The sequence below is a fragment of the Malaya genurostris genome, chromosome 3, assembly GCF_030247185.1.
Source record: "Malaya genurostris strain Urasoe2022 chromosome 3, Malgen_1.1, whole genome shotgun sequence".
Classification (NCBI taxonomy): Eukaryota; Metazoa; Arthropoda; class Insecta; order Diptera; family Culicidae; genus Malaya; species Malaya genurostris.
This window is the reverse complement of record NC_080572.1, coordinates 15,556,761-15,626,367: the sequence shown is the minus strand read 5'-3', so window position 1 is coordinate 15,626,367 and position 69,607 is coordinate 15,556,761. Positions and strand designations below refer to the sequence as shown.

Genomic DNA, 69,607 nt, shown 5'->3' with positions numbered 1-69,607 from the left:
TTATGTATTCAATATACCGATATATGTTATCTATGTTATTAACTTTGTAATATCAACGGAGTAGGCAAAAGTTGATTTTTATCATTCAATTTATAATCCTGAAAGACAATCAATAACATGGAAGAAGAAAACATTCCAAATAAAACTTTTCTTCGAAGCTAGACGGAAATTGATAGATTGAATGAAGAGATAATTTAGTAAAATAGAGTAATCAGAAGTGAAACATTGAAAATATCTGATAACTGAAAGGAAAAAGAAACTCCTGCAATTGTCGCCTTTTACGACATGGAAGCAGGAACCCAGTGGATCTATTCTTGGTTCATTTTTTCCGCCGGATTCCACACGGCATCTAGGCTGGTACTGTCCGGAAAGAGCTAATAGGTACAATCAATCTCCTAGTGGACCCCAGCCCCTCAGACTTCGAAACCGATTCTTAGCGTACAGAATCATTGCATGGCTAGTACTACGATCCTACTGACACTAAGAATCCTTTAAGAATCCAATAAGAATCTCGGGGCTCGAACATACGACAACTGGCTTGTGAGACCAGACCAGCGTCCTATGCCAGACCAGCGTCCTATTGCCGTCCTATTGAGACCAGACCAGCGTCCTATTGCCAACACGTGACGAATAATGAAAGAAACTCTCCCGTAATAACGATTTTCGACTATTTTGATATTACACAACAAATGCTACGGACACAGTGAAGAAACGTCATATACTGATAAATATGCGCTATGTCAATACCTTCCAAGAGATTATTTACATTTGTTTGAGCGATTACGAATAGTTGGCTAACACCATTTTTCGTAAAATGCAACATTTGGGAAGATGTTTCTACACTATTGACAACTCACTCTCAAGAAAACTATACTGAGTTCTTCGAAATGGATCCAGATCGAGAATATTTTAATCTCTTCTTAGAACATGCTGGTGACATAGGGCTATTGTACCAATGGTCATACCATTCAGTAATAGCCGTTCAACCGAGAAGGTTGTGTATAGAAGCGTACAGTTTAATAACGCTGGTTGGTTTACACGCGTTAAATACGACAACGGTTGAACTACAGGTAGAGACCTGTTGGCAGCAGCCGTTAAAACGTATAGTCGTGCTGCATAAGAGAGCCCTAGTGCTGGGCCAAGCTGGTGAAGGAAACAACAAAGGGCGTTTCCCAAACTCTACCCAGGCCGCAATATACAGCCACAAGTGCTGAGCAGGAGAGTGCAAAGGCACATCGAAGAGGAAGAGTGCAAAGGCACATAGAAGCAGGAGAGTGCAAAGGCACACCGGTGCGAAGGCACTTCGGTGCAGAAGCATATCGGTGCGGAGCACTAGGAAGAAGGAGACAAGACAACTCGGTCTTTCCACTGCCATACAACACGCAGGTATACACCGGTGACCTGCGCTGGTTACAGCTGGCGAAGACGAAAGCAAATCGGAATTCGAGTGGTGCTGGATGTCAGGTAGCAGTAGCATCACATCATATTCTATCGCTACAGTGAGCTTCAGCATTGTATCAACGTCCAGATACATCCAACAAGAACATCTAGAGCAACGAGGATCTACACGGCAGTGCAACGGAGATAGACAACAATTTCAAGGTAGAAGTTTTTTCTTTTCCTTTTTATTGAGTACTGTGTAGTGTTGGTTTCAAATTTTATTTAAAGTTTAGTTAAAAATTTTAATGTAATGGATGAATCCATGGACGTAAATCCTAGCATGAATCCGATACCCCCACGAACGAAAAAATATCAGGAGAGCTCTTCTGGGCCTTGGATAGTCTTTTTTAGACGTATATCAAAGCCATTAAACATTTTTCAAATTAATAAAGGTTTGACATCACGATACTCTTCAATCAAAGAGATCATAAAAGTAAATAACGATAAAATTCGTGTTGTGGTAAATAATTTGAAACACGCGAATGATATTGTCTCTTCGGAACATTTCAATAAAGAGTATAAAGTTTACATACCCTCCAAAGATGTCGAAATTGACGGTGTTGTTACCGAAGCGAGTCTTTCGGTAGATGATTTACTCAAGCATGGTGTTGGTCGTTTCAAGAACTCTATGCTTGAGGGTGTGAAAATACTGGAGTGCAAACAACTGTACTCAGTAGTTCATGAAGAGGGAAAGAAAATTTATCGCCCATCAGACTCGTTTCGAGTGACATTTGCCGGGTCTGCGTTGCCGTCCCATGTCTATGTCGATAAAATTCGCCTCCCTGTTCGGCTTTTTGTTCCAAATGTAATGAATTGTACGAACTGCAAAAAATTCGGCCACACAGCTACTTACTGTAGTAATAAACCAAAATGTATTAAGTGTGAAGGGCCTCATAAAGATAATGATTGCAACAAGGAAATTGAAAAATGTATTTATTGTGGGAATAGTCCTCATGATGATATTTCAGTATGCACTGCATTTAAAGTGCACAAAGACAAAATTAAGCTTTCTTTAAAAGCACGGTCTAAGCGCACATATGCAGAAATGCTTAAAACGGTCATTGATGTCCCCCCTTTGGAAACCGAAAACGGGTTTTCAAATCTAGAGGAACCAGAGGACTCTGACTCTGACGAAAATAGTGAAGGTAATTCGTTTATCACTACCCAAGGGTCAGTTAAGAGAAAGAAGTCTTCCTCCAAATGACCAAAAAAGACACCTAAAATTTCATCTTCAAAAAAGATCCCCGTGTTAAACAAAAAAGTCAAAACCAAAGACTGTGCCTCCTGGTTTGTCAAATTCACAAACCAATCCAGGATCTAGTACAGAAAAAGATAATAATCCAGTGGGCTCCATTTCACAGCCACCAACAGGATTACTGAAGTTTTCGGAAATTGTTGAATGGATTTTCTCAGCATTCAATATATCTGAATCCTTAAAGACCCTCATAATGGCATTCCTTCCAATAGCTAGAACCTTTTTGAAGCAGTTATCAGCTCAATGGCCAATTGTCTCAGGTTTTGTATCTTTTGATGGATAATTTATCACCCGTCGCAAATGATACAATCACTGTCCTGCAGTGGAATTGTCGAAGCATCATGCCAAAACTTGATTCATTTAAAATATTATTGCATAGTCAAAAATGTGATGTATTTGCTTTATGCGAAACATGGCTTACTTCAAACATAGCTTTAAATTTTAATGATTTTAACATTATACGTCTCGATAGAGACTCTCCGTATGGTGGAGTGCTTTTGGGAATTAAGAAATGCTATTCCTTTTATAGATTAAACATCTTTTCAACTTCTAGTATAGAAGTTGTTGCTTGCCAAATAAACATTAAAGGCAAAGATATTTGCATAGCTTCGGTTTATATTCCTCCAAAAGCACAAGTTGGACAGCAACAGCTTAATGAAATGGTTGAAGCCCTTCCTGCACCACGATTGATTCTGGGGGATTTAAATTCGCACGGTATTATGTGGGGTTCCGTTTACAATGATAGCAGATCATCTTTAATACAAAACATTTGTGACAATTTTAGCATGACAGTATTAAATATGGGTAGCATGACACGGATCCCAAGACCTCCGGCACGCCCAAGTGCATTAGATCTATCTCTTTGCTCAACATCAATTCGACTAGATTGCACCTGGAAAATACTGCCTGATTTACACGGTAGCGATCATTTACCAATCATCATCTCAATTAGCAGTAGCAATTGCATTGCTACTTCCGCTAGTATTCCATATGATTTGACAAAAAATATCGACTGGATTAAATACCAAAGTAGTATCTCTAGTATTTTGAATTCAATGGAAGAGCTCCCTCCACTTGAAGAATATGACTTCCTCATTTGTTCGATTCTGGAGGCAGCAGAACAATCCCAAACTAAACGCTTTCCTGGGCCAACGACTAACAGAAGGCCTCCCAACCCCTGGTGGGACAAAGAGTGCTCAGAGGCTAAACTCGCAAAACAAAATGCTTGCAAGACGTTTCTAAAACGGGGAGGAGGAACTCCTCAGAATTTTGAAAAACTTATGGTTTTAGAAACCAAGTACAAGAGCATACTTCGAGCCAAAAAATGTAGCTATTGGAGACATTTTGTCGAAGGTTTGTCAAGAGATACCTCAATGAGCACTCTTTGGAACACGGCCAGACGAATGAGGAATCGTAACGTGGGCAATGAGAGTGATGAATACTCGAACCGATGGATATTTGACTTTGCTAGGAAAGTTTGCCCAGATTCTGTTCCTACGCAGAGCATTATACGGGAATCTCCTCCAAATAATGGTTATATTAATAACCCATTTTCAAGGATGGAATTTTCTATAGCACTCTTGTCTTGTAACAATAACGCTCCAGGGTTGGACAGAATTAAATTCAACTTGGTGAAGAATCTGCCCAACCTCGCAAAAAGACGTTTGTTGGAATTGTTCAACAAGTTTCTTGAGCAAAATATTGTTCCACCTGACTGGAGACAAGTGAAAGTTATCGCCATTCAAAAACCGGGGAAACCAGCTTCCAATCACAACTCATATAGACCCATTGCGATGTTGTCCTGCATCAGAAAATTGTTCGAAAAAATTATTCTACGACGTCTCGACACTTGGGTCGAGACGAACGGTTTGTTGTCAGATACTCAGTTTGGCTTCCGTAGAAATAAAGGGACGAATGATTGCCTTGCATTACTTTCGTCTGACATCCAAATTGCCTTCGCTCAAAAACAACAAATGGCATCTGTATTTTTAGACATTAAAGGAGCATTTGATTCAGTTTCCATTGATGTTCTTTCAGACAAGCTTCACCAAAATGGACTCCCAGCGGTTATAAATAATTATTTGCACAACCTTTTGTCAGAGAAACACATGCATTTTTCACATGGCGATTTGGCAACACTCAGAAATAGTTACATGGGTCTCCCGCAAGGCTCATGCCTCAGTCCGCTCCTCTATAATTTTTACGTGAATGACATTGACAGCTGTCTAGTAACCCCATGTACACTAAGACAATTGGCAGATGATGGCGTGGTTTCAGTTACTGGACCCAAAGCTATTGATCTGCATAAACCATTGCAAGATACCTTAGATAACTTGTCCGATTGGGCTGTTCATCTTGGTATCGAATTCTCTGCGGAGAAAACAGAGTTAGTCGTCTTTTCAAGAAAGCATGATCCCGCGCAGCTTCAGCTCCATATGATGGGAAGAATGATCCAACAGGTTTTAACTTTTAAATACCTCGGGGTGTGGTTCGATTCCAAATGCACGTGGGGAGGACACATTAGGTTTCTGATAACAAAATGCCAACAAAGAGTAAATTTTCTTCGAACAATAACAGGATCTTGGTGGGGTGCTCATCCGGAAGATCTAATAAAATTGTATCAGACAACGATACTTTCAGTGATGGAATATGGATGCGTTTGCTTTCGTTCCGCTGCAAACTCTCATATTATCAAACTGGAGCGAATTCAGTATCGTTGTTTGCGAATTGCTTTAGGGTGCATGCATTCGACACATACAATGAGTCTTGAAGTTCTGGCGGGAGTTCTTCCATTAAAAGATCGATTTTGGGAGCTTTCATCACGCCTGCTAATAAGATGTGAGGTGCTGAATCCCATGGTAATTAATAATTTCGAACGACTAGTCGAGCTTCGATCTCAAACAAAATTCATGACAGTATATTTTAACCATATGTCGCAGGAAATCAACCCTTCAAGATATATTCCTATCCGTGTCAGCCTCCTAAATGTCCCTGACTCAACTTTATTTTTCGATACATCCATGCAGCGCGAAGTGCGTGGAATCCCGGATCATCTACGTTCGACGGAAATCCCAAAAATATTTTCAAGTAAGTTCAGGCATATTGACTCTGAGAAAATGTTTTACACGGACGGATCGCGAATTGAAGAAGCGACAGGGTTTGGTATGTTCAACAAAAATGTTTCGGCCTCATTTAGGCTTCAAGAACCTGCATCTGTTTATATAGCAGAGCTAGCAGCAGTTCATTATAGTTTGAGTGTAATCGTCACATTAATTCCAAACCATTATTTCCTCTTCACAGATAGTCTGAGTGCAATTGAAGCCATTCGCTCAAACATGACTGGCAAGACTGAACCGTTTTTCCTGGGCAAAATAAAACAGTGCCTGAACGACATATTGAACAATAATTATCTAATCACTATAGTCTGGGTCCCGGCTCATTGCTCCATTCCTGGCAATGAAAGAGCCGATATTTTAGCCAAACGTGGTGCTATTGAGGGTGAAATTTATGAGAGACCAATTGCTTTCAACGAATTCTATAGCTCGTCTCGCCAAAGAACACTTGCCAGCTGGCAAGCTTCTTGGGATAAAGATGATCTGGGTCGGTGGATGCACTCAATTATTCCGAAAATATCGACAAAGGCATGGTTCAGGGGACTGGATGTGAGTAGAGATTTCATTCGTGTGATGTCCAGACTCATGTCCAATCACTACACGTTAGATGCACATCTCCTTCGAATTGGGCTCTCCGAGACTAATCATTGTGCTTGTGGCGAAGGTTATCGAGATATTGATCATGTCGTTTGGACATGCGTGGAGTATCGTGATGTCAGATCTCAACTAATAAATTCTTTGCGTACCCAAGGTAGACTATCCAATATCCCAGTTCGAGACATTCTTGCTTGTCGTGACCTTTCATACATGAAACTTATTTATCATTTCATAAAGAAAACTGGAGTTTCAATTTAATAAAGGCCCCATTCAAGACTTAGTTCTGATCCCAGCTGCGTCCATGAGTTCAACCAATAGCTAAATTAGAATAAAAATAATGTAATGATACAAACAAACTCGAAACAGTTTATGAAATTATTAACAAAATGTCTGAAAATAACAGCTTATTTTATAATTTATAGAAGTTAATCGTTTGGTTCAAATAATATTTCCGAGTAGATTTCATAATTAATGACGAGTTACCTAAGATGATATTTAAGTAATAAGAGAATATGTTTTAATAAATGCAAAACGTTGTGACTATGTTAGAATTAAATTAGGATAAGAATATTATGTAAAAGTGATGCTACGGCGAAGAAAAACTTATGTAAACTGCCTTAAGAAATAAACGTATTTATGGAAAAAAAAAAATGGTCATACCATTAGTCGCCATGTTATTTTGTCGCTTACTCGATTTTCAATTAACGAACTGTAATAAAATCGGATACAATATTTTTGCTTCGGCTCTAAGAAGCTATACCCCCGATGAAATTGTGCATTTCTACTGTTATAGCGAACTCGAATGTACCTATTTTCATTTTACCCTCAAAGTAAATCAATCGAACAGTGACAGCAGATCTCACTCTAACTAATGGTTTTCATATATGAGATGATTACTGGAGCTGAGATGAATGGGAGTTTCGTTACCCAACATAATTATATCTATCTTGAGGATATTTTGGAAGCGCAAAAGGTCCGGAACCTGATACAATTTCAGTAATACTCATGTTTGGAAGTTTTTTTATTGTGGAAAAACTCCCAACTAGTATCAGTTTTGTGTAAATCGGTTGGGACAACTTTGAGGAATTGAAGTGAGGACCATTTCAACAGATTTTGATCACTATTTCCGTTACTTGATAAATGGAATGAAAATCGGTTCAGCTATTTCAGAGAACAGTGAAAGCAATTTTTGGTTAAATTTTTTTTTATCTCGACCAATCGATTCCATAGCCAGAACTTATCAGAAAAGCAAAACTAAAAAAAGGGCGCCTGCAGTGTTAAATAAGTGAAGTTTAGCCTCGAACAAACGGTCAGCAATGAAATGCGTGAACAGTCAATAGATTCCAATTTCATCAATTAAAAAGTATCCACCACGTTCTGCTAGTTTTTGACGGTTCTTGGCAGGGATGATTCCCAGATGAATTCATCGTATTTTGTATTTTGACCTCGCAATTTAATAAACATTTATTATTAACACTGAACTTCATAAACAAGCACTATATGCGCGTGACTGAAATCATAACAATTGATTGGGTTGACCCATTTTGAAGAATGAAATACCGTTGTCTAGCTTACAATAATACAAAAAATACTGAATGGGGAAGGACTGACAAATGCAACGGCAGAATAAAGATTTTCATAAAAATTACCGCAGTTAACTTTTTCGCAAATCTTTGTTTTGCTGTTGCATTGGTTAGTCTTTTTCCAATCATTTTTTTCTCTTTAGATATGGTGTAAAATCGCAAAACAAGCTTCAAACATTTTGAACAAACCAATGTTCATTTATTGTAATACAAAGAAACGACGAAATCTTACTTCAAATGAGATCGAATTCTACTTTTTTGACGGGGTTTTCCATAAAACCTAAAAAACGAAGAAGTCAAAAGTTTCTATCTGCTCTGCCTAATTGTATGAAAAACCGGCATTCGGCAATAAAGAGTCGATTTTATAAGGGAGTCACGAGAAACATCATGAACATCATTTTTTCAGTGTATATTTTGTGTATAGTTCAATTGATTACCTACAATTTCGTCTATGACATATTTTTTGTAGAAGCTATAGATTTCTAGTTATAATTGTTTGAAAATAATGTGACTAAAAACACATACGCCCGTTTTCAAAAATTAGTCGCGAGTGAATAAAATTCTAGACCAGTAAAAAATACACATGTAAAGTCTCATGCATATCCAAGGAGATTCATGCCAGGATTTTGCCATTTCTGGACGATTTGGCGTAGAATTGTTTATATATAACAGAGTTGTCGCTAATAGCATACACAAGTTCCTTCTGGATGAGAGCATATACTGCAGTTCTAAATTTATTTCTATAGGAGACGCAAATAAAACTGGAACTGAAGCAAACGTGTGGTAATGATAAATAGACAAAGTTTTATTTTCAGTGAGAAGGAAAAATCAGTAAAACATTAAACATGTCAAATTATTTTCATGTAACCAATGAATGAAATGTATTCTGATTTCTATTCTCTAGATTAAGAAAAACATGAAATATCGAAATAACTTACACCTTGACACATAATCGGTTGAAATCGCGCAGATTTTAAAAATCTTTAAACATTTTAAATCTTTCTTTCACTTGAAAGAAGCCCCATTCGTCAGTAGTTGTCAACCAAATTTCAATCCTTTACATAACACAGTACTACTTTTTTCACAAGTGTCACATTTGGAGTTGTGCGTATAAGCTGGAAACATAACACATCACTCAATAATTCGTTTGACTTCTAGAAGGATAGGTCGTCGTTCGAGTTGAATTTCTTACGGACGAGCATTCTTCAAGATCAGCAAATAGCCAGTGGTAACTGGGAGCCATATCTGGAGACAATTCGAAGTGTATTTTGTTCAATTTAACCTTCGTTACCATCTACTTGAGAATCTGTGCTTTGTCTTGGTGAAACAGTAATTTTTCCTTTGACATATGAGGTCATTTTTCCTTGTATTCAAACGATCTAACAATGCTATGTAATATTCACTATTGATTGTTTTTCCTTTCCCAAGAAGATGAAGATTATACCATGGGCATCCCAATTTATCAAAATCATAACCGTTCCAGCTGACTGTTGACTGTTCACCGACTGCAATTCATTCAGATAATGATCGTTACGATGCCGAAGTGAAGTGAAGGATCCATATTTCATCCATTGTCACATATCGATGCAAAAATTGATTTATTACTTGTAAACATGGTCGAACGCTTCTCTGAATCATCAACACGTTGTTGTTTTTGATCGACTGTGAGTAAACGCGGCACCCACTTTGGTCAAATGTTATGTGTGCATAATTGTACACACTTAAATTTTTTAGCTGAGTCTCGGCAAAAAAATGCCGAGATTCGCACAGCCGAGTAATCAGCAATCATCTCGGCAAAAATAAAATAACTGAGCGTCTCGGCACCCTCAAATTTGACAAACGTCAAATATTGCCGAAATCGCCAGCATAAGATTTACTCTTTGCTCAGTGAAACGTTCGCTGAATATTCGGCAATCCAATAAAACGGAAAAATGAAAAAAACAAATTACCGAATCATCAGTAATTAAAAATCTAGTCAATTAATTTTGTTTGTAATTTCTAAGCATTATAAACACACCATTCAGGATCAAAAATTCATTTTATTAACACTTAAAGGAGGCTTACAAATTTGTTGCCAGTAGTGCTTAAAGCCTCTGCCTTAAAACATGTAGCATAATAAAAAGCGGCGTTTCCGGATGCGGCCACCTTGAGTCGAGCTGGAAATATGAAAATAAAAATAAATATAAAAAAAAATTCAATATTTAATGATGCATATACGATATTGTTCAAAAAATAAACTTACTTTGATCTAGCTATGATCTATAGCAATGTCCATGCATTGGGTTATTGTTTCGCATATCCCCCAAAGTTTTGTCTCGAGGGCTCTTTGAGCCCCGTGTTGGGTGTTTTTCTCTTATAATGTGATCTGATAAAGTCGCTTTTTATAAAGCGAAACATGTCACTATATTAATTCAACATTTTTACTTGCAAGTAGTTCCACGTTTCTTCGAAGATTATCCATTTTTTCACTCGAGAATTTCATCAGAAAATAATCGCGCAATGCGAAGCGAAAATATAACGCGGCAATAAATGACAGCTGTCGTGCTGAATCTCGGCAACAGCTAGCGCATATTCCGGAATCTCGGCAAACGTCTCTGCTGATGTCGGCATATCTGTTGTTTACTGATAAATTCAGCAAGCAATTATGCCAAATTTCGGCAAAGTGAAGCATTTTACCGAAATATCAGTGAATGCGTTTAACGAAGTTCAGAAACATGCGTATTGATTACGGAGCAATCAGCAAATTTACGTGTTGCTGATCAGTTTCAGCATTTTATTATGCCGAGCTCAAGAAATGGTTTTAAGTGTGTAAACACACTGTCTTCTGACATTTTATTTCAATTTACGATTAGATATAACCAATTTGTAAACTTTTTTTATGTTTCCTGGGGTGACTATCTCAATTGTACGACCAGAACGTTTATCATAATCGGTTTCTGTACGAAACTCAGCAAATCAAAATAAAAAAATTATAATAATTCAGCGATAACAAAGCGAGTCCGGGTCACACTTTTGAAGTCATTACTGAGCTTGTACAGTATTTTTTCACCAAGAAGCACTGACAGTTTTACACAAGAAATTGTTTTTAATCTGTTGTTTCGAAAATGACAAGAGTATCTTCACATGAATGGATGTCATTTTTACTGACTAATCGAAATATCATAAAATTTCACAAATAGTCTTTTGGTACTCCATAAACGTTATATGAATTTGACAATGATAACGTCATATGTGTGTCAGTCACAAGACTTATTGAACGATATGTTGAGATATTCGAACAAATGTATGTTTAGCTACACATATGACCCAATATAATTAAATTGTATTTGTCGTACACTTTGACCAAATTTTAGTCGGATAATTTTTATTACGCCTGGTACGTATTAACAAGAAACTTGTTAGTATTAGGCCATTTCAGAAATGCTTGTTACCCGTTATAAGACTTCACATACATCGATTTGAAAGAAACTTCGCACACGTGTCCGCTATGAAAAATCATTCGTTTTGCACGAATATAGAATCCAGTTCGTCTTAAGACAAATATACTTCGATTCCTCAGATAGTTTGATCGATTTTCACAAAATTAGATTAGTATGAAAGGTGTTATAATACAATGGGTTGATATGAAATATTATTCAAATTCAACTTTAGAAAATATAAGGGATGGTGTTAACAATTTCAAACCAACATTTAAAATTACCAAACTGTTAAAAAACGACTGGACAATGCGCATTTCAGGCCCCAATGTGGTTCTTAGCCTCTTGTCCAGTAACTCCTATCCCTACCTCCCGCGGTGCCGGCTGGGGTACGAGTAACCATAGGAAAGATCGGGTAACCAACCCCGGTGGGACGTTGGTCGTATGCTGACAGGGAAGGGGGGGCTTGCCTTCTCTTTACAGAGAGCGAGCCTACCCGAGCGTCTGTTCCCCATGTTGGGGCGGCTCGAAACAGCGTCTGTTCTCCATGTTAGGAGCGGCTGATTACCGTCCTTGTGTCAGTGTGGGACTCTAAACGGTGCTGACACGATGGCCCTCCGGCGAAACAGGAGGTTGGTGCAGGCCTATCAAGCCGCCCGGAAAACACCTGTTACGCACAATCCAGTAAGAAATACGATTCGGAATAATCGGCAACGAACAAAGGACTACGATTGGAAGCTTGGAACATGGAACTGTAAATTGCTTAGCTTCCCAGGATACGACCGAATGCTGCATAATGAGATTCAAATCCGCGGATTCGATATCGTAGTACTGCAGGAACTTTGTTGGACGGGACAGAACGGAACGAGATTTATAGTGTTGGGCAAGATGCGCCAGCGCGTGATTGGGTGGCAGCCAATCAGTGATAGAATGTGCGTATTGAAGATCAAGGGCCGTTTCTTCAATTACAGCATCATCAACGTGCACTGCCCACATGAGACGAGACCCGATGACGAGAAGGAAGCATTCTACGCGCAGCTGGAACGAACCTACGACAGCTGTCCACGGCGGGATGTAAAACTCGTCATCGGCGACATGAATGCTCAGGTAGGCCGGGAGGCAATGTACAGGCCCGTGATCGGGCTGGAGAGCCTGCACGCGGTAACAAACGATAACGGTCAACGATGCGTAAACTTTGCAGCCTCCCGAGGAATAGTAGTTCGAAGCACCTTCTTCCCCCGCAAAGATATCCACAAAGCCACCTGGAGATCACCTGATCAACATACGGAAAATCAAATTGACCACGTTCTCATCGACGGGCGATTCTTCTCCGACGTCATAAATGTCCGCACTTACCGCAGTGTCAACATTGATTCTGACCACTACCTTGTCGCGGTTTGTATGCGCTCAAAACTATCGACGGTGCACAACACTCGTCGCACAGGAACGCCAGGACTCAATCTCGAGCAGCTAAGTAGCGTTCGTACTGCAGAGGCTGGAGGGACATAAGGTCCGCCGTGAGTAGCACTACTGCAACCGTACTAGGCACGAGTTTATCGAATCAAGGAAATGACTGGTTTAATGGCGAATGTCTACCTCGGGCCCTGAGAGATTCCAGTAGCTCCAACCTGGCATCGCGATACTCTACGCACGACCACACGTCATGCTCGTTGTCAAATATATTGTAATTTTCAATGTCCGCTAGAAAAGATTGCGATGCAATAAGATAGCTAAACTGTCATTCGTATCGATTCAACCCCTTCGAGACCACAATTCAGAAAAAAATATTTTTTAAATTGACCGTTACAATTAGTTCTATTATCAGAATAATTATGAAGTTAATTTCTATCATAATAATTATTCTGATAATACGCATGTGATCTGCCATCGGCTACAACTTGCACGGATTTTTTTAAGCGTGTGCTATTTATTTGACATGATGGTTATTTTGTGTTTAGTATGTTTCCTTTTCATTCATATTTTGTATTAATCGACGCCTTGGTCTTCAAAATCTCGTGCTTTATTTGAAACATTGTCGATTTTAACTATAGAAATAAGCTATTACAAAAACTTCGAAAATCCGCAAAAAAGTCTGGTTAATTGCAAAGTCTGCTAACAATCGAAATTGTAAATCTGCAAACCTGGTATTTGTGGTTCTGACGCTCATTATTTCGCTACTCTGCGACGATTTCGTCGCATTCTATGTCCAGCTGAAAACTTCTATAGGGGATAGTGTTCGGTTACCGGCACCCTATTCTTTTAAGCTTATAACTTCTGACTAAGTGCACATTTTGCGGACATATATACATCAATGGAAAGCTAAAGTCCTTAGTTAACAACTGTATAAGAAACTAAGTTGATTTAATCGATTAAAAAAACTTTATTATCAATTTAGTAAAGTGATAAATTTTGGCCATTTCATGTGTTCGGTTACCGGCACCCCAAGAAATTTCGCTAAAGATGGCAAAATATAAGTAAAGAGTGTAATTTTTCAACGAAAAAACGAAATTTAATCTTTTCGCAGACGTTTTGAACAAAAGTCTTTATTGTTTGATGATGACTCCGCCTTGGCTATCTTGGCCTATGATTTGAATGGTGGCACCTTTGGTATTTATTTGGCCGGTCTTCCAACGGCTTCGCGGGATTGAATACGTTGCTACGTTAATTAGTGCATTGTTCATTTTGCTTGACTTGGATGATTTGTTTGAAGTCGCCATGGCTAACAGAAGCAGAGAACCTAAGTTTTTACTTATATGACGGATGTGTTGAAGTGTTGCATGTCGCCAGAGATGCCAGGTAATATAATAAGTTTAACTAGTAAAAACAAGAATATCGCGCCAATTTTCAAAAGTCTGTAATTTCTGACGAATTTCTGCAAACAATTGAAGTTTAAAAAGTCTGCAAAAAGTCGTTAGACGAAAAAATGTTTACATGTTAACTAAGAAATTTGATAGTTCACAGACAAATTTGCAGACTTGCACATATTAGACTGCATATTGCTGACAATTTTTCGCGATTTGACGAAAAAAATGGGGAGCCGGTAACTGAAATCGGTAGACATTTTGAAAATGACCAAAAAAAACTTTAGTTGCGAAAATGTTGATAGCAACCGGTATTAAATCACGAAATAGATCGATTTCACCTCATGAATATTCAACTCACTCATCTTTTCGATTGATGCTTTTCAATTTATGATACTATAAAAAAAAGTCAGGAAAAACTTTTGTGGTGATTTTCACGCAATTAAAATTTGTTTTGAGCGCAGCAAAAAGTACAAGCATCTGTTTGCTTTTGTATTCGGCACAATAAGAACATGCTGCTATTACACATACATATGACGTTTGTCGCAATGACGCTGTTTGCTTTCTGTCAAAAGTTACGGTGGGGTGCCGGCAATCGAACATCTTCCCCTACTATATATCAATATGGATCACTCTTGCGATTCATGAGGGACATCACAGTAAAGTGCGGTGGCAGAAAAGGTTACTAGCGGCCCTTACACGAGCATTATTATTGTCATTTTTAATGATGCCTAAGTAATGATGTATTTCAAATTTGATAGAAATCTCGTCATTACTGCACCATTACACGTTCATAAAAATGACATTATTTTTTAGTAATGACACTTTTAATGATAGTGTAAGGTCCGCTATTAATATACTACACATTTTTAATGCACTGAACAAAACAACTCCAAATATATAGAACATTTCTCGATATACACTGCACGAAAAAATAAGCTGTGAATGCAGTTTAGAATCGCAATCTGATAATAACTCGGATGAAAACACTTTGCTTTTATAAAAATCCCTATTTATGTAAATATGTGTGAAATGTGCACGCAGAACTAAACAAATTAATCGTAATGATAGTTTCAGAATTTTTCCAACATTTCCAAATAATGTACTACAATTTCTTGATTTGAAAGTTTACGGTTACGGTGATAGATATATACAATATCAATAATTGTGTTGTTTTGAAGCATTTATTTATTTATTAAACAACCTAATAAATAAATAAATACTTCAAAACAACACAATTTAGTATATGAATAAACCGTAATTCGCCAAGAGCTATCAATTGAAGGAAAAATAATAAGTATAACTTGTTATTTTGCTTACTGTATTCTACTTATCATACTATTTATTAACATTTTTTCAGTGCTTTTGTTTTATCGAATTTTGGAATGATTCGTCTGTTGAATGAAATTCAATTACTTTTTAGAAAATAATTATCGAAATTTCAAATTTTGACTAAAAGTTCAAACTATTCGCAAAACAGTTTACAGGGCAGATCGCTTAGTACATGCACTTTTAATTCATGGACAATTTATGAAAATGACAATTTTCTTTTACATTCTAACTCTCCCTGTGCGAAAAGATAATGTGCAGCTAATTCAAAATCAATGTAATGAACGCAATGAAAAAAATATTGCAATCAAAGTAACTTGTAATACACCATTCATTTCATTTTATTTTTGTGCTATGTATCAGAAAGAATCTGCCAAATATTGCCTTCACAGCCTATAGGTTTTGTCTTTTCAGCACTATTCATAACATTCATGAGCAAAGTTAAATACTACTTCATAACTCTTGAAAGTGAAGACGAAAGGTCTAAAAGAGCGTAATTCTACATTATTTATAGGCGATATTCACTTTCGTCAGAAAAAAAAACACATTTAAATATGAAAATGTTCACACCTCTATAGCGGCCCTTACACGAGAATCATTTTTGTCATTTTTAATGATGACTAAGTAATGATGTATTCCAAATTTGATAGAAAACTCATCATTACTGCACCATACACGTTCATTAAAATGATATTAATTTTTAGTAATGACATTTTTAATGACTCGTGTAAGGGCCGCTTATGTGGGCATCATGCTCAATTATTTTTGACATTTCACTTCTGGGTGCACGCTAAACGCAAACTATTAAACATGACTGAACTAATTGCCTTTTCCGCCACGAGATGGTGTTACGGTGATGTCCTTTCATAACATTCATGAGCAAAGTTAAATACTACTTCATAGCTCTTGAAAGTGAAGACGATAGGTCTAAAAGAGCGTAATTCGACATTATTTATAGGCGATATTTGCTTTCGTCAGAAAAAAACACATTTAAATATGAAAATGTTCTCTCCTCTATGTGGGCATCATGTTCAACTTCTGGGTGCATGCTAAACGCAAACTATTAAACATGACTGAACTAATTGCCTTTTCCGTCATGAGATGGTGTTACTGTGATGTCTTTTTCGATTTGTATTGAATTCGTTAAAGTGGTCCACATTGATATATAATATTTGTCGTTGTTCTAATAACCGTCGGCACAGGTGCCACAGACTAACAGGCAGGACACTCAAATTAGATTCTTTAATCATTTTAACAGTCATTTCGAATATTCCTTTAGATGGGACAGTACTCGCATATGGTATGATGGCGTCACGTTACCCTATCAAAAACATCCTGTCTGTCATCTAGACTGTGCTATTTTTTTTTTCATTTACCAACAGAGTTGCTATTCATACAGAATTACCTGTAATGTATTGATTTGTATACGTCCATGCGAATTTCATGCAGGATACAGATTTATTACATATTGCCAAAACTATATATAGAATTGTGCCTACTTCTCATCCTTTAACGCAATACAAAATCGAACTCGTTTTGTATAATACTTACTTACTTCTGGTCCGCCGCCACTTAATTTCGGGTGAAAATTACCAACACAATTAAAAATACTCTAGATGAACAACGTTGAGAAAAATAAATGGGTACCTTCCAACATCGCTAAAAAACTTAAATATATAATCAACGTAATTCAAAAATTTATTGTGACGATTTATTTTCATATATTATGATGACATCAGGCATCCCTGCAAGCAGCTGATCGGTGTTGACAAACGAGGGTACCGATAGTAAATAGTTCGCGCAGTACAATATAGGTGGAATTAGTGCATCACGAAAAATTATTTTTATAAGAATTTACTCATACTGTCATGTCTGTTAGTCTGTGCAGATGCAGAGACCGTTTTCCGCGAGCCCAACACACCGGAGATGTGCGTAGAAAGTGTAGTGATTTGACATGAGCCGTAACATAACCTGAATGAAATCGCGACACGATTTCGTGGATACTTGCTCCATGAAGTTTGGCAACTTTCGAGAGTTTTCTGACGAGAAATACTGAACAATTCATTGAAGCAGATTGGTCTTTCATAAAAAATCACCTTCAGATGCGCCCAGCTTAGCCAACGAGTCTGCCTTTTCATTGCCGGAATTGAACAATGCGACGGGACCCAGACTAAGGATATTGAATAAGACCGTTCAGATAAAGCTCTCAAATGTTCCCGTATTTTCCCCAGGAAAATATTCCTGGCTTCATTGTCCGGAGAGCCTCTATTGAACTAAGACTGTCCATGACAATGAAGTAATGGTCTTTGGCCAAGGTTTCAATGCACTCAAGGGTGTACTGAATAGCACCTAGCTCTGCGAGGTAAACTGAAACCGAATCACTGAGTGTGTACGAAGCGGTGATGTTCTGATTAAAGATACCGAACCCTGTGGACTTGCTTATGTTTGATACGTTAATGTGAAACATCTTTTCACAGTTGACTATTCTAAATTTATTATAAAAAATATTCGGGACCACTTGAGGGTTTAGCAGCACAAGGTTGCCGTGTGCCCAAACTTTTTTGAAATTGAACAGTGGATCACTCGTGGTACGTATATCCGTATAGGTAGACGAATCCTTTCCACTACCAAATTTTTGGAAGTGCAGATCCGGTAAAAGTCACGCGAAAGGAGTCTGATGGGAAGAATTTACCGTCTATCGATTTGGACAATTGCTTGCACTTCAATATTTTCACTAGCTGAAGGTCGGGATTTCTGAAACGGCCTAACCCATCCTTCATTAGATCTTCGATTGCCATACTCTCGTCACGGACCACAGTACTTACCTAGTTTTTTACCAGTATTAATCTTTCTAAAAATCACGAAAATTTGAGAGATCGTATATTTTTTTCTAATGAAACTGATTAACCTGATTGACTTCGGGTTTTCGGATAGGTTAGAATCTAAAAACACCTAATATTCACAACATACCTACAGAGTAATCTAATTTTAGCACTTTTCATAATTAACAATATTTCTTCGGAGACAACCTAGCTCTTGAGTATTGAATACAATCCTAAGCAGTCATGAAGAAATCTCAACATAATCAAACTCAAAGAATCTAGGGTAATCTGTTGTAAAAAAATGTTGACGAACGTCTTAAAACGATTAATATTGCATTGATTTTTTAAGGTTTTTTTACTTGATTTGCTAAAGATATCATAACAGTGTAGTTGAAGTTTCATATTTTCGTAATCACAATTTTTGGTATGCACTTTGCTGGTTAGTGAATGGATTTCATTTTTTTTTACCCGTGACTAAAGCCATGATTCAATAAAACAACTTCTAGTATCTTTGCTATCGCGCGCGGTGTCATCTAATTACGCTGACAAGAAAACAACAGCTTTTTTGTGTCTGATGACTTCTGCCTTCTAGCAACCATCGGCAACAAACTAATGATATAAACTGCCCGTTTGTTTGGAACAGAGATTAATTCAGTGCTTTAATGTCGCATGCAGGTACGAGCAGACTAACTCAAAAGTTTAAACAATCAGGTAAAATGAATGGAACTAGTTCAAATATCCCGTGATTTACAAAGTCATGACCCCATTGCAATGTAACTGTAATCTGCTCTAGACTCTCAAATAAAATATAAATACGAATAGAGATAACTCCACCAGGAGGTCTTCTGGCCAGTGCAATCCTCCTGCGCTGATGTTCCTTGTGAGGTTGAACCTACCGCTTGCGATGGCACTAACAGATCAGTTTTAATACTCTGTTCGACGTTATCGATAGGCTGGTCGTCGCACAAGATTGCATCGTCTGATGTAGGTTGGGAAGTTTGATTAGCTTAAAAGTTATGAATTGAAAAAAAAGTTATTGAATTGTTTTTTTTAGAATGTTGATATGTTTTAGCATTGAGATTATGGATTTGTGCACATTTCAATGATTTAGAACATGTACACTGTAAATCAATCGATGGAATTATTAATGATTGTTGGATTATTATCGACATTGAAGCTGTAACTGTCAGTTTGATGATGTGTCATGCTCGATTGATCATTCAGTTATAGTTTGTTTGCTATCAAAGAAAAACTCTCATCAAAGACTTTAAGATATTATTTAATTTGGTATGCATTTTTATATGTACTTGAAAAAGCTGATCAATATCATTGGATTGCGAAAGTGCGGGTGACAGTATGTATTATCAATATTTGTGTGAATTTCTCTGTTCGTGAGTATCTCCGTGAGATTTACTATCGGAGTCTAAAAACCTTCTGTGAAAGTCGAAAGACGATCTGTGAGTGTGATTGTGAAGCATCAAAAACAATTCACAATAAACAAAGGGGAAAATTGCTTCCTTTCAACAACTCTCAATAGAATCATGTAATAGACAACATTTATTAAGTCACACTTAGTCATATTTTTAGGCAGTTCATATCATGTGAATTGTATGGGTGCGTAGTGCTGCTATTTTAGCGCGCACGAATTTGGCATTTCTCTCCCCTACTTCTACGTACGAGATTCGATGTGGACTCGCCTGAGGGTGCCATGCTAGCAAAAAAGGATGTTGCCAATGATATGTCTTTGACATAAGGCAAGTATAGGGTGCCAATAATGTTTATTTCTAATTTTCTTAAGTGATAATGCACAAATTATCTATCACTTCAAAAAAATCTCCGGGCAATATTTGAGCTAAATCGGACATTGATAAGTGCTGCCACATCGCGGCAAAGTTTGATCTTGAAAAATCACGGGAAAATTTTTTTTTTATGCCAAATCTCTAATCAAAATTTTGGAAAGATCGTGTCTTAAGGACCCGGAAATTTTTTAATTAGGATACGAATGAAATGCAAAGTAGAAATTTTTAATGAAATGGCCGAATACTAAATAAATCGGGAACTTGGGCTTTCAACGTTAATGTAGGGATATGATTTTAATATTTTTATTTCCCTTATCGAATCCGTCCCGAAAATACAGATTATATAGCGATTTGGAGAAAAATCAATAAACCAGAAGCCGCCATTTTATATTATTATTATCAATAACAATATTCATTGTAAAACTTTTGTGTGAACTTCCACTTTTATGGAAAATGGATAAAACCACCAATTATTTGTTCACTATGCATGGTACTTTTTATCGTGTACCGTTCAATGCAATCAGTAATGATCGTAAATAAGAGTACACCCTGTGTAGAAAAGGTAATGTCGAAAACACCGACATATCAAACGTGAAAATTGTTAACACCGACGCATATTTTGGGGATTTCTGCTTTTTACCTTTCTCATATAGAAAGGCTATGTAATCACTGTGAAAACCGACCTTTTAACCAAGGCCCGGAGGGCCGAATGTCATATACCATTCCACTCAGCTCGACGAACTGAGTAAATGTATGTGCGTGTGCGTGTGAGTGTGTGTGTGTGTGTGTGTGTGTGTGTGTGTGTGTGTGTGTGTGTGTGTGTGTGTGTGTGTGTGTGTTTGTGTGTGTATGTAACAAAAATATGCACTCACTTTTCTCGGAGATGGCTGAACCGATTTCTACAAACTAAGAATCAAGTGAAAGGTCTAATGGTTCCATAGCCTGCTATTGAATTTCATCCCGATCCGACTTCCGGTTCCGGAGATATAGTATGATATGCACCAAAAAATGGAAAAAAATTCACTCACTTTTTTCATAGATGGCTGAACCGATTTTTACATACTTAGATTCAAATGAAAGGTCCAAAAATGCCATAGCCTGCTATTGAATTTCATTTGGATCCGACTACCGTTTCCGGAGTTACATGGTAATATGTGAAAATTAGAGAAAAAGTGTGCACTAAATTTTCTCTAAAACGGCTAAACCGATTTCCACAAACTGAGATTCAAATGAAAGGTCCAAAAATTTTCTAGAACATTTCATCCGGATCCGACTTCCGGTTCCGAAATTAAACCGTGATAAATGAAAAATTACCAATCTCATTAGTATTTTCTCACGAACGATGGTCAAAAACAGGTACAAATCCCCTAAAACTGTCTGATAAATTCTACTAGTTTTCAGAGCTTGTTAGCTTGTGGGCATAAAAACATAATTCGGCACTACTGGTCCCCCCTTTTCCTGTTCCGGAAGCACCAAAAGTGGTGAAGAAAAACTCCAAACATAGAACTGATTTCGATTTCTCTGCGATGCTTGAGCCGATTTTCACAAATCATTATTTGAATTGAAGCTCATGTTATCTTTGAAGCAACCGTGAAATTTCATCCGGATCCGACTTCCGGTTCCGCAGTTACAGGGCTATGAGGGCTTTCTTTCACGATGGCCAAATCGATTTTCACAAACTTATAGGTTCAAAGGAAAAGTCTTACAGTTTCATACGGAATTCCTAAATTTGTTGTGGGTACTACTTCCGGTTCTGGAACTACAGGGTAACAGGATTTGTAGAGTGTTTTAGATTAAGTCCGAACAAACTTTCCTGTTTCTATTCAATGAACAGTTTTGCGAAATCCACAGTAATATTTATGATGTTATGAGTAATATGCGAAAGGAATCATTACACCACTAGGTGGATTAAAACAGGTTTTTTTTAGGTGTAATTTCTAAGGGTCTCACATTATATCGTCAGAAATCTATGATCAATGATTCAATGTTATTCAGTCATAATTAATGATTTCTATGTATAGCAGGTTGGTAAACGACTGGACGATGCGCAATTCAGGCCCCAATGTGGTTCTTAGCCTCTTATCCAGTAACTCCTATCCCTACCTCCCCGCGGTGCCAGCTGGGGTATGGTTAACCATAGGGAAGATCGGGTAACCAACCCCGGGTGGGACGTTGGTCGTATGCTGACAGGGAAGTGGAGGCTTGCCTTCTCTTTACAGAGAGCGAGCCTACCCGAGCGTCTGTTCCCCATGTTGGGGCGGTTCGAAACAGCGTCTGTTCTCCATGTTAGGAGCGGCTGATTACCGTCCTTGTGTCAGTGTGGGACTCTAAACAGTGCTGACACGATGGCCCTCCGGCGAGACAGGAGGTTGGTGCAGGCCTAACAAGCCGCCCGGAAAACATATGTTACGAACGATGAAGAAGGAAATACGACTCGGAATAATCGGCAAAGACCTACGCAACGAACAAAGGACTACGATTGAAAGCTTGGCACATGGAACTGCAAATCGTTTGGCCTCCCAGGATACGACCAAATGCTGCATGATGAGCTTCAAATCCGCGGCTTCGATGTCGTAGCACTGCAGGAACTTTGTTGGACGGGACAGAAGGTGTGGAAAAGTGGACATCGAGCGGCTACCTTCTACCAGAGCTGTGGCACAACCAGCGTTCTAGGAACGGGATTCATATTGTTGGGCAAGATGCGTCAGTGCGTGATTGGGTGGCAGCCAATCAGTGATAGGGTGTGCGTATTGGAGATCAAGGGCCGTTTCTTCAATTATAGCATCATCAACGTGCACTGCCCACCTGAGACGAGACCCGATGAGGAGAAGGAAGCATTTTACGCGCAGCTGAAACAAATCTACGACAGCTGTCCACGGCGGGATGTAAAACTCGTAATCGGCGACATGAATGCTCAGGTAGGCCGGGAGGCAATGTACAGGCCCGTGATCGGGCTGGAGAGCCTGCACGCGGTAACAAACGACAACGGTCAACAATGCGTAAACTTTGCAGCCTCCCGAGGAATGGTAGTTCGAAGCACCTTCTTCCCCCGCAAAGATATCCACAAAGCCACCTGGGAATCACCTGATCAACATACGGAAAATCAAATCGACCACGTTCTCATCGACGGGCGGTTCTTCTCCGACGTCATCAATGTCCGCACTTACCGCAGTGCCAACATTGATTCTGACCACTACCTTGTCGCGGTTTGTATGCGCTCAAAACTATCGACGGTGCACAACACTCGTCGCACAGGAACGCCGGGACTCAATCTCAAGCAGCTACGTAGCATTCGTACTGCAGAGGAATACGTGCAACAACTGGAGTTAGTGCTACCAACGGAAGAGCAGCTTGGCGCGGCGACTCTTGAAGACGGCTGGAGGAACATGAGATCCACCGTGAATAGCACTGCTACAACCGTTCTAGGTACGAGGTTATCGAATCGAGGAAATGACTGGTTTGACGGCGAATGTCAGCAGTTGGTCGAAGAGAAGAATGCAGCAAGGGCGAGGATGCTGCAACACCACACGAGGGCGAACGAGGAACGATACAGACAGGCACGGAACAGACAGAACACTGTTTTCCGGAGGAAAAAGCGCCACCAGGAAGACCAAGATCGCGAAGCGATGGAACAGCTGTACCGCGCAAATGACACAGGCCGAAATGTACTGAGGACCATCACACGGAAGTTCTATGAAAAGATTAACCGCTCACGTAAAGGCTACACGCCACAGGCCGAAATGTGCAGAGATACCAGTGGTAACCTTCTCACGAACGAACGTGAGGTGATCGACAGGTAGAAGCAGTACTACGACGAGCATCTGAATGGCGAAGCACAAGATACAGAGAACGATACAGGAATCAATCTGGGTGCACGCTCAGCCGACGACAGATTCCCAGCCCCTGATCTGTCGGAGATAATTGAGGAGATCGGCAAGCTGAGCAACAACAAAGCCGCGAGCAATGACCAGTTGCCAGGCGAGCTGCTCAAACATGGCTAGAGCGCCGCACTGGATGATTTCTAGGATTTGGGAGGAGGAGATTCTACCGCAGGAATGGATGGATGGAGTGGTATGTCCCGTCTACAAAAAGGGCGATAAGCTAGACTGTTACAATTACCGCGCAATCACATTGCTGAACGCCGCCCACAAGGTACTCTCCCAAATCTTTTGCCGTCGTCTATCACCAATAGCTAAGGAATTCGTAGGGCCGTACCAAGCGGGATTTACTGGAGCCCGCGCCACTACGGATCACATATTCGCGATAAGACAAGTACTAAAGAAGTGTCATGAATACAACGTACCCACGCATCACCTATTCATTGACTTCAAAGCGGCATACGACACAATCGATCGAGAACAGCTATGGCAGATCATGCACGAATACGGTTTCCCGGATAAACTGACGCGATTGGTCAAAGCAACGATGGATAGAGTGATGTGCTACGTCCGAGTATCTGGGACGCTCTCGAGTCCCTTCGAATCTCGGAGAGGGCTACGTCAAGGTGATGGACTTTCTTGTATCTTGTTCAATATTGCCCTGGAAGGTGTGATTCGAAGAGCGAGGATCGACACGAGTGGCACGATCTTCCGAAAGTCCGTACAACTTTTTGGCTTCGCTGACGATATTGATATTGTGACACGTAACCTTGAGAAGATGACGGAAACCTACATCGGACTGAAAGCTGAAGCTAGGCGTATCGGACTGGCCATAAATGCGTCGAAAACAAAATATATGAGAGGAAGAGGCTCTAGAGAAGAAACACTACGCCTCCCACCACGAATATTGATAGACGGTGACGATATCGAGGTGGTTGACGAGTTCGTGTATTTGGGCTCACTGGGGACCGCCGATAATGACACCAGCAGAGACTAAGAAAAACCCTCCGATCGAGAAAAGTACGCCACCGCACGAAATTGACCATCTACAAAACGCTCATTAGACCGGTTGTTCTCTATGGCCACGAGACCTGGACTATGTTGGCAGAGGACCAAGGCGCCCTCAGTGTTTTCGAAAGAAAGGTACTGAGGACCATCTATGGCGGAGTGCAGATGGTAGACGGAACGTGGAGACGGCGTATGAATCACGAATTGCAACAGCTGCTAGAAGAACCACCCATCGTACGGACAGCTAAAATCGGACGTCTACGATGGGCTGGGCATGTCATAAGGATGTCGGACGACAGCCCAGTGAAAATGGTTCTTGAATCTAATCCGACTGGTACAAGAAGAAGAGGAGCGCAGCGAGCAAGGTGGATCGATCAAGTGGAGGGTGATCTCAGAAGCATCAGTGCTTTGAGTGGCTGGCGAAGAGCAGCCATGGACCGAGTTATGTGGAGACGTATGCATGATACAGCAAAGGACACCCCAGGCCTACAGCTGTTAGGTAAGGTAAGGGTAAGTGATGTATAGCATTACTGGTCGTCGCGTAAGGTCCCCTTATGTACACTATACGCTCACGCGGAGAGAAAAGTTGTAGAAATAACCAAATTTGGATTTAAAGCAACGATTTTTTTTTAAATAGTGACAAAAGGAAACCTTGTTTGATATAGCAAATATTGCTGCTTGAAACTACAAACCATAATAAATTGTTCGTAATGGATTAGTTTGTTGCAATCAATATTTTGATAAAAATTCCAAATATTTTACTTGTGCGTTCCTGTTAATTTTTTGACAAACAATTTCACAGTAAATTCAATTTAAAAATTAGTTCTAATGCACGAACTTTAGATAAAGTTAATATTTCTAACGCTTTGAATTCACACACCTTTTCACCTTTTAGTTGGAGTAAATGAACTTAAATTTAGTTGTTTCAACTAACGCTTTTGTTTTCATGCAGTTTGATTTGCTTTTAGGAATAAAAAAATTTCTTTCAAACAAATATGCAAGCTTATTTTCTGATACTTTCAATATATATTCGTTCTCCATGTCTTAAAACCAATTTTTTTTTATTTATATTGACAATTTAAAAGGCATTCAGCCCTTTTGTGGCGGGACGATCGAATTATTCACATACCCCAATCAAGCTCTGGTATTTTAATTAGAATCCAATGATTCTATGCTTCATCAGTTCGGCCAAGATCCCTGCATCAAATATTTTTTGTAAAGAAAATCTGTTGTGTAAGGTTATGAAATTTTTAAAAATATTATTAGTTACATACGCTTGATTTGTTGAAAACCCACTAGGAAATGAAAGAAGCAGATACAACGGGGAGAAAAACTATACGGGTTTTTTTGTGGAGGAAAAATTGCTCTGGTTCATTCGCGGGGAATTTTTTTTTCTGTTTTATAAGAATTGAATCTAATACGGTTAATTTAAATAATAAACTTTGTTGTATCATTACACAAATAAATTTTAGATAAATTGAATGTATTTTTCCTTGATATAAAGGTATAGCAGTACAGAATCTACATAGCCATTGTTCAAAATTGTTCGGTGAAACCCTCAACGAGTGAACACGTTGTATTGTGTTAGTACGGTGAAAATTTGAGTTCTTCGCGAAAAAGAAAGGATTTTCATCCGTACTTTGGCGACTCCACATTGGCACACTATAAACTATAAACGAAAATTAACTGGCAATATAGTTAAGTCGCTGTGCTATCAATCGGTGTCATCTCAAGTGAGGTGACGCCACGAGATGTGAAGAAGAAGAAGAAAACATTCATCGATGTTTTTCTCCATTTACTGCCAATGAGAGTTTCGCTCTTCTGTGAAAAATAAAACAGCTGAAATAAAAGATTTTTCACAAAACGTCAATTTCTATTTAAACCTAAGACAAAGCCTATCAACTGGGGAAGGCTTGTTATGTTTCAATTTTATGTTAGGATGTTTCAGTTTCTGATTGTCTGATTTTGATAATTCCGCCAAGACAACTAGGAAAATAAATCTTTCTACGGGGTTCCTAAGCAGTGATGCTAATTATAAAGGAAAAACCTGTTTGAATCCACCTAGTGGTGTAATAATGCCTTTCTCATATCAATCATACTATCATATATAATACTGTGCTATTCTTCAAAATAATTTCCTTCAATTCTTAAAAGAATAACCGAAATCGGTTTGTTTCCGTCTACTGATAAAAACTATCAATTTTTTTACGGTTTTTCGGTGATGGTATGGAATTTTTAACACACTTTACCCTATATTTCCGAATCCGGAAGTCGGATTCAGATGAATTTCAGGAAAAACGTATGGGACAACAGGACCTTTAATTTGAAGATATTTGAAAAGTTAGAACACATATTTTCATTTTTTTGCACATTTTACTTGTGGGGTACCGGAACCGGAAGTTAGATCCAAATAATATTCAGAAGTTTTCATCTCCGTTAGTTAGTGCAAAAAAACGTAACATACACACATACGCACACACACACAAATATATATATATATATATATATATATATATATATATATATATATATATATATATATATATATATATATATATAATATATATATATATATATATATATATATATATATATATATATATATATATATATATATATATATATATATATATATATATATATATATATATATATATATATATATATATATATATATATATATATATAAAGGGTGATTTTTTAAGAGCTTGAGAACTTTTTCAAACAATAAAACGCATAAAATTTGCAAAATCTCATCGGTTCTTTATTTTAAACGTTAGATTGGTACATGACATTTACTTTTTGAAGATAATTTCATTTAAATGTTGACCGCGGCTGCGTCTTAGGTGGTCCATTCGGAAAGTCCAATTTTGGGCAACTTTTTCGAGCATTTCGGCCGGAATAGCCCGAATTTCTTCGGAAATGTTGTCTTCCAAAGCTGGAATAGTTACTGGCTTATTTCTGTAGACTTTAGACTTGACGTAGCCCCACAAAAAATAGTCTAAAGGCGTCAAATCGCATGATCTTGGTGGCCAACTTACCGGTCCATTTCTTGAGATGAATTGTTCTCCGAAGTTTTCCCTCAAAATGGCCATAGAATCGCGAGCTGTGTGGCATGTAGCGCCATCTTGTTGAAACCACATGTCAACCAAGTTCAGTTCTTCCATTTTTGGCAACAAAAAGTTTGTTAGCATCGAACGATAGCGATCGCCATTCACTGTAACGTTGCGTCCAACAGCATCTTTGAAAAAATACGGTCCAATGATTCCACCAGCGTACAAACCACACCAAACAGTGCATTTTTCGGGATGCATGGGCAGTTCTTGAACGGCTTCTGGTTGCTCTTCACTCCAAATGCGGCAATTTTGCTTATTTACGTAGCCATTCAACCAGAAATGAGCCTCATCGCTGAACAAAATTTGTCGATAAAAAAGCGGATTTTCTGCCAACTTTTCTAGGGCCCATTCACTGAAAATTCGACGTTGTGGCAGATGAAATTATCTTCAAAAAGTAAATGTCATGTACCAATCTAACGTTTAAAATAAAGAACCGATGAGATTTTGCAAATTTTATGCGTTTTATTGTTTAAAAAAGTTCTCAAGCTCTTAAAAAATCACCCTTTATATATACCCTCCGGACCGAGGTTCAAACGTCGGTTCTCACAGTGATTGCATACCCTTTCTAGATGAGAAAGCCAAAAATCTTATAATACACTTCTGTATCCGAAAATACCCGAAACCGCTCAAATTTAACCTGCGAGGGTTATTTTCGATCGGGGTTTTTCTTTGTGGAAGCCCAGATTTTTGACATCCTGGTAAATTTCAAGTCATGAAAGTTAATATTGTTTAAGATACGCATGTTTTTGCGAAACGTCAGAGGGGAATGTCTGAAATTGTTTAACAAAGAACGATTGAATTTTGTTATTAAAATGGAACAACCGCAACCGGAGTAACAAAAACAAGATTAGACTATTTAATTTTACGTTTGGTCTTAAACGCATCAGTGCGTTGCATTTTTTGTTGAACTGCTACCTCCGACCTGACGGTTCAACCGAGGGACCAATTGAAAACTTTATTCCAGATCCAAAAAGATTAATCGTCTTTTTCGGTTATGCATATTCTTGTAACCACTCATTCATCTTTACTGATAATAGTAACGGATGGTTATGGATCGATTGTCTTTTGTTGAGTTTTTGGTGGTTCGATATATTACCTTGGTGATTGATACGTTATTGATTACAATATTTGCTTGTGTCAATGAAGCTGCAGAATTGTCACTAGAATCATGACTGAGCTGAACAGAAAGATTGGTCCTAATTGGTTTAATCTAAAGGATACGTATTCCAATCAGTCAAAAGTTAAGAGCAATATCACACAATGGGCTTTAAGGCGGTGCTATTGTTGGGTGATTTTAATTACACAGCTCATCTGTAGGATTTGCTCCTGATTATCAATGAACTGGGAAAATAATACAATATAGTATCTATTCGTGGGTTGTGTCTTTTCAATACTTTGCTCTGCCTAAAGATATCCCAGAAGTGGTACTCAATGACCAATACTTCCAAGACTACCTGTCAATTTTTTTTTCAACCATGAAGGCGATTGCTATCAAACCATCGATAAGCTCAACGCGATGCTATGTTGAGGCTCTTGAGGTTTGAGGAACAGATATCACAGTTAGCAAATCGAATTTCGATTCCGATAACTCGGAGAGGAATTAGTTGCTGGTGTGGGACTCTACAGCTATGCGTGAAGGCTTATATCATGCAAGAGCTTTAGTCCTGGAATCTCGATTTATATTAACCTGCAGTAGAGATGATGTTCAATATGATACAGTTTCACTAATACAAAACGAATGTCAATTTATCTTCGAGTAGTTGTGCTTGTAAATAGTTTGATTTTTGTAACTATCGCATTTCATAATCCTACTCTATATTCTCAAACACAGTCCCGCGTTCATGTACCGAGTTCTTAACAAACCAATTTATCAAATTCTTGAAAGTTTAATTCAATAATGCATCACAAAACGAATTTTATCCAGCACTTTATTATTTCGATTGGTAGCGTTACGTTGACAACTCGTTGAATGTCATGAAAATATGAGGAAAATTTGAAGAGATCGCATGTGCCTACACTTTTTTATCAACGGTTGGATGCGCTTTAGAATGGTTAGATATATAAATAAGGATAAATGCAATTTTATTTTCCATTGCCTTTTTGAGTTTTATTGATATTATCCGGATCTGTCGTCCCCCTCGGGTTCAACATAAACCGCTAGGCAGACGAAAAGTTAAAGCTATTTGCAAAACACTTTTCTGATATTACACCTAAGTATATTTTACACTTGAACAGATAAGAATCGAAGAAGATGCTAAAGGTCATCCCGGAGGAGTACTATTTGGCATGCTTCGAGGGTTGAAAAAATCGTTGGCATAAGTGAATTTTGTCGCGAAGGGATTACTTTCACGACAATGAAATTGATTTAGAAGAATAGATAAAGATGTTTCATTATATAACCACATTTCGAGCATTTTTCAGAAATAGTAGTATACACACACTTAAAACCGATTCTCGAGCTCGGCATTTTGAAATACCGAAGCTTAGATCGGCAACACATTTGCGACATTGTTCAGTAATCCACATGCTCTTTTCCGAAATTCGTTAAAGTAATATGCTGATATCTCAGTAAAGTGCGTACTTTTGACGAAGTTTGGCATAATATTAGGCTGAATTCGACAGTAAACAACAAATATACCGAAATCAGCTAATCTGTTTGCCGAGATTTTGAACAGTGAGATAGTTTTTACTGAAACTCGGTGAGACACTTTTCATCTAATGTCTCTTTTTGATTTTGCAAAGCACCACGTCGCCATTGCTCGTGAAGTTGGGAAACATAGGAAGAAGGAAAACATTTTTTTTATATTTCGTGACAAGATAAGTGAAATAAGAAAACTATCTGCTTCGCAAATATAATTAATAATATCTACTTATTTCCAGGTAGGTGCGTTGAGGAGCACTAGAAAAAATTGACTTAAGGCGTGATGTTTTCTTTTTTGTTTGCTAGATTCAAATGAACATGATAAAACACCATCGTTCCTCATTCTTTTTGACTTTTTGTGACTTATTTTACATACAATAATAAAGAAAAATCCATTCCACGTTCGCTTACTGATGACTCGGCAATTCATGATTCAATCCTGATCGCTTCTGCTGAACTAACAGTAAATTTTCTGCTCACAAGTTCGGCAATAATTGACAGTTGATAAAATTTAGGATTGTCGAGATTCTCAGTAATTATATAGTTTGCCGAGACGATTACCGAGCACTCGGCTGTGCAAATCTCGACATTTTTTTAGCCGAGATTCAGCAATAAAATTTAAGTGTGTACACTTATTTTCGGATTTTCAGTAATTTCGGTAATGTTTTTGCGGAAAAAATCATCACTTTGGTCCAAATAACCGAATTGTCCGCTATTCTAATAAAGATTGACGTATAATTTTTTCCCGAAATTCGGTTGTCTAAAATACATGTACCGAAAACTTGGTAATTTTGTACCGAACAGTTTGCACTTTGAAATAATTCGGTAAATTGAAAGAAATAGTACGGAACGATCAGCAGTTTATCATCTTTTAACGAATCGTTAAAGTAATGTAATTCTTTCTACAACATTTCATCTTAACAATAAATGGATGCAATCACTTGTTGCCTTTCTCATATAGAAAGGTTATGTAATCACTGTGAAAATCGATAGTTGAACCGAGGCCCAGAGAGCCGAGTGTCATATTCCATTCGACTCAGTTCGTCGAGTAAGCAAAATGTGTGTGTGCGTATGTGTATATGTAACGTCTTTTTGCACTAACTTTTCTCGGGGATGGCTGAACCAATTTTCACAAACTTAGATTCAAATGAAAGGTCTTGTGGTCCCATACAAAATTCCTGAATATTATTTGGATCCGACTTCCGGTTCCGGAATAATGGGGTAAGATGTACAAAAATTGTAAAAAAATGAAATGAAAATATGTGTTCTAATTTTTCTCATAGATGACGCGACCGATTTCCACAAACTTAGGTTCAAATGAAAGGTCCTGTGGTCCCATCGAAATTCCTGAATTTCATCCGGATCCGGAAGTATTGGGTAAAGTGTGTAAAAAATTTTATACCATCACTGAAAAGGGTGAAAAAACGTTAAAAAAAATCTAAATCGACCTCAAATCTTCTCCAATTGATAATTTTTATCAGCAGACGGTCAGTAACTAATATTCATGCTATTAACTTCTATTTTTTTTTAAACAAATTTTAGCCTTTTCATTGCATAACTAAGTTGGATGTATGATTGAATTGATCGGAAAAGCACAGTCTAGAAAAATGAACCGAATCGTAGAATGCTTTATATGACAATAATCTAATGTGATGTTGAATGAAATAAAAATCAACGATGTTCACTGCATAGATTGCTTTGCTTTGAGTGTCATTCGTGAATTATTTGTAGATTATCTACCTGGAAACGTAATTCATAGAAAAATTACACCATGGGCCAACGATATAGGGGGCGGCACCATAATCGTCGGTGAGACCTTTTTCCACTTTTCGATGGTGAAGTCGAGGGACCGTTTTTTGATCTCTTAACCGATTACCGCTTCGATGGGTGCAGCAAATCATATTTGGCAAAGCAAAGCCTTGGTATTACATTCCTGTAGTGGAATTTGACCTTCTGTTTCAACAGACTTCGCAGCCGATTCATAGTGTACAGAACCATTGCATAGCTGGTGCTACGATTCTACTGACACTACGAATCCTTCCAAGTCGGGACTGGAACATACGACAACTGGTTTGTAAGACTAGTATCTTATGCATTAAACCGCCAACCCGGTTATCATATAACATACTTTAATTCATTGGAAATTAGATCCGGGGTTAAATCTAGGGTAGCAAGCATGTTACATGATTTGCTGAAGCAAAATTCAACACGAACTCTAAGGTGATTTATTTGCCTCATTTGTTTCTTCCTCACTGCTCATGACTAACATTATCATGCTAAAAGCGAGAAGCACACCTGCAGCAAATCAGAGAGACCATTTCAGAATCGAAACGAGAAACGTGCTCGACTCTGCTTAGCTTTCATTCGGACTTGTCCCTCTGAACTGCTGTAATTACAACGAGCTAAGGCGACGGATGAAAGATGAATAATAAGCTAGTAGTCAGATTTGAGATTTGATGATTGCGCAAAAGGCGAGTCCAAGAGTGGAAATTATTTTTGCGTCGAATACTGAAGTAATACTACCGGGAGAATATTTAAAAAAAGAATCATGCAATACTGGTTCGCGAATGGCATAACTTTGCAGTATAGCTTATGATCTATAAACACTAGAGATGTGCAATTCGCGAACGATTTAAAATAATTAGTTCTTCTAGAAAAATGAGTAAACAAAAGGTCTTTATTAAAGAATGTTAGTTTTTTCTTTTTTTAATAGAAATGGAAGTAATCGATTTCTTTGAGAGAGTGTACACAGCACTCACTATTACTGAATTTGTTTACTACAAAACATAATTTACTCTTATTTTCTTCGGAGGAAACGAACGGTTCAACAGAACTACCTAGTTCTAAGCAGTTCTTTAAATCGAACGGGTTTTCCCATCTTTAATAAACACCTCATGATGTACTTTGAAACGCTTCAATTTCAGAAGCTACATTTGTTTTCGTTCTTTTTTAGAAGTTGTATGAACAAATATGGAATAGTCACCTTTTTTGTTTAAATGGATCAAGTTACGACGATTCACTTGATTCTAAAAAGTACGTATCGCCAGAATTTCAATTTCTTTTCCACCGCTATTTACGTCAAGTTGACAGGTAGGTTAGTTAATCGATTCGTGATCGACCGAACAACCAACGGGAAGGGGAAATCGCCCAGAGAATGAGTAAGCATGAAAAATGAAAAAGAACAACAAGAAAACAGGAAATGTGAACATGTGCACTATACAGGGTAATGCGCGTGTTATCATTGACTACAATATCAAAATGAATAAAAATGTGAAAAAGTCATACCTTCTTGCAGACTAACATTGTTATCGTTTTCATTCTGTGCATCTTCATAGTCTTCGCTACTGAAACCAGGCAGCCAATCGGGAGGATACTCAAAACCAGGATCACGATGCTTATCCCAAAACTCGACCTAGTGTAAGAAAAGATAAATTTTCAACTTATCAACAGAAACATACTACTATAGACTCACAATCCTCGTTTCATTGTGCTTTTTCGCAGCGGCGTATTCAATTGTCGCCTTGTGGAGCTGATGCAGAAAATCGGGCATTTGCTTTTTGGCTACCCAGTTGACTACATATCTCGGAATAGACAATCCCGGGTTATCAAAATATGTCAGAATAAAGGAAACACCTGCCTTGTTAAAATTGGTTGTTGGTTTGATCACCATGAAGCTCCAATACTCGTTGACACGCTGATTATTTGCTTTCACAGGGCACTTTGGATGTTGGACACTTTTATTTACAATTACAATTATCTTCTTGGAACGATCAACAAAGTAACGCCGATTGTAGACGTAGTCCCGGTTGGCAAATAATTTCTGAAATATGTTTTTAATATGAATTATACTTTAATATTGTCAAATCTTGGACCTACTGGCCAAAGCATTTCCCAGTAGATAACGTGGCTGTTCGAACCATTGGACATGTCTTCGTCGATAATTTCTAAGCTTACAGCGGTGTTGTCCCATTTTTTTCTATACTCGACATCTGTTTGAACATGCAGGAAATCATCCGCCGTAATATCAGGATATTCTACATAGACTTTTGGAAAACAGTTAAATAATAAAAGATATGTTATATACAGTCCACCCAAGCTCACCTTTATAGGCGTATAATCCAGGTTTGATCTCCCGGCGCCAGATAATCATACTTTTTTGCTCTATGTACGGTTCCCAGACAGTGAACTCGTTTTGTTGTTTGGTCAGCATATCAGTAACGTTACTGGGGCAGATACAATATCGAATACCCTCAATCTGACCATTAATTTCTTTCCGTCTTTGACATCGTGGGCAAATGATAGTTTCTTTCTGTAGGCGCTCGAGAAAACTGAAGTCGTCAAAATAATCCTTAACGTCGTCATATTCGATGCGTTCTTTATCCCAATCGAACGCCAATAGCGTGACAGACGACAAAAGGAAGCTTTTCGCATGATGTTGTACCTGGACAGAAAATATTTAAATTCAGTAGTGAAAATGAAAACTACTAATTTCATGAACCGCAAATCAAGTAAAAAACACCAATACTTCTGTTCATCGCAGAGATTCATAAAAAGATCGACTTCGACCCGGGCAGTTTTTTTTAAATTTTATAGAAGTAGGATTTATTAGAGAGAGCCTATTAGAGTTAGCATTTTTTGCCGAAAATATTTTGAAAATTTACTATTGTTCGATTTCAAAAAAAAAGTTATGTACATGGACTTACTTGTCCACGAAATCGCCGTAGTAGCTCTCGCAGGGCTCTTTCTTCCCAAATCTTTGCATACAGAGCGAAAATCTGCTGGCTTCTTCTTAGCTGCTGAGCAAACACGAACTCACACTGAGTAGCCCACAAACGTAGGATATTCGGAGATTGATCTTTTACATTTTTTCGCAGATATAGATTAATCTTACCCAGTACCTGCGAGTAAGTTATAAGCTTCATTTCGTGGACATTCAACAAACAGAAGCAATCGGTACTAGAACAGTGGACATAACGAATCGAGGACTGCAAATCACTGAACCACAAAGCAATAATCACACAATTCGAGTTGACGAAGATAAAACCGACATTTAATGAAATAACAAATTATAGTAACCACGCGAATGTATATTATAAACTTTATTTTTGACGTGAAAATAATGCGACAAAAACTCTATGATGCAACGATTAGGGAGCTAAATATTATTTAAAGCGAGATGGACCGTAAGCGGTCTCAGCTGTCAAAAAGACAGCAAAGAAAAAAAAATATTTAAAGGCAGTTATTATTCACGATGTAACATAAAGGTGATCACTACCGTCATTGCTGATTGCTCGAAATCACAAAACGTAAACATTAATGGGGGAGATAGTTGAATTTTCACATTGGGTTTCTTCCAGCTCGGTGGCAAGGATAGGGCGCTTCAGCAAGTGCTATCGTAGCCAACATCTGGGGCATTTGGTGGGCAATCAGAGCGCTTAGAGTATGGTAAACAAACATTCGAGCATTTCAATTCGAGTAAAATCTTAATTGCCCTATAGTAGTGATGATATTCTGATCGATAATTTGCGGGGAAGTGCTTTAAAGGGTACTGAATAAACAAGTGGTTTGTAATATCCAAATTTTTGTTAGCCATTCTTCTTCATTGTTTTGGTTTTTGCAGAATGATGCTGGAACACCCATCTGACACCGGTATGTGAGCACCAGCCATTTGAAAGTATACCGATTACGTCGAGCCCCTCGCGTTTCGAGCCCCAAACATTGCGATGTTATGATATTCATCGCGACTCTCAAATTGTGAAAATTATCTCCACTTGATGTCCCAAAACACTGTCTGCTGTATTTAAGGTAAACCGACCAGTTATTGTGAGAGAGTCGACCCAAAATTTACTAATTTTCGTGCACTAAACAAGGTAAACGCGTAAAACAAAAGTATTACTGTTTGTTTGTTTACGTTGCTATCAGCTGATTTTGAAGTTCCGATTTTGATCTCATCAAGATGGTGTCGTGACAGGAGGCCGTGCTGGAAACAGTTTCATGACGTCATAGCAGAGCCTGGTTTCTTCACTATTGTTAATTCTCGGTTGATTTTCCAGAAGGCCGTAACAGCAAGTGACAGTTTCTCTTTGTTCAATCTCTCTTTCGATTATTGTGATGTGATCTAAAAAGATTTTCTTGGATTTCACAGTTCTGTTTGGAAGTCGAACGTTTCGAGCATCATTCTATGCAAAGAGTTAAGTGATAAACGTGTAAACCGCTTGGTAATTGATAGAAGAGAAAGTAAACAAAGAGAAACTGTCACTTGCTGTTACGGCCTTCTGGAAAATAAACCGAGAATTTCACATTTAAGTGCTTAAATCTCGGTTAATTTTTCAAAAGGGCGTATAAGCAAGTGACAGTTTCTCTTTCTTTCGATCATTGTGATGTGATTAAGAAAATTTTCATTGATATCACTATTCTGTTTGAAAGTCGAAAGTTTCGGGTATCATTTCATATAAAGAGTTGAGTGACGGGTATAGCGTGATGGGATAGTCGATGCCTATCACGCAGCCCACCTGGGTTCGATTCCCAACCCCGCACATAGGGCCAGAAAGATTTTCTGGTCCGAAGAGGCGAATGACCTTAAGGTGTTAAAACCTCTATAATTGAAACAAAAAAAAAAATTCTTACAACAAAATAATACCAAAAGATGTTATTCCAATATATTGTGGTTGTAGGATGGTAGATTCAATCAGTCATTACTGCGCTCACAAGAATATTGAACGACGAAACTACATAATTTTTTTTATCCGAAACAATTGAACTGTAATTCCATATGTTTATCTAGTTTGGAATTGTTGACTTCATAATTTAACATGGAATTTCAACGCACAATACGCAACGTCAAGTCGGATCATACAACTCTCAGTTTGACAGTAAAATTTCATGATGCCATTACCACAGACTAACAGACATGACAATATGAGCAAATTCTTATATAAAATAATTTTTCGTGATGCGCTAGCTCCACCTATATTGTACTGCGCGAACTATTTACTATCTGTACACCCCTTGTGTTATGTAAAAGTTTTTTTACTAGTTGGTTTCCCCTCGTTTGTCAACACCGATCAGCTGCTTGCAGGGATGCCTGATTTCATCAAAATATTTGAAAATGAATCGTCACAATAAATTATTGGATTACGTTGATAATATATTTAACTTTTTCGCGATGTTTGAAGGTAACCATTTATTTGACTCAACGTTGTTCATCTAGAATATTTTTTATTGTTTTGGTAGTTTTCACCCGAAATTAAGTGGCGGCAGACCAGAAGCAAGTAAATATTGTAACAAAACGGGTTCGATTTTGTATTGCGTTGGAGGATGAGAAGTAGGCACAATTATGTATATTTTTGGCAATATGTATTAAATCTGTATCCTGCATGAAATTCGCATGGACGTATACAAATCAATACATTACAGGTAATTCTGTATGAATGGCAACTCTGTTGGTGAATGAAAAAAATAAACACAGTCTAGATGACAGACAGGATGTTTTTGATAGGGTAACGTGGCGCCATCATGACACATGTGAGTACTGTCACAGTAAATAAAGGAATATTCGAAATGACCGTTAAAATGATTGAAGAATCTAATTTGAGTGTCCTGTCTGTTAGTCTGTGCCATTACTTCCTTGAATATCAGTTCAAATTGGTTTTAACATATAATATAAATGGATCTCACAACAGATTTACATATTAATTTGTGATTTGTCCGTTGATTGAAAGATTTTTATCTCATCACTGGAATAAAATACTAAAACATAGCTCAGACAGAAAAGCATATTTTTTTCTTTCTTACTTTTTGTGAGATCTGCACGGAAAATAAAAACTACCTATTATTTGACTTCTTTTTACCTAATTTTGAGTACTTCCTTTCATTCGCTCCTTCAATTGTTGTCAAAATACAAAGAGCAAAACCACCCAACAGCGAGAGTTTCGTTCAATAAGCTAAAATTAAGTAAACCGTATTAACTTGAAATTGAGTCAATATGACTCAACTACACGCAGAGAAAATTTTTTTTGATATAACCAATTTTAGGTTTCACGCTACGATTTATTTTGTTAAAATAGTGACAAAAGAAAATCTGGTTTGATAAAGAAAATATTGCTGCTTGAAACTACAAAACATGATAATCAATTTTACTCAGTGTGTTAGCTTCTTTCAAACGACATTTTGATAAAAGCAACGAATATTTCACTTGTGCGTTCCTGTCAATTTCTTGACAAACAATTTCACAGTAAATTCAATTTGAAAATTTTTTATGAATGAACGAACTTTAGATAAAGTTAGGAATTGATGCGCTTTGAATTCACAAAATTTTTAGTTGAAATAAATTACCTTAAATTTAGCTATTTCAACTAACGCTTTTCTTTGTTGAAATTAAACATTTTTGTTTGTTTTTAAAAATAAAATGATTTCTTTCAAACTAATTTACATGGTTATATTTTATACTACTTTTATTTCGATATATCTTGGTTCAATAATTTCTAGAAAACAATTATTTTCAATTTAGAATATTTTTAAGACATTTGATCGTTTCGTCATTCCGTTGCTACTCGATCGAATTATTCACATACCGCAGTAAAGGCCTGTTTTTTTATTTTTATAGCATCCAAACGATTCGGTGCTCCATCAGTCCGGCCAAAACGAGAACCTGCATCAAATATTTTTTGTAAAGAAAATGTATTATGTAATATGATGCAAATTTTTAAAATATACTTAATCATCAATACATACACTTGAATTGTTGCAAACCTCCTAGGAAATGAAAGAAGCAAACTTCTTACGCGGGAGACATAAATGCAGTGGTTTATACGCGCGAGAAAAAACATGTTCTGGTTTATATGATATAAAACTAACGCGGTTCATTTAAACAGTAAACTTAGTTATATTATTACACAAATAATATCATAGATAAATTGAACCAAGTTTTTTCTTGATATGAAGGTATAGCTGGATTGAGTCAACGAGGACATTGCCGAAAACATTAACTTAACTTTGGTTGACATGTAAAAAATTGTTAGTTTATTTCAACAATAAACTCAGCGAGAACAATTATAGTTTTTGTTTGGTTGGACCAAAATTTTGATTCAAATCAAACAGAGATCATTGTTTTTGTTGAAGGGAGAAATTGGTTTGTAACAATCATATTCTAGCTTGAAATTAATATAAATCAAATTTTAAAAACTACTAACTGTTTTGTTATTTTAAACATGCTCAATTTCTCTGCGTGTATAGAGTAAATATAACTCATCTTTGAGTATTTATTTGCACGTGTCTTACGAAAACTACCTAGAGCCACTCTACCTAAAATTAGGTTATTGAACGAAACCCCCAAATTGGGTGGAATGTACTTAAAATTAGGTTGATTTGCGGTTCCGTGTGTATAAATCTGTGTTAAATTGAGGAAATCTGTATATAATGTGTAATCTGCATTAAATCTGTATGACCATGTAAAAATCTGTATAAAGGACTATTCACACACTTCAGCTCCGTGACGGTTCAGTGAAAGTTCCTTTCAGTGCGCCATCAGTGTTTTTTTTTGTCGGAATCCTTCCGTTCTGTTTCCGTGCTGTACCCGTTCCGGCACAGCAAATGCAGTGACATACCAACTTCAGTGAAAATTAAAAAATATCGGTGACGACGAATTTGTGTTTGCCGGATGGACGCTACACTGACGGCGAGTTGCACTGAAACGGTACGGTGCCGGATAGGTGTGAATGCGCGCATAGAAAACGAATGAAATAATATCAGTATCCGTGCACTGAACCGGACCGGGTATGTGTGAATAGTCCTTAATACAGATAAATCTGTATAAATGGCATCTCTGGTTTGAATTGACTAAGTCTTTTCCTAAGACAAGACCTGACAACTGGCTTCTTATTATTCCTTCCAAATCATCCTTCTTGTCATTTTCGCCCTGTGGAACAAAAAACCTAGGACAGGACCAGACAACTGGCTTCTTTTTCCAGAAAAATATTTCTCTTCTTATTCCGGTTGCTCCCTGCTGTAAATAATAAATGTCTCGCGATCACTGTTGCCAGTAGAGATAATTGTTCATTCTGAAAACTTTCTCCCCTTATAACATGTAATTATTCATCATTTGAAAACACTTAGACAAATGTTATATCGGTCAAAAATATAGCTCTGGATTCATTTTGATCAGATGTTTGTTTTGAAGAAAACGTTTAGTTGAAGCAGCTTAATAAATTTTTTTCCAAAACACTCAATTTTGGGTAATTAATTTTTGCAGCTTTATTAACTAAAGTATTCAACATATTGTATTTGAGAAAAATAATAACATACAGAAGTATCCAAAGATTGGGTGCTATTCTCAACCAACAAAATCAATATTCTCGTCCATATCACACTTCGTGATTTCAGGCTTTCTCTTTGTATCATCCAGTGATTGTTAAATGTACTCGTATACTTTCCGCATTGACAGGATTTAAAAACAAATTGAACTTAAATCCTATTGAAATCAATCATTTTGAAAAGATGACCCGAAAAATAAAATATCCAATATCAAGCTACATTGTTACCGACGATACTGACAACACTTTTTCTACCACCCTGCAGTAATCTTGATTTCAACAACTTGTACTTGCTTATGTCAATTTCAACCAATCACGAGCTGGTCCGAAATTGGTCCTAAAAGTGGATTAACAATTGTCAGGTCCTGTCCTAGCAAAAAACCAACGTATCGGCTACAGTGTAGCCATATTTACAGATTTTTTAATAACTTTATGATAAGAAAAAAAATTGATTAAATTTAAATTTTCAGACTCGGCTTTTGATTCGAAATAAACATGAAAAATGTTTTGGTGTATGCATATTTATTATATATTAACGCTTAAAAACAATTTATTGAGCTTTGGTGACAAAACACGAAATATCTCATGTTGAACGCAAAATCGAATCCTTTGTTGACGTATTACAGGATGTTTTGGAAACCGGAAAAAGTCAAGTTTGGATAGAAGTGCTTAGTGCGACCATAGTGTGGAACACAACAGTTCATTCTTCGCGTAAAACTAAACACACTTTCGAGTTTATACTAATTTAACAAATCTGTTTTGGTTACACTTTAATTCACTAAAAAGGAAAACGGCTTGATGCTGATTTTAATTACACAGTGCTACCACTATAAACATTTATTACAAATGAGATTGAAAAAAGTGAAACATTCTCTGAAAATTTTTATTTTCATTGGTGAGCTCAAATTGTACATTTTAATAAACTTGGTATCAGCCCAACTGGATTATTCTAAGCCACATTTAAAGTAGCTCTATCTTCTATGGGAAATAACATCAATTTTTTATACCAAATATAACAGTAATACCTGGTGACCTATCATAAATCTACATTGTGATTACATTCATTGCTTCATTTGTATATTGAATTTATGAATAGTCCTGGCCAATTCAGAGTTTTGGATTACATCTACACGTTCGGTTTAGTAATTATTAGTTCGTCGAATTATATTATTTGGTCCCAACTGTACATCATACACGAAGATAATTTTTCACTTTCTACAAACCGTTAAAATAAACTTCTACGGTTTGTAATATCTGTAAAATGGCACAAATGTGTAATTTATTATGGGGAAAAATGCATGACCAACTCGAATACAGCTGTAGCTCAGTTGGATAAAGCGGCAGGTCTTCTCTAGGATAGAATAAAATCCATTAAATTTACATTCATCGATAGTGTTGAAATCAACGTTAAATGAATGAAACGAGAGCAACACAAAACATTTATAATGTTTTTGATGCGGAATACATCTTTATTTTCTATATAGGAGTGCAAATCAGAAACTCAAGTAAAAATACAAGTAGAAATGTGGTGAGGTTTTAAACACTTACAGCTTAGTCTATTTTGTATCAATTATTTATATTATTACATCATTTGATTGGAAATATTTCTAAGTTTCGATTTGAATGTTTCAAGCCACGTATTTTCAATTATATATGGTTGAAATTTTGATTAGTAGCGAGCAGTGTCGTATTTTGTCTGCTAAAAATCTCCGACATACCGGATTTCCCTGCCATAGACGACGATTTTGAAAGAGTAAGCGATACATCAAAGAGAGAGCATCGCTCTGATTGGTCAATCGATGCAAAAGCGAAGCGTTGGAAGCACGCGAATCTATAAATAGAAGCGAAATTATAGCTAACGTTTCAGTCCTACGCGTAGCATGCTAGAAGCAGGTTGTTGCTAGAGAGCAAGGCAAAAAGTGCCATAAAACGATTTGAAGTTTTAATTGGTATGCTCCGATCTTGTGTCATGCAAGCTCGGATGAAATTCCATGTTATGTCGTTTCACCTGAGAAATTGACAACTACCCCAGGGTAAATTTTGAATACTTAAGATTAATTTCTAATTTATATAAGATGAACTCCATTGATAATGAGAAAAAGTATATCGCTTCAACCGAAATCGCAGAATGGTAATAATGGTAGAGAAACTTAACGCTATAAAATTAAGTGCTTGCATACAAAACTTGAACACAAGCTTGGCCAAGGAAAGCTTAAATAACGAAATCCGTATCGCAAGTATGTACAAAGATATAATTGCATACATTGTTATTCCAAAATAAATTGACAACCGCACTAACACATAGAAAAACGTGATCACCCTACATACCCTACATCGTGCTCTCGAGCAGGGTTATTTTTGACAACACCAAATTAACCGCTCGAGTGTCAAATTTTAACCAAAAGTTAAAATTAACCTCCAAATGGTTCACAGCCTTTGGCCTCAGCCAGACCCTGTCAGCTTGGAGCGAAAAAATCTTCAGTTCAGCAACGCCATCGCACGGCATCACATTCAACATATCATGTCAATTGTATGGGTGCGCAGTGCTGCTATTTTGGCGCGCACGAATTTGTCACTTCTCTTTCCTATTTCTATGTATGAGATTCGATGCGGACTCGCCTGAGGGCGCCATGTTCACAAAAAAGGGTGTTGCCAATGATTTGTTCGTGAAATGTGAAAGCTGGATATCTTGTTAATATGATGTCTTTGCCTCAGCCTAACTACTCGACACAAAATAACCACTCACGTGTCAGATTTTAACCAAAAGTTAAAATTAACCGCGAAATGGTTGACAGCTTTAGGCTGTGAACCATTTCACGGTTAATTTTAACTTTTGGTTAAAATCTGACACTTGAGTGGTTATTTGGTGTCGAGTAGTTAAATTTGACTAAAACTGTGGCCCATTTCAAAATTTGACGGACGGAAAGTTATTTGGGTTTATTTTCCACTGGAAATAATTTCAACTAAAGAATTAATATTAGAATTTTCATTGCGAGATTTTTTTCAGTGTTGGAAAATAACTATCTATCTGTCAAAAATAGCCATGCTCTCGAGCAGGGTTATTTTTGACAACATCGAATTAACCACTCGAGTGTCAGATTTTAACCAAAAGTTAAAATTAACCGCGAAATGGTTCATAGCCTTAAGCAGCCCTTACACGTGACAATATTATTGTCAATCCAAAGTATTGTCAATACCGTCAATCCAATTGACTTGGTAACTTGAGTCCGCATTTTTCGAACAAATCAAGCGTTTGAAGCTTCAAATATTGCAACTGAACATTGAAACATTGAGAGAAGAGTCCATTGTACATATTTGACAGTTTCCTCTCTGGAGAAAAAGTATTGTCGGATTGATGAGCAGTTTTGATTTTTTGACAATATTTTCGTCAATCCAATGAAGTTTCCATTACACGATCAAAAGTATTGTCAATACTCCTTGTATTGACAATAATATTGTCTCGTGTAAGGGCTGCTTTAGAAAGTCTGGCGAAGAGAGATAATCTGACTTTTAGCAGATAAATCTCTCAACCTGGCAACGCTGGTACCAACCTTCAAATTTTCTACACAAATTCTAAAATCAAAACTGTTTACTTGTTTATCAACGACCTGTAGGCTTTGTCTATAAATCTTCTTGTTTGTCGCTTACGAAATATATATTTCATATGAAATAGTAGTTCTAGTTTAAGTAGTCTGCAAAAAATGGACAAATCTACAGAAAATGAAAATAGTCCAAATGCAAAACAGAATAAAAACGGTAATGGTAAGGAACGGTCCAAATTTTCTGATCCTCCGCCACAACAGGCACCACAAAAACCTGTCCCCAAGCGTAAACGGAATAAACGTGCCAAGGATGCGAACGCTCCTAAACATCCCTTGACAGGTGATTATAATAATAGATTAAAGATTTGTAAATAAAAAAAAGCTTATCCGTAGGGTACGTTCGTTACGTTAACGAAAATCGAGATTTGTTCCGGTTTAAAAATCCGACATTAACATCTGTTGAAATAACAAAATTACTGGCAGAAGAATGGGGTACACTAACGGAAGAAGTAAAACGGCCGTTTCTGGAAGCTGCTGAAGCCGACAGAGAACGTTATCACCGAGAGGTTTCGGAGTACAAGCAACAGAATAACAATGAATCTGTCACCAACAACAGCAAAAAATTGAAACTCAATGATGACGATTCTGATACGACCGGTGCCTATCTAAATGGAAAAGACGACAAGCGGGAAATTCGAGTGGGAGATTATGAAATACCGATTTTTACTGATGATTTTTTGGAACATAACAAAGTCATTGATTCTGAACTTAGGATGCTTCGGAAATCCAATATAGACTATGAACAGCAGAATTCGGTACTCGAAAAGCATGTTGAGAATATGGACAATGGAATACAGAAACTGGAGAACGAAACAAATAGTCTAAAGAATCGAAATTTGATACTGAAAAATCATCTTGATAAATTAAGATCGGTGCTGGCGTCAGCACTAGCTGCGCTACCGATTGGAAATGAAAAGAAGGGGGCCACTGTTGACAACATCGACAAGTACATGTCTGAATTGCACCAGATGGCCAAATCGAGTACTCATGGTCACACACTGAATAAAGCAAAGGACATAATTCGTAAGCTGGATTTACAAAACCTGGCAGCGTAAACTGATTTTGAGTCTAATGAGGTGCATGTAGGTTTTAAAATTTTCTCGATCGTATTTTAGTTTTTTTTGTCCTGAATAAACAATCATGTGTTCGAAGAATTGAATTGTGTTGTATAAATCACGTCATCAATTCCTCTGAAAGTCTTGCTTCTTATTCGTTAGCAATGCATATCAGATAAATGTTGAAATCATAAAATACAAACATACCAATGCGGGAGTGCTCATAGGGTGCAAAGCTTTAATGTAGAATAATATATGTATTGATCTTACTTGTAGTCTTACAAGCCAGTTAAAGTATGTTCGATTCCCAACCTGGGAAGATTCTTAGTGTCAGTAGAATCGTAAGTTGTGAATTCGGTTAAAACATAATACCCAAATTCCACAAAAAGAATGTAATGCCAAGACTTTGCTTTGTATGTATTAATAAAAATAAAACATAAGTTTCAATTGAAGCACTGTTGCATAATATATTTTTCACTTTTTGATCGTAATCCTACCAAGATTTTGAAAAACTTTTAATTTAACATGCTTTGTTAGCACTTCACTTCTTAGAAGGTTTTAATGTAAAGTACAGAATCAGCAAACCAATTCCAGCGTAGGTAGCTTTGGCGACCTAAAATTATGATTGATATTCGATCATCTTCTACTATCGAATGTAACCTAATATTTAGTACTACTTACGTTAGCTCGTCCCCTCGCGGTCTCGCTGTTGAAGATTTTGGACAATCCCTTCAGATGAGCATCGTCAACGTGATCACCACCAGCCATTTTGCTAAAGAAAGATCAAGTATATTATGCAATTTTATTTAGATTTGGAGAATACTTACGTTTAGAAATGTGTTTCTTTTCTAGATTAGGTACAAATGGGATCAATCGTTTGACTACCAGCAGAGATGCCAGGTAAAAATTTCAAATATCTGCAGACAGGGTCTGTAAATCTGAAAAAAAATCTGCAGTCAGAAGTATGTCTTGCTGGCAGCAATTTCTATATAAAGTATGACACGCAAAACTGACTTGGTGAGCAAAAAAAAAAAAAGGTCGCGGAAATTTCAAAAGTCTGTAAATATAGACGAAAGTCTGTGAAAATTTCAAAAATCTGCAAAAGTCTGCGAGAATTTTAAAAGTCTGTAAAAGTCTGCACAACAAAAAATGTCTGCAGCACTATACCCCTAATCTGCAGATTTACAGACAAATCTGCAGACCTGGCATCTCTGACTACCAGACAAAATGACAGTACTCAAGATTACACGCTTAGAAAAAGTTACCCTAAATTTGAGTTCAACGAAGGAACTCGTTTTTATGTTACTATTCGCAAGATCAGTCTAAAAGTTTTAATAACCATTTGTAGCAACAGGTTCTATTTTTTGTTAGTGAGCTCGCGTATTTTAAGAGTGAGTGGCTTAACACAAATGGTGTTATGTCTGCAAAAACTACAATTTTTAGACTGTCCTCTTGGTTGTGCCATCGACGCAGTTATTGTGTCCAGAAGTGATCCGTACTGTGCTTCAGAATGGAAACGAATATGCTCAAGTGTGTCATTTATGAGGAACAAGTGTCTGATTGGTGCCTGAGCAGGACTGACATATGTGTTAAGCTGCGATTGATACACTACTCCAAGTGATCGCCACTTGATATGATATCTCGAAGCTAGAAATCAATTGTAAACGGAATAATAAATAAACACAGTATGATTATTTTATGTATTACGTGTCAATTACTTAATATTTTAATACAATACAATTAAAAAAGGAGCAATTTTACGCAAATTTGGTATATGTATATAAAATTTCATTCAGAATTTAACTAATTAGTCTATTTTTGGCACATGGACAAATAAAGCATTACTCAGTATATGAGTAGATTTTACCCAAAAATCGTTTCCAGTGGAAGAACTCAAATTTGAGTAACTAAGGAACTACTCTAAATTAGCGTTGTTCCACTTTTTCTGTAGATGAGTGGAATCCTACTCATTTTTGAGTAACTATTTTTAAGCGTGTATGTTATGTAATATTGATAAAATGACAGCTTGCACGGTAAATCGGTACTAACATATGGCTATGGCATATCGTACGACAGACCCTTGCAAATGTTACAAAATATTATGCTCATTGCTCGGCTCTACAACTTTCATTTACACAATAAACGATATAATATCGTATATATGAGCCAAATCTACGAAATCACGTAAAACATGCTGGAAATCCATGTTTAAAACTCGATTAATGAGCATTGTTTTTCGTTACTTTCAAAAGGGCCTAAAACACTATATGCCCTGATCACATGTTAGTGCCAAAATTTTCTTTTTCGAAACTAACGATCAGGGATGCCATTCATACAGATTTATCTGTATTATACAGATTTTTACATGCACATACAGATTTCATACAGAATACAGATTTTGTACAGATTTTTCAAACTTAACACTGATTTCTCAAAAAAGGAAAGAATAAAACAATTTTGTTCATCTGAGCTCTCTTTGGTAGTAGTGACGAGATGAGAGTTTTGTAATCAATCGACGAATCACAAATTGATCTAAAAATTTTTAGATGGTGTTGGTAGTTTAAGTTGAGCGCTGAGACCCGACATCAACTTGCAAAGCCAACATTTTAAAAGTATATGAAATTGAAATTATGTTTTGTTGATTCCGATTGGTGATGAAAATTTTAAAGCATTTAATGTTGTCGTTATAGCATGATATGAATATTGAGCGCTCATTCAATTTCTCATTATAAAACCATAAATTTTTGGAATAACATTACCTCAACAAATTTTAATTATAAATATCTCGGTTTTATAGTGGATACAGTTAAATACAGATTTTTCACTCTGGCTAATACAGATTTTCTATGAAAATATGTGGCATCTCTGCTGGCAATAGCATCCGAGTTGCCAGGTCACATTTTGCAACTATTGTTAACTTTCAATAGCGACCCTTATAGTATGTTCACATCTAAGACAAGACCTGACAACTGGCTTCTTATTCTTCCTTCCGAATCATTTTTCTCGTCATTTTCGCCCTGTGGAATAAATACCAACGTATCGGCTACAGTGTAGCCATATTTACAGATTTTTTTTAATAACTATGCTAAGAAAAAAATATTACATTTACATTTTTAGACTTTAGGTTTTTGATTTGAAATAAATATAAAACATGTTTTGGTGAATGCATTTCTTTATTATATATTAATGCTTAAAAACAATTAATTGAGCTTTGATGACAAAACACGAAATATCTCATGTTGAACGATAAGTCGAATCCATTGTTGACGTATTACCGGATCTTTTGGAAACCGGAAAAAGTCAGGTTTGGATAGAAATGCTTAATGCGACCACAGTGTGGAACACAACAGTTCATTCTTCTCGAAAAACTAAACACACTTTTGAGTTTACACTAATTTAACAAATTTTTTTTGGTTACACTTTAATCACAGACTAACAGACATGACAGTATGAGTAAATTCTTATAAAAATCATTTTTCGTGATGCACTAGTTCCACCTATATTGTACTGCGCGAACTATTTACTATCGGTACACCCCTTGTGTTACGTAAAAGTTTTTTTACTAGTTGGTTTCCCCTCGTTTGTCAACACCGATCAGCTGCTTGCAGGGTTGCCTGATTTCATCATAATATTTGATAATGAATCGTCACAATAAATTATTGGATTACGTTGATAATATATTTAACTTTTTTAGCGAAGTTGGAAGGTAAACATTTATTTTACTCAACGTTGTTCATCTAGAATATTTTGAATTGTGTTGGTAATTTTCACTCGAAATTAAGTGACGGCAGACCAGAAGCAAGTAAATATTGTAACAAAACGGGTTCGATTTTGTATTGCGTTGTAGGATGAGAAGTAGGAACAATTCTATATATAGTTTTGGCAATATGTAATTAATCTGTATCCTGCATGAAATTCACATGGAGGTATACAAATCAATATATTACAGGTAATTCTGTATGAATGGCAACTCGGTTGGTAAATGAAAAAAATAAACACAGTCTAGATGACAGACAGGATGTATTTGATAGGGTAACGTGGCGCTATCATGACATATGCGAGTACTGTCCCAACTAAAGGAATATTCGAAATGACCGTTTATATGGTTAAAGAATCTAATTTGAGTGTCCTGTCTGTTAGTCTGTGCTTTAATTCACTAAAAAGAAAAACGGCTTCATGCCTATTTTAATTACACAGTCATTCGTAACCGAATGTTCGAAGTGAGCACACGCGTTTTTTAACAATCGACATCGGTAAGACGAAGGTGCCTATCACAGCAGAGGCTGTAGTATAGGCATTAAATAAAAGTGATAAAAAGTAGCATCCCCGCAAGTGAGTTCTGTCTGTGCACCGGTTTTGTATCGGTATCGACAGTAGACGCTATTGTGCTATCCTCGGGCAGCAGTTATTTCTATTGTTTGCTACCCGCATCGCAGCAGCCAAATCCTGAGTCAAGGTCACGCTGAAGCACAACGAAGGAGTGAAGGAGCAACTCACCTAACAGCTTACCGTGACATACTGTTAAGTATTTTCTCAAACTTTTTCTTTCAACTTTTACTATTCATATATTTTCTTTTCATTTTATTTCTTTCTTTCTCATTTCAAGTGCGGGAGACTTCTTTACTCCCGCACTTTAAATATGAATATTGATGACAGTGGGGGTGTCTCGGAGGAGGGCGAAGCTGAACGAATGAACGAAGAACATTTAGAGGCTGAGTTTGCTTCCGAGATGCCATCTACCCCTCCTATACCATCTCCCCCTCCGATACCATCTCCCTCTCCAATGCCATCTCCCTCTCCGATGCCTCCATCTCCCTCTAAGATATTGCCTGCTCGCCAAAAAGTTTACCAAGACGATGGCTCGGGGGGTCCGTGGGTGGTATACTTCCGGCCCAAATTAAAGTCTCTCAGAGTTTTAAATATTGCTCGGGACCTGGAAAAACATTTCTCGGCAATAAAAACAATAGATAAGGTTTCGCCAAACAAGTTACGCGTTGTTGTGTCCGACCTGAAGCAAGCAAACGAGATTGCTACCAGCGAGTTGTTCACGAAGGAGTACCGCGTGTACGTCCCGTCTCATGTGGTGGAGATCGACGGTGTGGTCCGTGACGAAAGTCTGACAATCGAAGATCTGATGAAGGACGGGGTAGGCCGTTTCAAAAACCCCGACCTTCAACCAGTGAAAATTTTGGAGTGCAAGCAATTGCACTCCAAATCGATAGATGGTAAATTTTACCAATCGGACTCATTTCGCGTGACTTTTGCCGGATCTGCACTTCCAAATTATTTGGTAGTGAGTGGAGTTCGTCTACCTGTTCGGCTGTATGTACCGCGGGTAATGCATTGTACAAGCTGCAAACAGCTAGGTCATACGGCCACCTATTGTTGCAACAAACTGCGATGCGGCAAATGCGGAGAGGCCCATGAGGACGATCTCTGCAGAAGAGCAGTGGAAAAGTGTTGCTACTGCGGGGAGAATCCTCATGATCTTTCGGTGTGCCCTACGTACATACAGCGTGCGGAGAAATTGAAGCGATCCGTGAAAGAACGTTCCAAACGTTCTTATGCGGAAATCTTAAAAAGAACCACTCCATCGACCCCTGAGAACCCGTTTGCAATCTTGCCAGTTGAAGAGGATACCTCTGACGACCCAGGCGAAGGACCTTCCTACACACAGGTTGAAGGAAGCAGGAAAAGACAAAATCTGGCTTCTCCCAAGCTTCCTCGTAAAGGCCTCAGACTGTCCTCTTCGTCACAAAAGAACCAAACGGAAACAAAAAGTGCTGACTCAAAACCGAAGCAAACACCTCCTGGGTTCAAAAAACTTAGGGATGATAAGGAGTACCCAGCACTTCCTGGGGCATCAAAAAACCCGAATGACCCCAAAGCACAACCAGAAAATCCAACAAACGCTGGATTATTGAAATTTTCTGATATCGTGGACTGGATATTAACAGCCTTCAATATTACTGATCCTCTGAAAAGCTTCCTAACTGCTCTACTGCCAACAGTAAGGACATTTTTAAAACAGTTGACTGAACAATGGCCCCTCCTTGCAGCGATCGTATCTTTTGATGGATAATTTACCACTGAGAATCGAAGATATGATCATTGTGCTTCAGTGGAATTGCAGAAGTATCATCCCAAAACTTGATTCTTTCAAACACTTAATACATACTCATAATTGCGATGTATTCTCCTTGAGTGAAACTTGGCTTACTTCTAACATCAACCTCGACTTCCATAATTTTAACATAATCCGCCTGGACCGAGAAGACTCTTATGGAGGGGTACTTTTAGGGATTAAAAAGTGCTATTCATTTTATCGTATTAACCTCCCCTCGACACCGGGAATTGAAGTTGTTGCTTGCCAAATTAATATTAAAGGCAAAGATCTATGTATAGCTTCTATCTACATTCCTCCCAGAGTCTCGATAGGGCATCGTCGGCTTGCAGACATCATAGAACTTCTTCCTTCACCGCGGCTGGTTTTAGGGGACTTTAACTCGCATGGTACAGGATGGGGCTGCTTATATGATGATAATCGTTCTTCGTTAATCCAAGATCTGTGTGACAACTTCAATTTGACAATTCTAAACACGGGAGAAATGACACGGAACCCTAGACCGCCAGCACAACCAAGTGCGCTGGATTTATCCCTTTGCTCGACTTCGCTACAGTTAGATTGCAAGTGGAAGGTAATCTGTGATCCTCACGGTAGCGATCACTTGCCGATCATAGTTTCTATCACCAACCGTGGAAGACCATCGGAAACAATCAATGTTTCGTACGATTTCACACGAAACATTGATTGGAAACGTTACGCGAGCTCGATGTCTGAGAAACTAGAAACATCACAGGAGCTTCCTCCGGAGGAAGAGTATACATTTTTGGCTGGCTTGATTCTTGACACCGCAATTCAAGCTCAGACGAAACGAGTACCTAGCGCGCAAACTAGTATGCGTTCTCCCAACCCATGGTGGGACAAAGAGTGCTCAGAGCTGAAAACGAAAAAAGCTTCAGCCTTCATCTCGTTTAGAAGGAACGGAACTCCAGATAATTATCGGAAATACGCGGCGTTAGAATTTCAAATGAAAAGTCTGATTAAAGCTAAGAAACGCGGTTACTGGCGAAGGTTTGTTGACGGATTAACGAGAGAAACAGCAATGAGCACTCTTTGGAATACGGCCCGTCGCATGCGCAATCGAAATCACGCGAACGAAAGCGAGGAATATTCTAACCGCTGGATATTTGATTTCGCTAAGAAAGTATGTCCTGATTCTGTTCCGGAACAGAAGATATCCCGCGTCGCGACATTGAATACAAACGAAACACCGTTTTCGATGGTAGAGTTCTCACTTGCGCTCTTGTCGTGTAACAATAGAGCCCCGGGGTTAGACAGAATTAAATTCAACTTGTTGAAAAATCTGCCCGACTCTGCCAAAAGGCGCTTGTTGAATTTATTCAACAAGTTCCTCGAGGGTAATATTGTCCCACACGAATGGAGAGAAGTGAGAGTTATTACTATTCAAAAACCTGGAAAACCAGCCTCCGATCACAATTCGTATCGGCCGATTGCTATGCTTTCCTGTATTCGGAAATTGTTGGAGAAAATGATTCTCTTCCGTCTAGACAATTGGGTCGAAACAAATGGATTGCTTTCAGGTACACAATTTGGGTTCCGCAGGGGCAAAGGAACGAACGATTGTCTAGCGTTGCTCTCAACAGAAATTCAAATGGCATTTGCTCGTAAAGAACAAATGGCATCAGTTTTCCTCGACATCAAGGGGGCATTCGATTCAGTTTCCATTAACGTTCTATCTGAGAAGTTGCATCAGCATGGTCTTTCACCAGTTTTGAACAACTTTTTATATAATCTATTGTCCGAGAAACACATGCATTTTGAGCATGGTGATTTGACGACAAAGCGATTCAGTTACATGGGTCTTCCTCAGGGCCCATGCTTAAGCCCCCTTTTATACAACTTTTACGTAAATAACATTGATGAATGTATCAACACATCTTGCACGCTAAGACAACTTGCCGACGACAGTGTTGTGTCTATTATAGGACCCAAAGCTGCCGATCTCCAAGGACCATTGCAAGATACCCTCGACAACTTGTCGACATGGGCTTTTCAAATGGGTATCGAGTTCTCTACGGAGAAAACTGAGCTGGTTGTATTTTCAAGGAAGCGAGAACCTGCGCAACTACAGCTTCAACTAGGGGGTGAAACCATAGCTCAGGTTTTCACATTTAAATATCTCGGGGTCTGGTTCGATTCCAAAGGTACCTGGGGATGTCACATTAGGTATTTGAAACGAAAATGCCTACAGAGAATCAATTTCCTTCGTACAATAACCGGAACTTGGTGGGGCTCTCACCCAGGAGACCTGATCAGGTTGTACAAAACGACGATATTGTCAGTAATGGAATATGGATGTTTCTGTTTCCGCTCCGCTACGAATATTCATTTCATTAAACTGGAAAGAATTCAGTATCGTTGTTTACGTATTGCCTTGGGTTGCATGCAATCAACCCATACGATGAGTCTTGAAGTGCTGGCGGGCGTCTTACCGTTGAAAAACAGGTTCTGGGATCTCTCATATCGACTGCTAATCCGATGCGACATTTTGAATCCGATGGTGATAGAAAACTTTGAAAAGCTCGTCGAGCTTAATTCACAAACCCGTTTTATGTCCTTGTATTTTGACTACATGGCTCAGAATATAAATCCTTCTTCGTTTGTTCCCAATCGTGTTCATTTTGTGGATACTTCTAATTCTACTGTGCTTTTCGACACATCCATGAAAGAAGAAATTTGTGGAATCCCGGATCCTGTACGCCCTCAAGAGATCCCAAAAATTTTTAATAATAAATTTAAAGAAGTCGACTGTAATAAAATGTTTTACACTGACGGATCATATCTAGACGGGTCCACTGGCTTCGGTATATTCAATGTAAATTTCACCGCTTCCTATAAACTCAGTGATCCAGCTTCAGTTTACGTCGCAGAACTAGCTGCAATTCAGTATACCCTTGAGATCATTGACACTCTGCCCACAGATCACTACTTCATTGTATCGGACAGTCTCAGTTCCATTGAGGCTCTCCGTTCAGTGAAGCCTGGAAAGCACTCACCGTATTTCCTGGGGAAAATACGGGAACAATTGAGTGCTTTATCTGCAAAATCATACCAGATTACCTTGGTTTGGGTCCCCTCACATTGTTCCATACGGGGCAATGAGAGGGCGGACTCGTTAGCCAAGGTGGGCGCACTAGAAGGTGATATCTATGAAAGACCAATCTGCTTCAATGAATTTTTCAGTTGCTGTCGTCAGAAAACTCTAGCTAGCTGGCAGAATACATGGAATAGTGGAACTCTGGGACGATGGTTACACTCAATAATCCCACAGGTATCGACGAAAGCTTGGTTCCGGGGGTTAGACGTGAGCCGAGACTTTATTCGTGTAATGTCAAGGCTCATGTCTAATCATTATATGTTCAGCGCGCATCTCCGTCGTGTGGGGCTCGCTGAGAGTGGTGTCTGCGTTTGCGGTGAGGGTTATCATGACATCGAACATGTTGTTTGGACATGTGTCGAGTATTGTGATGCCAGGTCCCAACTCATAGGTTCCCTTCGGGCCCGAGGTATACCACCCTTCGTACCAGTCCGCGACGTCTTGGCAACTCGAAATCTTCCTTATATGACTCTCATCTATAACTTCTTGAAAACTATCAATGCTCAAATTTAGTGCTCTCCCTATCTCTTTCTCGTCTACAGCTCTACCGCACTCTTCTTTACGTTGCTGGAAGTATGGCCTGTGTAAACGATGCTTCGGAGCATGCACCTGCCTTGAACTGACTGAGTTGCTGGAAGCTACCCAAAAACGTCACATCAACGTCAGAACACACCAACGAAGCATCCCAATCCAGAATAATCTCTTCATTGCTACAAGCTGAAAAACATGAAGATTCATCGAACGCAAAATGTGTCTAAAAGATGTATGCCACAAACCAATGATGTATTCAAATTTCATTTCAATACTGTGTAGGTCCCACCCTCCCTATGTCCCCTTACTAACTGGGGAGTATGCCGCCCCGTAATACGGCATCCCTTTCTCTCTCCCTAACAACAAGACAATCGGCCACGTTAAGCTAAAGCAAATGAGCCTAATAAAAATTTTATTTGAAAAAAAAAAAAAAATTACACAGTGCTGCCACTATAAACATTTATTACCAATGAGATTGAAAAAAGTGAAACATTCTCCGAAAATTTTCGTTTCCATTGGTTAGCTAAAATTATACATTTTAATAAACTTGTTTTCTGATTTTCTTTATACTTGGCATCATTGCTCGCGTACCCTGCAAAAGTTTTTTCTTTTCACAATGTGCAGGTGGCAACATCAAAATCAGCCAATCAGAAACTGGTCCATTTTGGAAAAAAGCAGCCCCCCCAGATGTCAGGTCTTGTCTTAGGTTCACATTAGCGCTGATATCAAGTGATATATGGATATACTTGATATCCGATGATATCATGTGCGATATCATTTGATATCCCATACAATTTTATGTCAACGCGTATCACCATTTTAGCATGATATCCGGGATATCATGTACGATATCATGTCGAGTTGTCAAAAATCGCAACTAGCAACACGGATAATGACATTGAACGCACTCATTTATGAACGTCACTTTGAGAGTGACAATAAACAATCATTATAATTTTGATTTTATCAACGAATATTGGCGTTCGGAAACCGATAAAAGGGAAACTTCAATTATTGAATGAATTGTAGGAGAGAAAAGCAATATTATTGATCTTACTCCTAATGGGAACATTTAATATGACAACTTGATTGTCAAACGATATCATTCCGATCATATGTGAACACTTCGACATGATATGCATATCATCTCGGTATATCAAGTGATATCAGCACCCATCTGACACCGGTATGTGAGCACCAGCCATTTGAAAGTATACCGATTACGTCGAGCCCCAAACATTGCGATGTTTTGATATTCATCGCGACTCTCAAATTGTGAAAATTATCTCCACTTGATGTCCCAAAACACTGTCTGCTGTTTTATAGGTAAACCGACCAGTTATTGTGAGAGAGTCGACCCAAAATTTACTAATTTTTGTGCACTAAACAAGGTAAACGCGTAAAACAAAAGTATTACTCTTTGTTTGTTTACGTTGCAATCAGCTGATATTGAAGTTCCGATTTCGATCTCATCAAGATGGCGTCGTGACAGGTGGCCGGATATCAGCGCTAATGTGAACATGGTATTATAGTATGTTCACATTAGCGCTGATATCAAGTGAAATACGGATATACTTGATATCCGATGATATCATGTGCGATATCACTTGATATCCCATACAATTTGATGTCAACGCGTATTATCATTTTGGCATGATATCCGGGATATCATGTACGATATCATGTCGAGTTGTCAAAAATCGCAACTAGCAACACGGACAATGGCATTGAACGCACTCATTTATGAACGTCACTTCGAGAGTGACAATAAACAATCATTATAATTTCGAATTTTTCAACGAATACTGGCGTTCCGAGACCATAAAATGCAAGACTTCAATTATTGATTTAATTTTAATAGAGAAAGGTAATATTATTGATCTTATTTCTAATGAGAACATTCAATATGACAACTTGATTGTCAAACGATATCATTTCGATCATATGTGAACACTTCGACATGATATGCATATCATCTCGGTATATCAAGTGATATCAGCGCTAATGTGAACATGGTATTATACCAATCAAGTTGTTATATTGAATGTTCTCATTAGAAATAAGATCAATAATATTACCTTTCTCTATTAAAATTGAATCAATAATTGAAGTCTTGCATTTTATGGTCTCCGAACGCCAGTATTCGTTGAAAAATTCGAAATTATAATGATTGTTTATTGTCACTCTCAAAGTGACGTTCATAAATGAGTGCGTTCAATGCCATTATCCGTGTTGCTAGTTGCGATTTTTGACAACTCGACATGATATCGTACATGATATCCCGGATATCATGCCAAAATGATAATACGCGTTGACATCAAATTGTATGGGATATCAAATGATATCGCACATGATATCATCGGATATCAAGTATATCCGTATATCACTTGATATCAACACTAATGTGAACATACTATTAAGCAGCCCTTACACGTGACAATATTATTGTCAATCCATAGTATTGTCAATACCGTCAATCCAGTTGACTTGGTAATTTGAGTCCGCATTTTTCGAGAAAATCAAGCGTTTTGAGCTTCAAATATTGCAAATGAACATTGAAATATTGAGAGATGAGTTCATTGCACATATTTGACAGTTTCCTCTCTGGAGAGAAAGTATTGTCGGATTGATGAGCAGTTTTGATTTTTTGACAATATTTTCGTCAATCCGATGAAGTTTCCACTACACGATCAAAAGTATGGTCAATACTCCTTGTATTGACAATAATATTGTCTCGTGTAAGGGTCGGTTGAACTGCTAGGCACGAGATGGCAGTTCAGTTTGAACTGCTTTAAGCACTGACGAGCCGAAGGCGAAACGCGAAGAAATAGTAATAAAATATGTGTTTTTAGCACAAACCAACAAAACCCCTAAATGTTCACATTCTTCGACGGCCAGTAATAAGCCGTCACTCGTTTACGCCTGAGACGTCAGAAATAATATAGCACTTATGGAATATTATTTAAGGGTTGCATAAGTAGTGCAAACTTTGCGTCTGCTTAGCGGTTTAAGTTGAACTGCTAGGCACGAGATGGCAGTTCAATTTGAACTGCTTTAAGCACTGACGAGCCGAAGGCGAAACGCGAAGAAATAGAGATAATAGTATGCCCAATGAAATAGTAAACAAATGTTATATAAGAAAAAATTGACGACACATAAATAGATTACACGTTACACATCCACTATTTAGACTGCGGTTATACACGCGGTTCAATAAAACTTTTACGAACTTTGAAAAAATTACATTTGTCTCAATAGGGTAAGTTGAACTATTTTGCCTAATTGCGTTAACGTTTTCTAGATATACTCGAAAATCATATTTAATCAGCTATTTTGAAATACTAAAATACAGTTTTAACTATTACGCAAAAAACTATTAAATTTTAATCCTTTAGCCCTTGGTTTTCCCTTAAAGTCATACTACTGTTAGGAACAAATCATTGCATATATAGTAGCAAATACAATGAAGGATCTTCGTTACTAACCTGAAAGGTCATATAACCGTATGTTTCATGCATTTTTCATGAAGTAATGACGGACGTGTATAGCAAATAGAATCGCAAATTGGTCTGATCAAGGGGCAATGAGATTGCTAAAAATTTATAAATAATTGCTTTCGCTTGGAAATAACATGCAGTACTTGTCGAACTTGTGGGCATCTAATTTGATTTCCCGCTGTGATAGAAACTATGAGTTCCATTCCGCTGCAAGGTATTCCGGAAACGTTTGTTGGTGCGGATGTATTCATCACCGGAGGATCTGGGTTCATGGGCAAGGTGCTAATCGAAAAGTTACTGAGATCATGTCCTGGTATCGATCATTTATTTGTGTTGATACGCCAACGAAAAGGAAAATCTCCAGAAGAGCGAGTCAAAGATTTAGTGCAAATTCCAGTAGGTCTTTCGATTTGATATCTATACTAAATGATGATATTAATACAAAGTGACAATCTCTCAGTTATTCGACAAAATACACGAAGTTTGTCCGGATGTGTTGCAGAAAATTGTTCCTATAAGTGGTGATTGCTCCAAGCTTAGAATGGATTTGGATGAGCCCAGTGAGAGGCAGTTAGAGCATGTACAGTTTGTATTCCACGCCGCTGCCAGTGTTCGATTTGATGATCCGTTGACAGATGCTATACTGCTGAATACACGGGGTACACGTGAAGTTTGTAGATGGGCGAAGACTTTAAAAAAATTGAGGGCTCTGGTTCACATTTCCACAGTATATAGCAATCCAGAAGTTTTCGAAATCGACGAACGAATCTATCCGGCAAAAATGAACTGGCAGAAAGCGATTGAAATGGCAGAGAACGTGGATTCGGAAATCTTGAACACATTATATCCAAAGTAAGTGCATTCTTTATGTAAATAATTGCGTTCGAGACTATTATAGGGATGGTTCTTTACTTTTTGTGTAAGGAATCGGATTTGCTTTTTACAAAAATAAACCGCTATTGAGTCCTTAATTAGATTAAAAAATTAAAGTGTTGTATTCAAGACACGACCGAGCACAATAACATTAAAAATAAACGTTTCTAGGGTCTCCATAATAAATACAAAAATAAAGATGATAATGATGATGATACACTAAACTAAAAATTTATTCAATTGACTAATTACAAACTTGCTCTAGTTTGAGCGCTTAGATTGTTAGCGAATGATAAAATTGACAATTAGATTCTTTCTTGGTAATTGATTCTACTCAATTTTGATCCCTTTCCACAAAGTTTTACATTGTTAAGTTTTTGAATAACGTCCTTTAGCTAGAAGTCAATTATGATGAATTCAAAGTTACTTTAATGCTCAATTTTAGATACAATCAACCTAAAGATTTAAACCTGAACAAATGAAACGATTTTATTTAATGATAATAATTTTCGAGAAACGTACAAACTTATTAATTTTATAAACAGTTAATCGATCCAAGAGAAGATATTATATATTTTAATGAAAAATGTTGTACCAGTGAACTCAGTAATAGTGTAATTTTATTAATCCTTCTTCAAAATTGTCGATAATATTTTGAAAGTGTCGGTAAATAATATGGCAGCAATACGAGAAAGAAAACATGTGAAACAGTCCGCATAAAATATTTAGTTACTTACATTGATTTTCGCTTTGGCATATTAGGAATATACGGAATGGATACGCAACAAAATTCCGAAATTTTGTTCATATTGTAACTTGATGTTATTAACACATGAATGATCATTGTCATAGTTACAACGCGTGTAGCCATCAGACGCTTATTGCTTTGAAGCAAATAATAATTGAACTGAAGCTGGCGGTTAACCAAATTCTACGAGGGTTCCTATTCAAACGATACATGTAAAATCGCAGGTAAACTTACCTTGAGTTTATCTTTGATACTATATGATATTGAATCCAATTATTCTGTATATGTGAGCCTGTGGAACTCATTTATACTACTAAACCGAGGAGGCCACTTTTAGACAAGGTTATGAATTTAATTTTGAATTTTTTGAAGCGTTTGATTCCTGGTGAGACAACAGTGTTCAGTGACATTTAATGGAAAAGATGTATTTATGATTATCATCATAACACAACTTTAAACTGAATCCATTTGCGCGCCACCGTTTTGTTCGTATGGGAATGGAGATTTAAGTATGCAACCGATCCGTTTACAAATTTAAACCTTTTTTAAGCGTACAATATTCAAGCTTTGGAATTATTTAAATGATGAAAATCCATTAACAAATCATCGAGGAACGAGCGCTGTAAATTAGATCCGAAAAATCTATCGTCGATAACTCTAAATTGGCCAGAGAACCAAAATAAAATACTACTATACTATACTGAACACACCGCACACATACAGAAGCGACTATTCAGCGAGCGAATGGATGTGACTTTAATTCACTCACTATTCAAACACCTTCACCGGCCTACGAGGCATGCTTGCTCACATGCTTGGAGATAACTAAAGCAGAAATGGTTTTGGGCATATATTTATAGATTCCCTTTTGTGGGATAATTCATGTTTCGCAAATCGGACGAGAGGATGACATCATTCACGCGCTGCTACTGTTATTGGCTCGTGAAAACATAGGTCAATTCAAACCAATTTTTCAATGGTATGCAATTGAAATATTTAAATGACGTTACTTCATAAGTTTAAGTTAAATGTTTCCGAATCGATTGGCTGTTAAATTATATAAATCCATCAACAAATGACTGAGTTATAAGCTTTCAAAATTATGACAGAAAAATGTTACGCCATTAGTTTTGCATGTTTTAAATTGACACCCAGCCTCGTGTAGCGAAGAGTGAGGCATTTTTAATGGCAAAATCGACCAAAAACTTGCTAAATACATAGAATATGGGATAACCACGCTGATTCGATTCTTCAATAGCTAGATGATATATAAGATACTCAAGCGAACACGGTGTTGCGCAGACAGCAGATAATTTCACCAACACATAATGCAAAAGCGACAATCCAGCGAGTAAACGCATATACATCTTAAAGCTTAATTTAGATTTTGCATTCAGTAATAAGATCTATTAAATAAAATTACACTACGCACCTAGAAAAAATCATGTGAATATACGTTTTCTGAGACTGACATATTCGAGCTACAAAAATGACTCATTTCTACTATTGTTACAATACATGCTTAACGCATTCTGACATACCTTTAAGTGCTGAAACATGAAAGTTCACATACCTGCTTGAGAGGCGGGGTAAATTTGAAATATATTTGAGTCATTCTTGTAATATTCTATCATTTGATGATTTATGTTCTTAAAAATTTAATCGTGGGTGGAGCTGCGGTAATTTCATACTTTTTGTTGCTCTAAGGGTTTAGAAAAGGCATCATGTCAAAAGTACCTCAACATTACACACAAATTCTAAGACTAATTTCTAACTCATGGAAACCAAACGTAGCTGCAGTTTATAAATATCTAAAATCTATTTTTGTATTAAACCATGATCAAGAAAATAATTTCCATGCTTTTCAAGTTACTACCTATAAATGAAGAACAAATGGACTTAAGAAATAGTTGAACATTCCAGGTTACTGTAAGTAACTTAATGAACCTGTATTAACAGCAACTCGGTAAAAAGGTTTTCCTGAACTAGTACAACAAACAACACCACACTTTTCTTTTCGTTGTAGTTAACCCCTCAAAATTGAAATTTTTATGGTACACGCATTTTGATAAGCACTTTTATTGAATCATTATAATAGTTTTTCATTGCATTTTGAAATAATAGCGTAAGCGTTCGCTTAACTTAACGTTTTTTCTTGAAGATTTTGTTTTACACGCCAGCACTATTGTTGTAGACAAGGTCACATCTAAAAACCGAAAACTCACATGACATGATGTTTTGTTAAATACTCCGTTTTCTATATTACCATCTGTCTAAATATTCAAGAAACTCTCCCTCTTCAAAGTGTAGTTCAATTTATACATATCATATGAATGAAATCCAAACATGCCACGTTTTCATAATGACTCTGCAAAATATACACACTTAAATTGGATTGGCGAGTTTCGTTGTCCCGATAAGATTTTTGATCAAATTCGCAATGATTTTTATGTCGTGCACAGCAAAATCAGGAATTGTGACAACATCGATGTGCTTTTCAACCGATGTGAAAAAATATAGAAGTGCTGAACATCAAATGCAATAATTTTTTGAGAAATATTGCAGAAAAATCACACGTTATTACATCGAAACAACGTATTGAGTGTATTATCTCAGCTTGGTTAAATAAAGTATACGATTTCGATAGGGACTAATGCATTTTACGTGTAATATTACAATCCTAAGAACGTTACCGAGAGTGTTGTGATATTACATCGTAATCGGTTGCACACCGGTAGCGATTTGCAGAAATTTCGATTTATAATCGGAATATGCGGACAGTGAATGTCAAACAATATTCCATCGAAAATGAAATTTACCGCACAGCACAACAGTGTTGGTGTCTTTCTACGGGTAGTAGTTTTACACGAAAAGATGTATAGTAGTGTACAATATTCAGTCAAGTCGACGTAGTATATAATACGTTGTTTCGATGTAATAACGTATAATTTTTCTTCAATACTTCTCAAAAAATTATTGCATTTGATGTTCAGTGCATCTAATTTTTTTTCACATTGATTGATAATCACATTGAGGTTGTTACAACTTTGTGTGTAGATTGTTACAATTCTGCCTGTTAATTTACCTGTTATGTAGGCATGTGATGTTTGAGCCATATCCTCGTGTTCGAATTGCTAAAACTGACACATATTTTTTTTCAAACAATAGGTTAACTAATTTCGCCCCGAATACCTACACATTTAGCAAGGGCCTGGCGGAGCAAATATGTTACGACTACCACAAGGAACTTCCAGTCATTATTTTCCGACCTTCTATCGTGACCAACAGTGAGAAGGAACCCATACCTGGTTGGATTGATAATTTCAATGGACCAGTTGGTTTAATGGTGGGTTGCGGAGTTGGGATTATGCGTTCAGGATACATCAACTTAGACAATCGCATGAACTGCATACCGGTAGATGTGAGCATTAAGGCAATCATAATTGCAGCCTGGCAGAAGGCATGGGAGACACCAGGACAATTGACGATCATAAATTCTGCTGCGGAATTGTGTAAAACTCTGACCTATAGGCTACTGATAAAGGATGGGGAATGGATTAATAACAAAGCTCCAATCGAAAATATGTTCTGGGCTCCTGGAGGACAATGTACTCGCTGCATCTATATGTTCTACCTTATGTTTTTTTTCTATCAGTTACTTCCATCAGCCCTAATCGATTTGGTATTGAGAGTAATAGGACAAAAACCATTGTAAGTGTTCATATTTAAGAATTTCGCCATTTACTTCAAAATGTTCCCTTTCAGTTTAGTGAGGTTGCAGCGTAAGATATTTTATGCACACATCTCTCTGGAGTATTTCACAAGCAATCAATGGACATTTATAACGACAAATTTTCGGAAACTCTCCTTCGCATTGTGGGAAAATGATCGGTAAGTTGTTGCGCCTTTAATGCATCCAATTTTTCAATGACATTTAATAAACTTCAGGATGAACTTCAACACCGATTATTTACTCAGTAGTTTGATGGAGTACCTTCAGATTTCTATGTTAGGAGGACGACGATATCTTCTCAAGCAATCGGATGATACGATTCCGGCATCGCGAAGAAAACAACGTCGTTTGATATTATATAACCAAACACTGAAAATTTGTATTATTTTTATAGTTGCGTACATTTTATACAAAAAAGTTTATTTTCTGATGTAGCAGTGTGTCAATAGAAGCTTAGATGAGATATTTTGTTGTGATTCTACCAAAATCTGATATTTTAAATTTTGAAATGTTAGAATTCCTTTACTTCTTTCTCATAACAACTCTACCTAGCCAGCCTGATTGCGAAGCGATTTTATTTCATGTGACCTGATTTTCTTTCGTGGATCTGGGACTTGTGGATGAAGTAAGAATTGTATTCAATATATTCAATGTGAAGACTAAGCAACGGTATAGTTGAATGTGCCTATCCGTAATGGTACCATATATAAAAAGTCCTTTATTTTATTTGTCCCATAAGTATGACTTTGTCGAGGAAATTCTTCATTTTCTAGAAGTCTTGTTTTACTTACTTACCTAACAGCTATAGGCCTGGGGTGTCCTTTGTTGTATCAAGAATACGTCTCCACATAACTCGGTCCATGGCTGCTCGTCGCCAGCCACGCTTCTGAGATCACCCTCCACTTGATCGATCCACCTTGCGCGCTGCGCTCCTCTTCTTCTTGTATTAGTCGGATTAGATTCAAGAACCATTTTCACTGGGCTGTCGTCTGACATTCTTATGACACGCCCAGCCCATCGTATACGTCCGATTTTAGCTGTCCGTACGATAGGTGGTTCTCCTAGCAGCTGTTGCAATTCGTGATTCATACGCCGTCTCCACGTTCCGTCTTCCATCTGCACGCCGCCATAGATGGTCCTGAGTACCTTTCTTTCGAAAACACTGAGGGCGCGTTGGTCCTCTGCCAACATAGTCCAGGTCTCGTGGCCATAGAGAACAACCGGCCTAATTAGCGTTTTGTAGATGGTCAATTTCGTGCGGTGGCGTACTTTTCTCGATCGAAGGGTTTTTCTGAATCCAAAGTGCGCACGATTCCCTGCCAAAATACGTCTCTGTATTTCTCCGCTGGTGTCATTGTCGGCGGTCACCAGTGAGCCCAAATACACGAACTTGTCAACCACCTCGATATCGTCACCGTCTATCAATATTCGGGGTGGGAGGCGTTGTGTTTCTTCTCTAGAGCCTCTTCCTCTCATGTATTTTGTTTTTGACGCATTTATGGCCAGTCCGATACGCCTAGATTCAGCTTTCAGTCCGATGTAGGTTTCCGTCATCTTCTCAAGGTTACGTGTCACAATATCAATATCGTCAGCGAAGACAAAAAGTTGTACGGACTTTCGGAAGATCGTGCCACTTGTGTCGATCCTCGCTCTTCGAATCACACCTTCCAGGGCAATATTGAACAAGTTACAAGAAAGTCCATCACCTTGACATAACCCTCTCCGAGATTCGAAGGGACTCGAGAGCGTCCCAGATACTCGGACGTAGCATATCACTCTATCCATCGTTGCTTTGACCAATCGCGTCAGTTTATCCGGGAAACCGTATTCGTGCATTATCTGCCATAGCTGTTCTCGATCGATTGTGTCGTATGCCGCTTTGAAGTCAATGAATAGGTGATGCGTGGGTACGTTGTATTCACGACACTTCTGGAGTACTTGTCTTATCGCGAATATGTGATCCGTAGTGGCGTGGGCTCCAGTAAATTCTGCTTGGTACGGCCCTACGAATTCCTTAGCTATTGGTGATAGATGAAGGCAAAGGATTTGGGAGAGTACCTTGTAGGCGGCGGTCAGCAATGTGATTGCGCGGTAATTGCAACAATCTAGCTTATCGCTCTTTTTGTAAACGGGACATACCACTTCATCCATCCATTCCTGCGGTAGAATCTCCTCTTCCCAAATTTTAGAAATCATCGCGCTCTAGCCAGTGCCTCTTCTCCATGTTTGAGCAGCTCGTCTGGCAACTGGTCATTGCCCGCGGCTTTGTTGTTCCTCAGCTTGCCGATCTCCTCACTTATCTCCTACAGATCAGGGGCTGGGAATCTGTCGTCGGCTGACCGTACACCAATATTGATTTATGTACCGTTCTCTGTATCTTGTGCTCCGCCATTCAGATGCTGCGGACCTTATGTTCCTTCAGCCGACTTCTAGAGTCACCACGTCAAGCTGCTCTTCCGTTGGTAGCACTAGCTCCAGTTGTTGCGCGTATTCCTCTGCAGTACGAACGCTACGTAGCTGCTCGAGATTGAGTACCGGCGTTCCTGTGTGTAACCATATTTTACACTGATTAATTGTTGGCTCCACCACAATACAAATGTAGCGAAGACTCACACGCTCGAGTTCCCAAATTCCTTAACCCAACTCAGATCACTACCGTTACCGTGTGAGTGATAGCCTTCCACGTCCATTCTTATGTCTGAGACGGATGGGTCACTCACCACGGAAAGTGTTGCATGTGCTCGACCAGGATGTTTCATCACAACGGTTTGAACATTGTGTTGCGTGAGATGCTCCCTATGGCTGTTGGAGCTAGGAAAAAGGCTACCAATATTTGAAAACGTAACTGTCAGTTCGGTTGGTATCGAGATAATGGTGACATTTGTCTCAATGCTACCTGAACTTAGTTGACTCGGTAAAGTGCCTGAAACGTTCTTTCGCATGTGAACACTTGAAGAATTAAGAAGTGCGCGCGGTTTTCGGATTTTGCTAGTATTACATTTTCTTAATGGTGGAGTGGTGTTCAGTACTAATTATGTTTTATTTCTATAGATAACAGTAGAGAATTAAAAGTTAAATAGTTAATAGTAAAAGAATACAAAGTGTTAGTACGGTTAGTTAATAATTGAAAACATTTGTCAGTAATTATAAAAAAATGTTATATATTTTGTACAGTGTTAAAAATAGTTGATTAAAATACGGAAAACACATTCACACAGATTAAAAACGTTATAAAAGGTAAATTTATAAAATAAAATATGGGTAATGAATTGGTGTTAGGTTAAGTTCCCCATGCGCTTTATGCTAATGACTGTTGGGTAGGTCCCCAGCGGGCCTTTTATTCTTGGGCTTCGGACTTCGTTCGGAGTGTGTTTTCACAGGCCAAAAAGCACCTGATCCAGTAGCGACGAGTTATCCAGAAAACCACTGAAGCGGAAAAATAATGAACGAAGGGGTTCACTGCGAAAAGTAGCACGAGACCACTAGTGCATGGACGTCATTGTCATCTACGACGCCATTACCATCTCTCACCGCCATAGCATTCCGGACGTCATCACCATCTCAGACGCCATTGCTATATCTGGCGCCATTGTCACCGTTGATGCTATTACGCTCTATGGCGTTAACGTATCCAGGTTGCGAGTGACGCCGATAAAAACCTACTACCACGCTGGAATCATGACCGGCTAGATCGGAAGAACCGGACCTACACCAACAAAAACCCATCAAAAGCGCAAGTAGTTAGAGTATTAAGTGACGTCACTAGCCATAAGTTAAATGTACAGGGAAGGGAACTGAATAAATTATAAAAATGTCGAATGTGAAAAATTAGCTTAGTTTCTATAAAATGAACAGATTTAGTACAAAGACACTCTTCTTTTTATCGTTTTCCGGACTCTAAAGGAGTCGTCAGCCCTCGTCTTCGAGTGTTCTCCAGAAGGAGACTTTCTGGTTCCGCTTTTCAGGAATTTAATATTCTAATATTTTATCAACCTTTTGGTTGTCCATCTTGGTTTTCAACAGCTATAGGTGTTTCGTTTTCCTACAGTTCCCGTTCAAGAGTGAGTACCGTGGTGAGTAAATGCAATGCTCAAACAAGTAGTAGTATTGTAAACATAATTTCCCCTCTAACCACCCACTGAGCAAGTCGAGGGGCTACAAATTGGCGCCCAACATTAAAAATCCACATTGCTGTTTTTTCTTAAAATCCCTACGGAGGGAGTATTAAACAGCACGCTGTTAATTAAAATTTGCTTCGTCCTCTGAACGAAAGCTACTAACATTTCGAATATGGAGATTGAATTTGACATGCAATACAAACATTTGCTTGTCCATCACCTGGATAGGGATGAAATCGCGTATGAGCTCGCGATCCGCGGAATCGATTTCACAGAAACGGAAACGCGCGCGGCACTTGCGAGACGCTTGAAGGAGAAATTAAAATCGGGAAATGACCTTGATATTGATTACAATTGATTTGACGGTAGATGCTGAAATTCAGATTATCGATACGAAAGTTAAGGAAATTAAAGATTACCTTATTCACCCCAAAAATTACGATGGCAATCGCGAAAGTTTAAAAACGCGATTGGTGCACTACTTTGCACGGGCAAAGCGGGCATCGGAGAATACGGATAACGAGGATGATTTAAGAGATTTAGATACGTTAGTGGCATGTATTCGCGGCACGTATAATATGCATTTTTCTTTATTCTCGCCCCTTGGGCAGCAAGAGTTAGTAAACCAAATGAATGAATCGATGTCGAATTTGTCAATCGACCCGAAAGACTTGATCGGCGGTCAAAAGTCCACTGGTTCGTCTAGTCAAGACGATAATGATGAGTTCGTTACGCCAGGAAAACATTTAAAACGAAATTTAAAATCAGTTTATAAATTACCCACTGAAGGGAATATGCCTTCAAACAGTTGGCTTCCGTTTATGATGCATCCAGGTGCATACCCTTGGTGGTTTGGTCCCCAACAAATGCCTAATGGGTTGGTTCGAAAAATGCTTCATTTTGGAAAAAAAGATAAGGTGTCCAGTCAAGTAGACCTGGGGAGTGATCCTAAGGATAAAAATAGGAAGAATCAAGGAAAAAATAAACAGAAGAATGTGTCACAAATTTCGCAACAATCGACGTCGGAAATTGACTCCGGTAGCTCGTCAGACGAGACACACAGATCTCGTAAATCGAATAGGAATTTAGAATATCGTCGT

The 69,607-nt window shown here is 37.8% G+C and overlaps 4 protein-coding genes across 7 annotated transcripts; 2 read left to right on the top strand and 2 right to left on the bottom strand.

Annotated features, from left to right (window-relative positions):
- Positions 1-18,492: 18,492 nt before the first annotated feature.
- LOC131435101 (stAR-related lipid transfer protein 7, mitochondrial) lies at positions 18,493-36,023 on the bottom strand. Of its 4 annotated transcripts, XM_058602629.1 has the most exons (7): positions 35,502-36,022; positions 34,900-35,239; positions 34,675-34,841; positions 34,271-34,618; positions 34,084-34,210; positions 33,782-33,867; positions 19,227-19,362 (listed from the first exon to the last, which is right to left on the bottom strand). In XM_058602629.1, exons 1-6 carry the CDS (start codon positions 35,718-35,720, stop codon positions 33,815-33,817), a joined length of 1,254 nt encoding a protein of 417 aa, XP_058458612.1. In that variant the 5' UTR covers positions 35,721-36,022; the 3' UTR covers positions 19,227-19,362; positions 33,782-33,814. The 4 variants fall into 4 exon arrangements, with proteins under 4 accessions (XP_058458611.1, XP_058458612.1, XP_058458613.1 ...); XM_058602628.1 differs by lacking the exon at positions 33,782-33,867 and having other exon boundaries at positions 18,493-19,362; XM_058602630.1 differs by lacking the exons at positions 19,227-19,362; positions 33,782-33,867 and adding an exon at positions 20,930-26,267 and having other exon boundaries at positions 35,502-36,023.
- Positions 36,024-44,231: 8,208 nt separating this feature from the next.
- Positions 44,232-45,869, top strand: LOC131437666 (high mobility group protein 20A). The gene is made up of 2 exons (XM_058607161.1): positions 44,232-44,990; positions 45,044-45,869. The coding sequence occupies exons 1-2, from the start codon at positions 44,810-44,812 to the stop codon at positions 45,763-45,765; spliced, it is 903 nt and encodes a 300-aa protein (XP_058463144.1). The 5' UTR covers positions 44,232-44,809; the 3' UTR covers positions 45,766-45,869.
- A 337-nt stretch (positions 45,870-46,206) lies between these two features.
- Positions 46,207-46,772, bottom strand: LOC131437667 (ATP synthase membrane subunit K, mitochondrial). The gene is made up of 3 exons (XM_058607162.1): positions 46,593-46,772; positions 46,447-46,537; positions 46,207-46,378 (listed from the first exon to the last, which is right to left on the bottom strand). Exons 2-3 carry the CDS (start codon positions 46,531-46,533, stop codon positions 46,307-46,309), a joined length of 159 nt encoding a protein of 52 aa, XP_058463145.1. The 5' UTR covers positions 46,534-46,537; positions 46,593-46,772; the 3' UTR covers positions 46,207-46,306.
- A 12,392-nt stretch (positions 46,773-59,164) lies between these two features.
- Positions 59,165-68,204, top strand: LOC131437540 (fatty acyl-CoA reductase wat-like). Its single transcript, XM_058606949.1, has 5 exons — positions 59,165-59,431; positions 59,496-59,887; positions 63,825-64,367; positions 64,422-64,547; positions 64,605-68,204. Exons 1-5 carry the CDS (start codon positions 59,228-59,230, stop codon positions 64,822-64,824), a joined length of 1,485 nt encoding a protein of 494 aa, XP_058462932.1. The 5' UTR covers positions 59,165-59,227; the 3' UTR covers positions 64,825-68,204.
- Positions 68,205-69,607: the final 1,403 nt, after the last annotated feature.

Excerpts from the sequence above, each read along its gene's own strand:
- LOC131435101 (XM_058602628.1), bottom strand. The coding sequence starts at position 35,720 with ATGAAGCTTATAACTTACTCGCAGGTACTGGGTAAGATTAATCTATAT. Across the intron at positions 34,619-34,674 it reads ACTGGGAAATGCTTTGGCCA|AAATTATTTGCCAACCGGGA; the intron begins GTAGGTCCAAGA and ends AACATATTTCAG. Across the intron at positions 19,363-34,083 it reads CAATGTTAGTCTGCAAGAAG|CTAATCAAACTTCCCAACCT; the intron begins GTATGACTTTTT and ends ATAACTTTTAAG.
- LOC131437666 (XM_058607161.1), top strand. The coding sequence starts at position 44,810 with ATGGACAAATCTACAGAAAATGAAAATAGTCCAAATGCAAAACAGAAT. Across the intron at positions 44,991-45,043 it reads TCCTAAACATCCCTTGACAG|GGTACGTTCGTTACGTTAAC; the intron begins GTGATTATAATA and ends GCTTATCCGTAG.
- LOC131437667 (XM_058607162.1), bottom strand. The coding sequence starts at position 46,533 with ATGGCTGGTGGTGATCACGTTGACGATGCTCATCTGAAGGGATTGTCC. Across the intron at positions 46,379-46,446 it reads CCGCGAGGGGACGAGCTAAC|GTCGCCAAAGCTACCTACGC; the intron begins GTAAGTAGTACT and ends TCATAATTTTAG.
- LOC131437540 (XM_058606949.1), top strand. The coding sequence starts at position 59,228 with ATGAGTTCCATTCCGCTGCAAGGTATTCCGGAAACGTTTGTTGGTGCG. Across the intron at positions 59,432-59,495 it reads AAGATTTAGTGCAAATTCCA|TTATTCGACAAAATACACGA; the intron begins GTAGGTCTTTCG and ends ACAATCTCTCAG. Across the intron at positions 59,888-63,824 it reads TTGAACACATTATATCCAAA|GTTAACTAATTTCGCCCCGA; the intron begins GTAAGTGCATTC and ends TTCAAACAATAG.